This window comes from Rattus rattus, chromosome 3 (assembly GCF_011064425.1).
Source record: "Rattus rattus isolate New Zealand chromosome 3, Rrattus_CSIRO_v1, whole genome shotgun sequence".
Classification (NCBI taxonomy): Eukaryota; Metazoa; Chordata; class Mammalia; order Rodentia; family Muridae; genus Rattus; species Rattus rattus.
Window position 1 is genome coordinate 40,294,442 of NC_046156.1, and position 72,089 is coordinate 40,366,530.

The 72,089-nt window shown below is 39.6% G+C and overlaps 1 protein-coding gene and 1 pseudogene across 1 annotated transcript in view; one reads left to right on the forward strand and one right to left on the reverse strand.

Annotated features, from left to right (window-relative positions):
* Positions 1–5,603: 5,603 nt before the first annotated feature.
* LOC116895340 lies at positions 5,604–6,132 on the forward strand (annotated as a pseudogene).
* Positions 6,133–57,597: 51,465 nt separating this feature from the next.
* The window catches only part of Dpyd (dihydropyrimidine dehydrogenase), an 813,096-nt gene continuing 798,604 nt past the window's right edge, over positions 57,598–72,089 (reverse strand). The window contains exons 22-23 of the mRNA XM_032896921.1: positions 63,968–64,108; positions 57,598–58,982 (exon numbers count right to left, since the gene is read on the reverse strand). Of these exons, the coding sequence (XP_032752812.1) occupies positions 58,812–58,982; positions 63,968–64,108 (312 nt within the window). The 3' untranslated portion in view covers positions 57,598–58,811. The remainder of the gene's footprint in view (positions 58,983–63,967; positions 64,109–72,089) is intronic.

Consider the following 72,089-nt stretch of genomic DNA (forward strand, 5'->3'; position numbering starts at 1 on the left):
TTTCTCAGCATCTAATGAGATGATCATGTGGTTTTCTTTCCTTGAGTTTGTTTATATACTGGATTATATTGACAGATTTCTGTATATTGAAGCATTACAGCATCACTAGAATGAAACATACTTGATCATGATGGATGATTGTTTTGATGTGTTTTTGGATTTGGTTTGCAAGAATCTTATTGAGTATTTTGTCATTGATATTCATAAGGGAAATTGGTCTGAAGTTCTCTTTCTTTGTTGGGTCTTTGTGTTATTTAGGTATGAGCATAATTGTGGCTTCATGGGACAAATTGGGTAGTGTTCCTTCTGTTTCTACTTTGTGGAAAATTTGAAGAATATTGGTATGAGATCTGTGAAATTCTGATAGAATTCTGCACTAGTCCTAAGATTTTTTTGGGGGGGGGTTGGGAGACTTTTAATGACTGCTCCTATTTCTTTGGGAGTTATGGGACTGTTTAGATGGTTTATCTGATCCTGATTTAACTTTGGTACCTGGTATCTGTCTAGATATTTCCTTCAGATTTTTCAGTTTTGTTGAGTATAGGCTTTTGTAGTAGGGTCTGATGATTTTTTTGGATATCTTCAGTTTCTATGTTATATCTCCCTTATAGTTTCTGATTTCTTAATTTGGATATTGTTTCTCTGCCCTCTGGTTAGTCTGGCTAAGGGTTTATCAATCTTGTTGATTTTTCCAAAGAACCAGTTCCTGGTTTGTTGATTTTTGTATAGTTCTCTTTGCTTCTACTTGGTTGATTTCAGCCCCAAGTTTGATTATTTCCTGCCCCCTACTTCTTTTTGTTCTAGAGCTATCAGGTGTGCTGTCAAGCTGCTGATGTATGCTCTCTGCAGTTTCTTTCTGCAGGCACTCAGAGCTATGAGTTTTCTTCTTAACACTCCTTTCATTGTGTCCCGTAAGTTTGGATATGTTGTGCCTTTATTTTCATTAAATTCTGAAAGGTCTTTAATTTCTTTCCTTATTTCTTCCTTGACTAAGTTATCATTGAGTAGAACATTGTTCACCTTCCATGTATATGGACTTTCTCTTGTTTTTGTTATTATTAAAGACCAGCCTTAGTCTGTGGTGATCTGATAGGATGCATGGGTTTATTTCAATTTTCTTGTATCTGTTGAGTTCTGTTTTGTGACCAATTATATGGTCAATTTTGGAGAAGGTACCATTAGGTGCTGAGAAGAAGGTATATTCTTTTGTTTTAGGTTGGAATTTTCTATAACTATCTGTTAAATCCATTTGGTTCATAACTTCTATTAGTTTCTCTATGTCTCTGTTTAGTTTTGGTTTCCATGATCTGTCCATTGATGAGAGTGGGGTGTTGAAATCTCCCACTATTACTGTGTGAGGTACAAGGTGTGCTTTGAACTTTAGTAAGGTTTCTTTTATGACTATAGATGCCCTTCCATTTGGAGCATAGATATTCATGATTGAGAGTTCATCTTGGTGGATTTTTCCTTTGATGAATATTAAGTGTCTTTCCTTATGTTTTTTTATAATGTTTGGTTGAAAATCAAGTTTACTGGATATTGTAAAGGCTACTCCAGCTGCTTTCTTGGGACCATTTGCTTGGAAAATTGTTTTCTAGTCTTTTACTCTGAGGTAGTGTCTGTCTTTGTCACTGAGGTGTGTTTCCTGTATGAAGCAAATGTTGCTTCCTTTTTACATATCCAGTCTGTTTGTCTATGTCTCTTTATTGGGGAATTGAGTCCATTGATGTGGAGAGATATTAAGGAATAGTGATTGTTGTTTCCTGTTATTTTTGTTGTTAGAGGTTGATTTATGTTTGTGTGGCTCTCTTCTTTCATGTTTGTTGCACGAAGATTACTTTCTTGCTTTTTCTATGGTGTAGTTTCCTTCCTTGTGATGGAGTTTTCCATTTACTATCCCTTGTATGGCTGGATTTGTGAAAAGATATTGTGTACTTTGGTTTTGTCATGGAATATCTTGGTTTCTCCATCTATGTTAATTGAGAGTTTTGCTGGATATAGTAGCTTGGGTTGGCATTTGCGTTTTCTTAGGGTCTGTATGACATCTGCCCAGGAACTTCTGGCTTTCACAGTCTCTGTTGAGAAGTCTGGTGTAATTCTTATAGGTTGGTCTTTATATGTTATTTGACCTTTTCCCCTTCTTGCTTTTAATATTCTTTCTTTGTTTTGTGTATTTGATGTTTTAACTATTATGTGACAGGGCCAGTCTTTCCTGGTCCAATCTATTTGGAGTTCTGTAGGCTTTTTGCATGTTTATGGTCATCTCTTTGTTTAGGTTAGGGGAGCTTTCTTCTATAATTTTGTTGAAGATATTTACTGGCCTCTTAAGTTGGGAATCTTGGCTCTCTTCTATACCTATTGTCCTTAGGCTTGATATTTTCATTGTGTCCTGCATTTCCTGGATGTTTTGAGTTAGGAGCTTTTTGCATTTTTCAGTTTCTTTGACTATGGTGTCAACGTTTTCTATGGTATCTTCTGCACCTGAGATTCTCTCTTCAATCTCTTGTGTTCTGTTGGTGATGCTTGCATCTATGATTCCTGATCTCTTCCCTAGGTTTTCTATCTGTGGGGTTGTTTCCTTTGTTATTCCTTTGTTTCTGTTTCCATTTTTAGAGCTTGGATGGTTTTGTTCTATCCCTTTACCTGTTTGGTTATGTTTACCTGAAATTCTTTAAGGGTTTGTGTGTGTGTGTATGTGTGTGTGTGTGTGTGTGTGTGTGTGTGTGTGTTTCCTCTTTAAGGGCTTCTACCTGTTTACCTGTGTTTTCATGTATTTCTTTAAGGAAGTTGTTTATGTCCTTCTTAAGGTCCTCTAGCATCATCATGATATGTGATTTTAAAATCATAATCTTGCTTTTCTGGTGTTTTGGGGTATCCAGGACTTGCTGTGGTACAAGGATTTGGTTCTGAGGATGCCAAGTGGCCTTGGTTTCTGATGCTTAGTTTCTTGTACTTGCATAAGTGATTTTTAAAAAAGAAATTTTGACATTAATGTCATCTACTACCCATGTCTTTGGGAAAGCTCTCACCTCAGAGTTTTTAGAAGGATTAACTTACCAACACTACACTGACTAGTCCCAGACCAGTGCTGTGTTCCAGCCTCCTTCAACATTAAAACATCCCTACATACAGGGAGCTCCTTAAACAGGGAGATAAACTACCACAACAAAAATAATTTCAATAACTCCCTGAAACTGAGCAGGCCTCTTCCTGCCAGAGTAAGCAGAGCAGAGCTGCAAAGAAGACTCTCAGAGAAGCTGAGCTGCAAAGACAACTCTGAGACCAGACCAGCTGCCTGAAAGAAGCAGAAACCAGCTGTGCTGCTTGGAAGAGGGTTAGAGCAGCTTCGGCCACCTGGCAAGGAAGATCTCCAACCTCCTGAGCAGCTGTGCAGTGTGCTCCAGATTTCCCAGCTTTGTGAGCTATCATTCATGCTGGAGTTGGCCTTGGTGATGCAGCTTTCTTTGAGTCATTTCTGTTTCTGTAAGTAATCCCTCACTCATATTCCTGTAAGTTACTCCAATAAAACCTCACTGGTTCATGACACCCCCCAACAACAACAACAACAACAACAACAACAACAACAACAACAAACCACCACCAAAAACAAAAACCCAAATGACTAATTTCCAATTTCCAATTCTTAATTTTAGGAACTTAGCAGTTTCAAGTCTGGTTCTAACAGGTGGTATCTGGGAAGACTGAAAAATAGTCATTTCCCTGGATACCTAAGAAAACTAAGGGCTTTGGGAAAATAGCTAGCTCCTCGACTAGAGAGGTAGACCAGTTGGTCAGAGAGAAAAGATGACCAGAGCAGAGATACCAGGGAATAAAAACAAAGCTAGAGGCCTGAAAGCCTGAACTGTCCTTAGCACTTAGTTGAACCTGAGCATTGAAGAAACTCAGGGGAGGGTCATGGGTCAGATTTTCAAATTTTGTGCAGGCAACCAGTTTCTGCAAGTTCATGGATCCTCTCATGCCTGAAAGATCCTGTTTCATGGCATACCTCACTGACTTCAGGCTCTTACAATCATTCCACCTCCTTTTCTGTAATGTTCCCTGAGCATATAACATAGACAGGTGTAATGTAGATATATCACTTGTACCTCAGCCTTCCATGACACTTCTATATACATTAAGAAGTTGTCTTTGTATTGACTGCAGTGCACAAGGCAGGTCTTTGTAAGAGGATTGAAACACTCTTCAGTATTTCTCCATGGTCCCTCTTCTTCCCACCCTTGCTCTCCAGAATCCTCTTCTATGTTCTCATAACAAGTGTTAAAGAAAACCTACCCATGCTTTTGTCAGGCTTGAGTAGGGAGGATGTGGGTGCCTTATACAACAAGATCAAGCCAGTTGAAGCTGCAGCATGAGAGCGGCACCCACTTGTTCTTATTTCTCACTGAAGAATTATCTACAGGTGATATTAAGGGAAGGAAGAGTTATCTGCAGTTGATACTAAGGGAAGGAGAGTCAGGTTCCTTCCAGGGTTTAGCTTCTGGTAAGTTGATCATGCCCCAGTGGGTGGTCCTACCTATGGATATTTTATTGGCAGTAATTGGACTCAGTGACTCATTAAAACAACAATAAAAGAAGGTATGAAGATGGGAGTGAGATTTTGGGGTGGGGGGAATTGGAGAGGAGTTGACACAAGATAGTGGAGGATAAATAAAATATACTGTACATAGGTGTGGAATTCTCAAAGAATAAATAAAAATATATTTAAAAATAGACCCATCCCAAGGATAAAATTCTTATGTAGATTCTGCCAGGATATTATCAGTGCTTAGCTGACTCAAGGAAGGAAAAATGTTCAACCTGTCAGTCTGTTTCCACAAGGGACAAGGAAATGGTTAGGTACATTTCATTTGGTCATCAATTTCCACTCTTGGGGAATGGGTACTTGTTGACTCCTCAGTACAGGCTCACAGGAGTCCAAATCCTAGAATTATAGACTAATTTACTTCAACCCATCCAGCTACCACAATACTAACTTCTTATTTAGCTGGTTCATTAAGTCCATCTATCAAGAGTAAATTTATAAAGGCTCCCTCTTCTCTAGTAGGCATCACCTGCAAATAGTTCATCAACTAAGAGTGAGAACTGGTAGGGACCTCTCACATCCATGATGCAGTATTGATTGGTTTGGCTTGGACATGTGCAAGTCTTGTTCAGGCAGCCACCAATTCTTGTATATTTGTAAGACACTGATGAAAAACAAAACAAAAACCAACCAACCAAAAACCAACCAAACAAAAATCCCCTAACAACAATAACAACAACAACAACAACAACAACAACAACAACAGCAACAACAACACTGTCTGAAGAGTGAGAGCAAGTATTAGAACCAGTCTGGCAGAGGATAAAGATGTTGGAAATATTGGACTATGAATTCAAAGCAATTCTGATTTACACTCAAGATTTAATGAGTGGAATAGTATACAAAAAAACTTGAGCTGTGTAAGCAAAAAATTGGAAATCTTAAGAACTTCCATTTTGGGCCATTTCTGGTTGCTGCGGGACCAAGAGCATCTGTAGGAGAAGAGTCAGAGGGGAGTGTTAGGATTTGAGCTTGCATCTTTTGAATACAGGATCTCAAAATGCATCATGATTCTTGTCTCTTGGACAAGAATCTCATCGTAGGTAATCTTGGAAACAATGGGAACAAGACTGAGTTAGAACAGGTTTTTGGCTATTATGGACCACTATGACGTGTGTGGATTGCTTGAAACCCTCCTGGCTTTGCCTTTGTGGAATTTGAAGATTCCCGAGATGCCACAGATGCTGTCTGTGAGCTAGACGGAAGAACACTGTGGCTGCCTCGTAAGAGTAGAACTGTCAAACGGTGTAAATAGAAGTCGGAATGGTGGCCTGCTTCCCTCTTGGGATCATTGTCCTCGGGATGATTACCACAAAAGGAGGCCTCCTCTTTGGCTCAGATCCCCAAGGAGGAGAAAGGTCTCTGTCTCGTGAGAGAAATCAAAAGCCCTCTCTATCCTTCTCTAGGTCTCGTACCGATCTAGGTCAAATGAAAGGAAATAGAAGACCAGTTTGCAAAAGTGGTGTACAGGAAATATCTTCATTTGACAGGAGTATGTACAGGAAATTAAAGTTTTGTTTGAGACTTCATAAGCTTGGTGCATTTTTAAGATGTTTTAGCTGTTCCAATTTGTTTTGTCTCTTGGAACAGAGACACACAAAACAATGTAATTCTCTATGGTTTCAAATGGATCATATGACGCATACAATATCAAGAATTGTTACTTTAAAATGTTCGTTGAAGGGAGATTAATTTTTTTTGAATTTTAGTTTTTCATAGACTGAAATAAACCTAGATCCTGCCCAGTTTCACGTGTGATGTACTAATGACATAAAGTGACTGGTGGGAACTGATTGAAGCTGAGACACAATGTGGCCCTGTGGGTGAAATGGTGAGCAGTCTGTAAAGGCTGCTGTGAACGCAGCCAACAGATAAAGGGAAGGAACCATACTCTGAAGGGTTTCAAAGCGATTGCTTCCTGGTTGCTGTATGGGGATGCAGAGCTGTTGTGACGTCTTTATTTGGAAATGTCACACTAAGATACCAGTGTCCTATCACTTTAAGGGTACATTGTAGAGTGGAACTTTTCAGTTACTGTGCAAGATTTTTTTTATGTTGTCATTTGTAATGTGTTTGTGAGAATCCTTGGGATTAAAGTTTTGGTTACAAATTGTTGTTTTAAAGAAAGGACTTCCATTTTGTATAAAAACAAAAATGTTTTTATTAGGTTCAATAGTAGGTTTAACAACAAGACAAAAACTTCCAAGTTTTGGAGTAAGTGAACAGAAACCTTCACAACTGAAAAGCAAGACCACCGACTTAACATAAAATATTCTAGAAAAGAAAAGAAAGGAAAAGAGATATGGAACAACTAGAAAAGATTTCATACACATATTATGGAAATTCCAGAGGAAGAAGAAGGGAAAAGGAATGGAGAAATAAGTGACAAAATCGTGACCTTGTATTTTTCTCAGATTATTTACAAATACTCACTGATCATGACATCTCATAGAGTGCAAAAAAAAGTCATAAAACTCCAAAACCCAAACAAAGTATTCCAATAAAAGTGAGCTTGTAACTTTTATACTTCAAAGTATCAAAGGTAAGGAGAAGTCCTGTAGGGGACAGGGTATGTTGTGGGTGGGAGAGGCTGTCTTAACGTTACAATAGTGAACCTAAGAACTATACCTGACCTCTACAGAAACTACAGCAGGAAAAAGAGAACAGAATGGAATGAAATATTAAAAGCTTTGAGCAAATAATGAACTGCCCAAACAAAATAAAACAAATCAACAAGAGTGCTGTTCTCTATCCCATTGTCTTTCAAAAGCGAAGGAAATAGAAAACTTTTCTGGCCATTCAGTTGAAAACATACAAGTGCATAAGTGACTCAAAACCTTGGCAAAATCAGTGACTTGAATCGATACTTGCCAACAGAAGAATTCTTATGACCAAAAACCACGAGAAAAAAAAATCTCTCAACTTCATGAATCCTTGGGAGAAAAAAAATCAATAAAATGGTTCCTAATGATATTCTGCTGTACTCATAGTTGGTGCCTAGTCCAGTCATCACTAGAGAGGTTTCCTCTGGCAGCTGATGGGAACACATGCAGAGTCCCACAGATGAATATTAGTTGGAGAGGAGAGAGAAAGTTGGAGATTTCTAACTGGTTCCTTCACTTGGAGTTTTTGGGAACCCCACAAGAGGGGGAGGAAGAATTGAAGGGGTCAGAGTTGTTGAGGACAGCATGAGAACATGGCCTGCAGAATCATCTAATCAGGGTTCAGCAGGGCTCACAGAGACTGAAGCAGCAATAACAGAGCCTGCATGGGTCTGTCCTAGGTCCTTGGCCTCTTATACTTGCTATAACATAAGAACTTGGTATTTTTGTGGGGCTCCCAACAGTGGGAGTGGGAGTCTCTAACTCTTTTACATGCTCTTGGGACTCTTTTCCTCCTACTGGATTGCCTTGTCCAGTGTTGACATGAGGGTTTGTGCCTAGTCTTGTACCTTGTTATGCCATGTTCATTAATATTCCTGGAAGGCCTGCTGTTTCTGAAAGGGCATGGAGAAGTGGATCTAGAGCACAGGGAATGTGGTGTGGGGAGAAGTTAGAGGAGTGGAGAGAGGGAAACCTGCAGTCAGAATGTATTGTGAAAGCAGAACAAAATCAAACAAAAACCTGAAATACTGCATCCTGCCACTTAGTCTGGCTACCACTACAAAGACAGGCTGTGAAGATGAAGACTCTTCGACATTGTTGGGAATGCAACTGAGGACGGGCATTTTGGGAAACACTATGGAGATTTCAAAAAGCATTCACACTGAAACTCTAGGCAGAGTCTATCATCCCCTTGCTAAAATGGCTATCATTAAAGAAAGAAAATAAGGCAACAAGTGCTGGTGAGGATAAGAAAGTTATGTGCATTTTTTATTAGTGGGGATATGAATTTCCCCAGGCACTATGTAAATCACGATGGAGGTTCTGCAAGGAACTAAAACCATAATTAACTTAACTAAAACCATCTATACCACTCCTGATATATGCCCCCCCAATCAAAGCAACATGCTATTAAGTTGCCTGCATAGCTATGTTCCCTGGTGTATTCACTACAGAAGCTAAGGTGTCCCTCAATCCATGAATGAGTCAAGAAAATGTTGTATGTCTAGATAGTGGGGTACTGGTTTGTCATAAAGAAGAGTAAAATTATGTCACTTGTAGGTAAAAGGTTGAGTCTCACAATCCTTGTGTTGGCTTAATAAGCTAGACTCAGCAAAAGTCATATTCAGGCTTCCTGTCTTATGAGGATTGTAGGGATAAAACACAGCAAAGAACAAGGGGGAGTTGTAGGGATAGAGCAAAGGAGGTCAGTGAATAGGGGACGAAGAGGAAGGTGAAGTAGTTAAATATGATCAAAAGACATTGATTATATACAGATATGAAAATATCACAAGAAAACACTGTTTTGTATAACAAACATATAGTGCTAAGTATTAAAAATAAACATAACTATAATATAAAATAATAAAATATAATAAAAATAGCTACCATGTTTTTGAGTATGTATTCAAAGAATATAGAATATATATTTCAAAGATATACTTGCATGCTCACATCTATTTAAGGCTTGTTTACAGTGCTAAATCAATGTATAAGAGCAGATACAGATAAATGACTAATGAAAATGTAGCTGAGAATTGGTCTTTCAAGGTTTATAAAGAATTGTGTCGAGATTTTGATGGGGATTGCTTTGAATCTGTAGATTGCTTTTCGTAAAATGGCCATTTTCACTATGTTAATCCTACCTACCCCTGAGCATGGGAGATCTTCCCATTTTGTGCTACTTTCTTTAATTTCTTTCTTCAGAGACTTGAAGTTCTTGTGATACAGATCTTTTACTTGCTTGATTAGAGTTACACCAAAATATTTTATATTATTTGTGGCTATTGTGAAGGGTGTGGTTTCCCTAATTTTTTCTTGTCTGTTTATTTTTTGTATAAAGGAGGGCTACTTATTTCTTTAAGTTAATTTTGTATCCATCTACATTGCAAAGGTATTTATCAGCTGTGGGAGTTCTCTGGTAGAATTATTTTGGGTCGCTTATGCATACTATCATATCATCTGCAGATATCAATACTTTGACTTCTTTCTTTCCAATTTGTATACCTGTGATTTCCTTTAGTTGCCTTATTGCTCTGACTAGAACTTCAAATACTATATTGAATAAATAGGGAGAGTGGGCAGCCTTATCTTGTCCCCAATTTTAGTGGCATTGCTTTAAGTTTCTATGCATTCAGTTTGACGTTGGCTATTGGCTTTTGTATATTTCTTTGATTATGTTTAGGTATGTGTCCTGAATCTCTGATTTCTATAATAGATTTAACATGTGTTAGATTTTATCAACGGTGTTTTCAGCATTCAATGAGGGAGGAAGGGACCTGAGCGAGAGAGGGGAGAGGGAGAAGGAGAATGGTTGCTATAAATATGAGACTAGCCTGGTCTACATGGCAAGAGATAGGCCACCTAGAGTACATTAAAACAACAACAACAACAACAACAACAACAACAACAACAACAAAACGTTTCAAAACAAAAACATGACAAAACCTCAAAACAATAATTAATTGATGGCAGCTGGAGGGAAGGGTACTCACATTTCGTTGCGAGTGTGTCCAGTAAGGTAGGCATACTCCAATGGACAAGCTCACCTTCATTAGTATATGGGTAACATTAACTGGATGCAATAGAAGAGAGGAAGGAAGGAAGGAAGGAAGGAAGGAAGGAAGGAAGGAAGGAAGGAAGGAACATAAAACAAAGAAAAGAGAAAGGAGGAGAGGAAGGAGGAAGAGGAGATGAAGTTGGGTGAGGATGGATAGTCTGGAGAGAATTTGAAGGATAGAAGAAGGAAGATACAATCGTAATATATATGATTTATATGTATATATGTAAAACAACCTCACACCATAAAATATTTAAAATATATTTTAATATAACTTGGGGCAAAACGAAATTGTTGCTCTTCCAGAAGAGCCAGATTTGATTTCTAGCACACATGTTTTCTCATACCCATCGGTAACTCTGATTCTAGAGCATCTGATGGCCTTTTATGGTCCCAAAGGGCACTAGGTATGCTCACGGAGCACATACATACACGCAGGCAAAACACTCATACACTTAAAATGAATTTTAAAAAATTAATAAAAATAAAAGTGACAATTCATTCACAACAAAACATGCAAATAAATGAACAAACACAGAATAAAATTATTGAGTTTTCATTATGTTTCATTATGCGTTTTATAGGTATCTTCACTTCTTTGTGGAAAATTGAAGCTACGTTAAGAGCACTACTCCTCCATGCCCTGGCTGCTTTATAGCAGACAGCCCTTCTTTCAGACATCATTTTAGCCATAAACTCCTGTTGACTCTTTATTCCCTTTGTAAAACCACTTATTAATAATTTGCACCCATATATTAAAGGGAAGTAGTCTGTCCTTCCTTCTGCCTGACTACATGTTTTTTGTTTAGTTGTTTGTTTTGCTTGTAAAGTCACTCAATATTTTTTAGTGAGAGGAAACCTCTTGTAACAGCCTGTTCCTCCTGCTGGATATGGTTTCCATTGCTGTCTTAGCTTTACTGTAGAAAACTGATTTTCTCTTCTGTTTTTCTTGCCCATGGCAGTATCTCATGGAGGTGAGTTCTAAATATAGTTTTTAAATTTCTTTGGCAATAATTACTGTGATGTGAGTGTGAAATGTCCCCTGTAGGCTCATGTATTTGGGAAGTTAGTTCTCACTTAGGAATGTTTGTAGAACCTTTAAAAAGTACAGCCTTGCTGGAGGAAGTGGATCAATGGGGACAGTCCTTGCGACTTTAAAGCCTTGTCCCACTTCCTGTTCACTGTCTGCTTCCTTAGTGTGAAAACAATGTGAAAAGCCAGCTTCCTGCTCCCGTCAGGCTACGTGCTCTGCCTGCTCCCATATCTTCCCCACCATGATGGATTGCATCACCCCTAAAGTGTAAGACAAATTCTACCCTGGTCAGAGTATTAGCCACAGCAATGAGAAAGTAACTAAAGTAATAACCTACTGAAAAGATAATTAGTGAGCTCAACTCAAGTTGCCAGCAAAGACCATAGCTGGTACATGTCAATTCTTGCATTAATAAGCTACTGTAGTTATGGTAGTCATTTCAAGTTTTAAGATGGTCTCAGAGGCTTTTGATCATTTACCATAAACCTACTCATATGAAGCTCACATATAGAGTTAAGGGGATGGCTCAATGTGTAAGATCTCTCAGTGTGAGAGTATGATGTCTTACTCGGGGTTTTATTGCTGCAAAGAAACACCATGACTAAAAAGCAAGTTGAAGAGGAAAGGGTTTCTTTGGCCTACACTTCCAGATCACAGTCCATTATTGGAGGAAGTCAGGACAGGAACTCAAGCAGAGCTAGAACTTGGAGGCAGGAACTCATGCAGAGGCCATGGAGGATGCTGCTTACTGGTTTGCTTCCTCCTGGTTTTATTAGCCTCCTTTTTAACCCAGGACGACCAGTCCAGGGACAGAACCATCTACTGTGGGCTGGGCTCTCCCTCCTTGATCCTAATTAAGAAAATGCCGTACACCTGTATTTCATGGACACATTCCTCAACTGAGGTTCCTTTCTCTCTGATGACTCTAGCTCGTGTCAAGCTGATTCACAAAACCAGCCAATGCATATGAGGGCCTGAAATTGGTTCTCTAGTTTCTGTGACACAAACTGGGCATGGTGGTACTTGTCTGTAACTCCAGCATTGGGGGTTGGGATGGAGCAGAGATGCAAACATAACTGAACTTCATTGGACAGTCATCCTCCTCCATTTATGAGCTTCAAGGTTTACTGGCATACTTGGTCTCATAAAGAATAGAAGTGGAGAGCAATTGAAATACATCCTGCATAGGCATGCACACACATGAACACACATCTGTATACCTGTGTGATCACAGCCACATGAAAAAACACATGCAACACACACACACACACACACACACACACACACACACACACACACAGTACCGTATATACACACAAAGGAAAGATACATATCTTGGTTTTTAATCCCCATTGCTGTGATAAAATGCTTTGGCAAAAGCAGTTTAAAGGAAAAAGGATTTATTTCGGTTCACAGTTCAAAGTACAGAGAAACGGGTCAAGGCAGCAGGATCTTGAAGCAACTGGTCACATGAAACTATGACCTTTGATGAGAAGCCCATCATCTCCTATGTGACTCTAGACTCTGTCAGATAGATAATTAGCTTTAGCAATACCATATGATAAATATGCTGTTGAATGAAAGAGAGCTAAAACACCATTGACCAAGAGTGCCAATTGCACTGGCTATAATTACTTGAGTTTATGCTCTATCTTTTTCAATGAATGACATTCAACCTAAAAAATTTACTTAGTGTTTCTACCTTATTGTGTGTGACTTTTAATCTGTAAAATGGTGATGAAAATACTACTATTAGTTAAGCACAGAGCTTGGTACATAAATAAATAGCATTATTACTTTGGTGATATGCAATTGTCAGGATAATACATTCAGTTCTGTCCTGCTATGAATTGTGCACAGTTCCATTTAATTACTTGGTCTCTGTGCTTCATGGATGCTTGTCAATGGGGTTCCTTTACTCAGAGAAATCTCAATACTTAGACTTTTTAGAATATAAAATAATAATTCATCTATGTAATGATTATCTATCTATCATCTATTTATAGCTACCTATAATCTTTCTATCATCTATCATCTACATATTCATCTATATCTTCCATCACTTATCTGTCTATAATGATACTAAAAAGAAGTTGATTATTTTTAAAAGTGGGTGAATTGCTTTTAAAATATCAGGATGGATAAAGAGCCCCGCTCAATTAAGTAGTTACCAAGTGGTATTTGCCTTATGCACATAAATGGTAAATGAATTCTTTATGGTATGAGCCATCACAGTGAATAGCAAATGAATTCATAACTGTGAGCCCAATAAAAATATTCCTAAAAGAGAAGTTATTTATTGTCAAGTTGACTTCTTGAGTAACCAGGGCTTACTGGAATGGAGCAGTAAATAAGACAGGCACTGCATTGTTTTATTGGAGTTATTTGAGTAGGTTCAAAACCTTAGATTGCATCTTGGTTATAAGTTCATAAGTTCTGATGACTCAAGTTTTCGTTTATACTTTTGCAGGTTTCTTTTCTAGTCTGATCTTTGATTCAAAGAGGAAGACATGATCATGTTCAAATGCAACTGGTTACTAAGAAATATTTAGTTCATGGTGGAGGTGGATTAAACAAGAAAGACTTTTCCTGTCCAAAGCCTGAGGGGCTTGGCTGTCACACCCTGTCATCTCAAGTCAGTTACTACCCACCATATTTTTTGAATACTCACATATGCCCATTTTTGCTAAATATGAGAATAAAATAAAACTTAGAATTAACAACGTGAAAGATATATTACTGAAGTAATATTTGGATTTTATGGACCATAATGGGTTATGAAATCATGACAGCAACAAAACCACAGATGGTGTCTTATTATAAATCTGCAGTCTCCAGGTGATCAATCTACAGATCAGTGTGAGATCCTTGTGGGCTCCCTGGTCCAGAGACCATACTATGTTCACCTCTTATCTCAACTCAGAATTAATGTCTTAGAATGATACAGTGCCTTGGTTTCATAATAAAATTAAAATACTTCCAAGTCTCAATTTTCAAGGGATTTCAGGTTTACATGTAATACTAGTTTATAGGCTATATTTGAGAGGGAAATTCAACAAGTTTTAGCAGTACAAGAACGGGTAAACCTTTAGAAATGATTTACTCCAAGAAGTTTAATAATTCCACTGGGTAACATGAACTCGCAGGCTGATGATGTGCAATGCTACTGGTTAGTGTCCTGAACATTTCTAGTGTAGTATATACCATGCAGCTGTTTAACTATGAGATGAATCAGACTGAGGTAAGACTTAGTGGTCATGGGACATAAGAGTAGCAGAATAATAGCAAACTCAGAGATGGTGTTTTCTAGGAGCTAGGAACTGCTATGAGCACCCAGTATGCATTCTTACCTGGTCTTCACAAAAAGGTCACTCTGGAACTATTTGGGATTATCTTTGACAGGTAAATGAGGAAACAAAGGTACAGCAGGTAGATGGGTAACTCAGAAACAAAAATGTGGGATGATGTCCCAGGTGAAACAGGTACAAGATAGAATGAGGCCTGTCATTGGACAAGAAGGAAGGATGGGCAGGAGAAAAGGAAGGAAGAGGAGGAGACAGGAACGGAAGAAGAGAGGAAGGAGAGACGCTGTGGTGGAGACAACATGGAAGCTGACGTTATGACTCCGTGGTTACCTTTACAGGTTGTTATAAATGTTGTTAGGGGATGGATGTGTACAGGGCTTTGTATGTTTAGGTGGGCAATTATATCCTATCAACTGGATCAGAGGTTATTGTGTTGTGTGTTCTTTCATGTGCAGATTTAAGTGTAAGGGAGTGTGGGCAGCTAGTCTGGGCCATCACGGAATTGGAATGTGTACTTCTGGCAAGGTATCTACCAGATATCTTGGGGCACTGCGGTACTGGACCTAGTGGGGGATAAAAAGACAGCATTTTATTTTTTATAATTTTACAACAACACAAGGCATGATCAAACCTTTTGTGATTTCTTCCAAGAAAGAGTGGCTGCTGACAAGCAGATGCTATTTAAAAAGACTTAAAAGGATATAGGTGGGTAGAGTCTCGAGAAGCATATCAAGCTGAGGATACAGCTCAGTTGGGAGAGTGCTGGTCTAGCATGGACGAAGTCCTAGGTTTGATGGCCAGCACCTCATAAACTGAGAGTGGTGGCTCATATCTGTAATCCCAGCACTAGGGAGGGGGAAGCAGGGATATATTTAGTTACAAAGTGAGTTCAAGGCCAACCTGGAATACATGGATTACTGACACAAAACCAAAAGTGAACAAAACACAAAAACCACACAACTAAACAACTAGACAAGAAAGAAGGGTGATTTTATCAGGCAGAGGGTTTGTAGACCAGAGTGCTCACAATATTTTAGACAAGGACTTTCCAGAGGAGAAAGTTATCTAAATAAAAGACATAAAATAGAATTATTAGAGACAGAAAGTGTGATTAAGCCAATCACAGTATTTTAAAGTAAGTGGTATGAGGAAGTCATAGTCCATAGAAATTTAGAGTTTTTATTGCTGAAATATTGTATATCACTGCCCATCATTGTAGGAAGTCAGAGCAAGAACTCAAAGAACTAGAGTCAGGAACTAAAGGAGAGGCAATAGAGGAATTTTACTTGCTAACTTGCTCCTCATGGCTTACTCAGCTTGTCTTTTTATACGACCCAGGACTACCTGCCCATGGAGGAGAAACCTGCACCATTCATCAGTCAAGAAAATGCGCTACAGATTTGTCTACAAGCCAAACTTTTGGAACCAAAGGTTTTTTTCTTCACGGATATGTCTGAGTTTGTATCAAATTGACAAAAGCCCGTCAGCATGATATCCAGAAATAGACTGAAACCTAATGAGAAAAGGCAGTATGAGAAGCCTGCTCTTTGGAGAACTTTAGTTTTGAAGGCTAAATGAGTAAGGAAGAGATTAGTGTTGGTTTTTTGAGTGAATACAGAAGGAGCTTTGCAAAATAATCATTAGTAGATTTAAAACTGATTGTCAGAAGGCAAGAATCAGCAGGGGCAGAGAGCTACTGTAGTCCTCTGGCAAAAACATTGCAGCTTGCCAGTTAGTTAAATTGGTGGGATGTCACCACTGTGGGAAAGGCTGCACTGCCTGGGGATGTCATGGTGCCAACCCGATTCTTCAGTGAACTAATGCATTTACTGTATTTGTGATTATAATACACAGAAGGGAAAAAAGGAGCCAGCAATCAGGATAGAGAAAGAATTAAGCCTAGGGGTTTTCATGGGACCCCATAGTCTAATGACTCAATAAGAAGACTCATAAACTGCATATATGAACAGAAATTTCATTCCCAATTCATTAGTTGATGGACATCTTAGCTATTTCCAGTTTCCTGTTATTATGAATAGAGCAAATATTTCTGCAGTAAGATACAGAGGCTTTTGGGCATAAACCCAGGAGTGGTATAGCCTGATTTTGTGGTAGATCTTTTTCCAGCTTTCTTTGGAACTTCTACACTGATTTCCATGGCTCTAAAAGTTCGCACTCTCAGCAGTCTTCAGGAAATGTTCTCATTGCTCTGTGTCCTTGTCATTATGGGCTGCTTTGTTTTATTGATCTTGGCCATTAGAAGTAGTGTGAGATGAAATCTCAAAGTAATTTTAATTTACATTTCCCTGATGGCTAAGGGCCTTAAATATTTCCTTAAGTGCTTCTCGGTCATTGTGTTTCATTCTTTTGAGAATTCTCCTTAGTCCTATACCCCAATTTAAAATTGGGTTACTTGTTTTCTTGATGCTTGTTCTTTTTTTTTTATTATTATTAGATTTTTTTATTTACATTTCAAATGTTATTTCCTTTCCTGGTTTCCTGGGCATAAGCCCCCTATCCGATCCCCCTTCTCCTCTTCTATAAGGGTGTTCCCCTTCCCATCCATTCCCCCTTCCCACACCCCGTTAACATTCCCCTACACTGGGGGGGTCTAGCTTTGGCAGGACCAAGGCCTTCTCCTTCCATTGGTGCCCAACAAGGCCATCCTCTGCTACATAGGCAGTTAGAACCATAGGTCAGTACATGTATAGTTTTTGGGTAGTGGTTCAATCCCTGGGAGCTCTTATTGACTGGCATGGTTGTTCTTATGGGGTTGCAAGCCCCTTCAGCTCCTGAATCCCTTCTCTAATTCCTCCAATGGGAACCCCATTCTCAGTTCAATGGTTTGCTGTTAGCATTTGTCAGGCTCTGGCTGTGCCTCTCAGGAGACAGCTCTATCAGGCTCCTGTCAGCATGTACTTCTTAGCTTCATCAATATTGTCTAGGTTTGGTGGCTGTATATATATGGGCCATATGTCGGGCAGGCTCTGAATGGCCATCCCTTCAGTCTCTGCTCCAAACGTCTCCATATCCACTTCTATGAATATTTTTATTCTCCCTTTTAAGAGAGACTTTCTCTGCTTAGTCCTATACCCCAGTTTAAAATTGGGTTACTTGTTTTCTTGATGCTTGTTCTTTTTCTATTTTTTTTTTTAGTTTTAAAATATACTTTATATACTAACCCTCTATTAGATGTATAATTAGTAATGATCTTTTCCTTTTCTCTAGGTATCTACTTTTGCCTGAACTATGATGTTTTTGCCTTGCAGAAACTTTTCAGTTTGGTGAGCTTCAATTTATTGATTTTTGATCTTGTGCCTGTACTATCATGTCCTGCTCAAAAAGTTGCTTCCTGTGCCAGTGAGTTCAAGAATATCCCCACTGTTTCTTATATTAGATTCACTGCATCTCTGCTTATGTTTAGGGTTTTGATCCATTTGGAGTTGTTTTATTCAAGGTGATAGATATGGATCAATTTTCATTCTTTGGCATTCAGCCATGACCTCAGTTATTGAAGATCAAATTGGGTTCCTTTTTAAATTAATTAATTAATTTTTTAATTGGATAGTTTATGTATTTATATTTCAAATGTTAGTCCCTTTACCCCCTCTTCCATCCCTCTTCCCCCCTGCCCCCGTTTCCATGAACATGCTCCAACTCCCACCCACCTACTCTTATCTCAACACCTTGGCATTCTTCTACACTGGTGAAACAAGCCTTCACAGGGTCAAGGGCTTCTTTTATTGATGCCAGACAATGCCATCCTCTGCACCTGGAGCCATGGGTTCCTCCATGTATGCTCTTTGGTTGTTAGTTTAGTTCCCAGGAGCTCTGATCCCCAGGCTCAATCTGATGGTTAGCTGCAAGCATCCTCATCTATATCAGTAAGGCTCTGGCAGAGTCTCTAAGGAGACACTCATATCAGGCTCCTGTCAGTAAGCACTTTTTGGCATCAGCAATAGTGACTGGATTTGGTGGTTGCATATGGGATGGATCCCCAGGTGGGGCAGTGTCTGAATGACCTTTTCTTCAGTCCCTGCTCCATTCTTTGGTCCCTGTATTTCCTCCTGTGAGTATTTTGCTCCCCCTTGTAAGAAGGACTGAAGCATCCACACTTTGGTCTTCCTTCTTCTTAAGCTTCAGATGGTCTGTGAATTGTAATCTTGGGTAATCCAAGCTTTTAGGCTAATATTCACTTATCAGTGAGTGCATACCATGTGTGTTCTTATGACTGTGTGGCAAGCACTTCATTGTCTGGGCTATCTCTCCACCCTCCAAAGTCATTTTGAAGGGCATTATGCCATGTAGTATTTATGTGATCTATATAAATCTATATAATTTTACCACCACTAAGTAAACACACTTTTGATATCCAAATGGTTGCTTCATTTGTAGGAAGGAGACAAAAAAATGGAAGATTTTAAAACTTGTTCTGCCATACAAAGCTATTCTACTCAGTAACTGCCTCCCTAGTGCTGGGATTACAGGTATGTGCCACCACACCCAACTCAGAGAGAGAAATGTTTTTGTCAGCAACTAAGGCTCATTTAATTTGAGAAGTCAGATATATACAAGGGCTAAGCAATTTGGCTTACTGTGTTTATTGTGACTTTATGGTTAATTGCACTTTGAGTTGCTTTATCTTTTGGAGGATGCTTCATGTTAAAGAACACTCTTCTTACATTTGTATGTGTACTTGTGAACATGTATATATGTGAGTGCCATATGGCTATATGTATGCACACAGGAGTGCATGTGTTCATTGTTCTTTGGATAATATTTAGTTCATCTGATCCCTCCTTGCTTTTCAATTCTCTTGGCCTTGAAGTCTGTAATAAACAATCTCTTTCCTGGACCCTTCTGGTTTTCCGCCATTTAGATGTATGTAACCTCATGTACGTGTTTCTGTACTGCTGTGCCCTTTTGTACTGTGCCATCTCTTATTACTTTTGTAAGGCGTCACCTCAAGCATCACCAGAACAGCTGTAGATGGGCTAAAATTAGGTTCTTTATTTACTAAACTGAAAAAAAAAACACTATTTAAATAGAGCTTTGGCAGTGGAGAAAGTTGAATTTGAATGGACTGGTAGTTGAAACTTTGGTTTGAAAGGCTTTTAGTTTGGGGCTTTGATTAAGTTGGGTAGGGGTTTCAATGCAATTCAGGATTGTTGGAAACAGTGAAGAATTTTTGAAGGAAGAGATCTGAAGATACAAACTATTAGCATTTTCCAGTGAAGAGTTCTGGTTGATTCCAGAAGTTTCTATCTTGAGCAATGAAGTCACTTGCCTGAACTCAAGTATGCTGGAAAGATGACATCTTAATAAAGATAATGCTGGGGTTGACATTTAGTTATGTGTGGGAAGAATAGATCTGAGTGTGGAAAGGGATGATTTGGGTTTTCATTATCTGAAATTTTATGTAGACAACAGGGTAGTTGACAGCTGTGAGAATACACGTTTCCTTATTATAGTCTGTACTTAATCAATATTACAGCATTTAGGGATGGTCACCACCAAAAATAATTCCTTTGAATTCATACATAACTGGATAGTACCTGAATATCTAACAGAAAACGTCACCTTTGCCATCTTGTCTGGGCACAATTCTTTGTTACATCAGGGATGTAACTCTTAATGCATCCATGATTCTTGAGTACCACAGTACATGGTAACTGAGGTCCTCATTGTTAACACAATAACTGACAAAGGCAACTTAAGGGAGGAAAGACGCACTCTGCCTCACAGTGAGAAGGTTTAATCCATCATGGTAGAGAGGCAATGAGGACTTTATGGTATGGGACACTAGGTGAGGTATCTCATGCCTCAGGGAGCAGAGAAATCCGTGCATGTAAGCTTGAAGGCTGCCCTCACAGTAGCCAACTGCTAGCTCTGTCACATAACCCAAAGGTCGAGTAGCCTCAAACATCACCCCTCAGGTTGGGAGTGGTTGGTCAAACTGCTGTAGAAGACATTTCTTATTGAAACAATCTAAATGCAGTTTTTATAGCAATATCTACAAAAACAGACAACATGACTTCACAAAGTACATTTTAAGAATCTAGGTTGATGATTTTTGAGGTTAGCTTTTAAACTTATAAAATTTTATTTTGTGTACACAGCTGGTTTTCCTCCATGCATGTCTGTATTCCCCCATGAATCCAGTGCTCATGGAAGCCAGAAAACAGTATTCAATTCTCTGGGGAGGGATTTATAGGCAATTGCAGGCTGGCGTGTTGGTACTGGGAATCAAACTCAGGTTCTCTAGAACAATAGCCAGTACCCTTTTAGCCAACTCTCTAGAATCAATTTTGTGGTTATTCTTATATGAACTGTGTAGTGACCTGCTTCATTGACAAAGGCTCGTATAGGACTTTGTAAGACATAAACACCTTATGCCTTTAGATGATTCTAAATTGGATAAGTGGCTGACGACTGGAGGCCTGAGGCATGTTGAAAAGCACAGGCTTGAGGCAGACTGATCTTGGCTCATTTATAGCTATGCAACGTTGAAAAACAGTTTAGCTTTCTGAAGCTCATTTTTCCTCAGTAATATAGCAAGATCATTATGCCTGACAATATTTTTCTCTGTACAGTCGCTGTAATAAAGTACCACAATCTGACTGGTTAATAGCCATGGTGCTTTATTTTTTCACTGTTCTAGACACTTGAAGACCAAAATTAAGTTGCTGGCAGAACCACATCCCTTGTGAAGTCTATAGCTTTGTCTATTTGTTGGGGGAGGGGGGAAGGGATGTTAATTTTTGGCACTCATGGACGTGCAAACAAGTCCAAGCTCTGCCTCTGTTTTCACCAAACACTCATTCCACATGCCCAGTTCTTACAAGGGCTCCAGCCATATTAGACAGAGGTTCGCCCTGCTCTTATGTTTCCATCACTAGACACATCTGCAATGATCTCAGATCCAAATAGCATAATCACGTCATAAAGCACAAAGTACTAGTATATTTATGTAGAGTATAGACCCACACACATACACAGTGAGATGGAAGGAGGGAGCAATGGAGAAAGGGAGAGGGAGAGAGATAGAGAGATTCCTTCTGTACCATGAGAAACCTTTATGCAGAGAACCAACTCATCTGAGGAAAGGGTTGGCAGTTGACTGGCAGTGAGTCCCTGTAGCAGCAGCTCCAATACAGGACATGGCTTGAGTGATGGACGTCTATAGAAGGATAGTTCATTTTAATTGTAACTTTTTGCTTTTGGCTATGCTTACCTCCTACCAGATTTCCAATTCCCTTAACATTTAAGATTGCCAAACCAGGCCATCTGTAAACATGAAAAGTTGCAAAACTGGGGTCTTTCACCGAAGTGCTAGTTTTAATATTCTGAACAGGGAGGGAAAAAAAAAGACACTAATCCTCTGGTCCTGAAAGCAACATAGTTTGTAATAGGTATATACTCTCTTTCACCCTTTGTGGTTCTGGGGTTTGGGGATACAGGTGGGTCTTTGATAACATCTTTTTTTCCTCCATTTTATTTTCCTGTTGAGAGTTTGCCTTGGCAACCATTGTGTAGAAGCCTAGCAGAGCCTTGCCTGAGCCAGAAAGGTTAAAACTGAGCTGACAGGAAACCCCAGCTCTCTGCTGTTGGTGAGTTATTCTGTTTATTCTACATATGTTTCCTTTTAATTAAAATGTCATTTTTAATTAAAAATGAAATGTCAAGAAGAAAAAAAAAGGCAAAGTCTGGGCTATTGCAGTGAATAAAAGCAGAAAAAAAAAGTCAGTGGAGAAAAGTCACTTTGAAAGGATAAGAACAGAATCTCTGCTATGTTTGTAAAAAAGAAGAAGACAAGAAACAATTGGAGAATTTTGAATGACCTTTGCTGTCACAGAGTGAACATGCATACACATGTTCTCTGTCTGTCAGTCTGTCTCTCTGTCTTTCTGTGTCTATCTCTGTTTCTCTGTCTCTCTCTGTGTTTGTGTCTGTGTCTCTCTGTCTTTCTCTCTCTCTCTCTCTCTCTCTCTCTCTCTCTCTCTCACACACACACACACACACACATCTGCTTCGTGGCTTGTTTCTATAACTAAAAAGTATACACATTTGATGTGTGGGCACATGCTTTCAGTTAATGTGTGATGCTGATGGCTGCCACATTTTTCATGAGTGACAGAGCCACTAATGAGATGTAGCATTGACTGCAGAGGGCACCCATAAATTGTGTAAAACAGCCCTGCTGGCCATTTATTTAATTTATTTGATAGAAGTGTAATGCCTTATAGTTTAAATGGGGCTTTTATTTTGTTGTAAAGACCCATGTCTACAGCTTTTCAAGAATTATGCATGGCTTACGCTCTCTGTTTCAGCACTGCTCTGAGACAGAATGTTGTACTTGGTGCTGTTGTCTCAAAAGGAATGATTTCATAGCCGAGGGGGAAAGGTGCCTGCAGGGTATAGAACACCTGTTGAGGATACCCAGAGAACCAGGTTCAGCTTGTAGAAATAAGTGGGGAAATACTGACACAAGACGGTCAATTCTGTGTTGACAAGGGTGAAGAACAACTGGAGGTGGAGGTGACTCTCTCTCTCTCTCTCTCTCTCTCCCCCATCTCCCCTCCCCCTCCCCCCTCCCCCCCCCTCCCCCCTCCCCCTCTCCCCTCCCCCCTCTCCCCCTCCCCCCTCTCCCCTCCCCCCTCTCCCCTCTCCCCCTCCCCCCCTCTCCTTCCACCCACTGTTTCTATTAGGCTAGGCTGAGAAACATCCTTTCAACTCCAGTGGCTTCCTTCGCTCTTCTGCTTAGTGCTGTGGATTCTCTACCTCACAGATATGCTGTAGCCACCTTCTTCCTTTTATCAGTACTAATCCTACCCTCACCGTACCTGTGCAGAACACCCTGTATGCCTTCTTCCACACCCTTGTAGCATTTAAACTGAAGTCCAGTTGCCAGCTTAATTTGCTTATATTTTCAATACTGTAAATGTTAGATGTACAAAGACAGCTTCTCCTTGCTTTGGTTAAGTCACTTAGGCTCCACAGTTTCTCATGTTTAGTTAGTGTCAGAACCATGCTTGTGATGCGTATTGATTTTTGAAAGCATTCAGCTAATATGGTCTCTTAAAAGTCATCTTCAAGGAAGCATAGGTTCGTGTGGATTGTAGGAGGCTTCATGAACAGCTCTGTGAACTTCTTGGTTTTGCCTTCACTACACTTCCAGTTCTGCAGCTGCCTTTGAAGGCGACAACAGACCCAAGGCTTTGATTCTCATAATGGCCTGGAATAAGTTCCAACTTTCTGAAACTACAACTCAGTAAAACCACCCAGAAGTGTTATTATGCACCGAGCAGCGTGCTTAGCACCTACATTCCCTGCATGTTAGGGGTGTTCTTAGTTTCAGAAAGTTTTGTTGAGCAAGTAGGAAAGAGGAGATCATTTCTTTATTGACTGTCCTTTTTGATTCCCTTCTATGTTATCCAGAGAAAACTGAAAGTCAACTTAACTGTCCAATTCCCCAGTCAGACGCAACTCCAAACTTGTGTCTTGACAAACCGAGACCCAAGGCCAGTGGAAACCCACTTCCTTGCTTGACTCATAAGCCGATTAACTGGGGAGAAACAGCCACTTTATTGAAAAGCAAATGAAAGATTCGAACTGATTTATGGATGTGTACATTACTTACCCTACATAGTTCTCATTTTTATAAATCTAAGCAATAAGTAAAGAAAGCTCTTATCCATTTCCCCGGATCGGTTTTGACAGTTATCTTTGAGAAAGTGATGAAAAGCCTGCCCCTCCCCCCCTTTTCCTATATCACCATGACAGTCAAATTCTGCCTTGTGTCCTTGCTTTATTAAACCAATTTCTGCTTGTTTGTGCCTCTGTATCCATGGAGAACAGCTGATCAGCATCCCTCATATAAAACCCTTTATATTCTGGGAGACAGTAATTTCCTGTGAGATATTTAGTTGAAAGTTTCATAAACTTCTGAGAGGAAAAAAAAAAGGCTGTGCTTAGTCTGTACTTCATAAAAAATACTACTCTGAACCTTTAAACATGATACCTGCATTTAACATTTTTTGTGTGAAAAATTAGCTTTAATCTTTCAATTCAAGTTTCATTACAGGGCATTTAAAATGCATGCTTCTTGTCAAGCATGTGTAATTAGTCTGCAAGTATATACACATGGCAATCCTTTCCATTTTTTCTTAATTTATTGGTAAATCTTAAAAATATCTTAAAAGTATATCACCACCATTATTGTTGTTATTAATGTGTATGTATGATGTGATGTATGTGCAGACACATGCACCATGGTATGCACATGGAGGTCGGGGCACCTTTGTGCAGCCATGGAGGTCGGGGCACCTTTGTGCAGTCATTTCTCTTCTTACATCTTTATGTGGGTTATGAGGACAGAACTTGGCTTCTCAGGGTTTCAAGACAAGCTACTTTGTTAGCCAAGCTGTCTGGCCACAAACTAGGTAAATCTTTTTAACTGTATTCTACAGTTTGAATTTATAACATCCCCAGTACGTACTATTATGTATTTCAAACTAATTTGGATAACTGTCTTCTGAAATCTTGAAACCTGATTACCAATAAGAAAACTTTTATGTGTACAACAGAAAAAAACCCTGTCTTTAGGAACTGGGAGATTTGATAGCATGGGGAATTTACCCTTTCCTTCCCTCCCTCTCCTCTTTCCTCCTCTCTCCCTCCCCCCTCCTCTCCTGTTCTCCTTTTCTCCTTTCATTTCTCCCACATTTCTTTCATTTTCAAACTTTGCTTTAGTTTCAGGAGTCCATCACGGTCCATAGACGTTCGCTTTTGAATAATATTACAGGCAAAACATACACTGAAAGTTTTAAGATCTGTCTGATAATCTAGACACGCCAACACCTCCTTTGATTGACAGGATAGGGGTCTAACTATGTCATTATTTTTTCAGTTTTTTTTTGTCACCAATGATTGGACGGTTTCTGTGTTCATCCGCAGAGCCCTGCCCTGGTTTCCATGGTTTTGATGAAAGACTGCCCTCTGGTGCAGAGAGGCGAAGCAAGTGTTTGACACACAAAAATCCCCTCTAACCCACTTACTTGATTAGAGGATGTATTTTTTGTTGTAGTTCATCATGCAAGTTAGTACTAAACCTGAAGTCCACAAGTTTTAAAACATTGAAAATTCACCCCATGCCTTTCCTTTGGCTCTTAGTTCCTAGAATGGAAGACACAGGGTTCTCAGCGTCCTTATGAAGACCCACTTCTCAGTGGGATGTGCTGTATTTCTTTTTCAGCAAATAGTGTTTCTAATTATAAAGTAATCTAGTCTACTTGTAAACGGAGTCCTATATCTAAGAGAAAAATAAGCCAAATCACTCTCTCCTGGGTCTTTTAAGTCTATCTCTCTCTTGGCTTTCTCACTATAGGGAAAGAAGAAATGTGAGGATCCTACAAAAAGAGAGAGGCTGTCCTCACTCCTCGTTCTGTTTCTTTTCCTTAGCATTCAGCATCACTGATGTGGTACTACTTGTAGATGTGTATTAGATGCATAGATGAGGTAGGTAAATTATTCTACCAAAGACTTCAACAATAACTTTTATGCAAATGTTCTCCATGTTTTAAATTTTTAGGGTTTTAAATCCTAACAAATAACTACCATATGTAGAAGAATTAGCTACGTGTACCTTTTTGTGATTGTGTTAAGCATGACTAAGAATCCTAAACCATTATTCTCTCTTCCTGTAAGTCACAGTTCACGCAACAGTAAAGTGTGACGCAGCTTGCGCTTTAGAATTCTATGAAATTATTAGTCATGGGAGGATGTCTGAGTTTGATCATTTTGGATGTTAACAGTTGGAAAGCAAATAAAACCTGAGAAAAATAACCCCCCTTCCTCAAAACTTTCACATGTAAAGCCCACAGTAGTTAAAATAGCAATTAAGAAAGAAAGAAAGAAAGAAAGAAAGAAAGAAAGAAAGAAAGAAAGAAAGAACCCATATATCCATCAAGGAACAAGAATAGAATGGAATAGTATTCAGCCCTCAAGAGGAAATGATATACTGACACTAGACTATGAATAAACCTTGAATGCTAAGTGAAAGTAGCCACACACAGAAGATTGACGTGCCTGGAAAAAGAAAAAAGGCAGGCTTCTCCTTCAGAGAGATGATAAGGATGTTCCAGAATTGGTTGTAGCATGGCTTATGCATCCCCGAATAGTCTAGAAACTGTTGAATTGTTCTCTCTAGGTGATTTTATGTTATAATGATCATATTTCAATAAAACAATTATTTTAAAAACAGGCAAAAAACAAACCTCGAATTTAAGCAAACAACCAAAGCAAAGGAAGCCGCACTTTGCTACATCAAATGTCTTCTTTTGTTCATCGGCTGGTGGGGGCCTTGGTGCAGCACCAATACCCTTCTTATGGACTGTGCGCTACTGGCTTCCCAGCGACTGTTTTGCTCCTAAGAATTTTATGACCACTTCCAATGTGCTTTCTTGTTTTATGAGTTTAATTATTGTGAGTAATCCTTCCCCAGACATTCTCCACCCTTACAGGACAAAATGTCTGGTGGGAATGTAAATATGTAAAATGTCACTACAATATTTCTATGAGCAGAAACAAAGAGAGAAAGGCCATGCTGCCCTGCCTCCCCCTGTCCAAAGACGCCTGCGCTGGCTTTCAGGTCAGATAGAGGAGCTGAACCGCCCACTGTCTGTGACTTCTCAAACAAATCCACAAGGACTTCATTTCCTCAGCTATCAGTAAGAACAGCAGTATCCACCTCCCCCGTAAGCTTTTGTTTCAGGGTTTAAATGAGGTAATGCTTTTAAAACATTTTGCCTAGTTACTTAGCCATGGTTGATATGTAGACTAGAGAGTTATTACTAATAGCAATAATTCAGAAGGAGATGACTCTGTTTATTAAAAATTAGTTAACTTCACTTAACTAGAGTACATGAAGGCAGTGACTAGCTTCCTTGAGCCTTTTTTTTAGTGTTAATTAGGGAGTTCTTACATTGGTCATTAAAATATGAATATTTACAGAGAATTGCCCATTAAGATGTATTTTATTCCTTCAAAAGAAATAGCAGATACAAATATGAAAAGGACCATTGTACCTTTCGGGGGCTAGGTAAAATTATTCTCTTGAGGTATTATTTTCAAAATAATGGATTTTACTTGTCGCAGGAAATTTTTTCTCCTTTTCCATCACAATTGTAATCAGCACTCTACCTGCTTGAGGCCCCAGCTGAAACAGCTGGATCACCCATTTTGATGAGGGATTACTCTTCAGTATTTATAGTAACACCCATTTCACCAAGGGGAGCGTGGAGCCCCCTCCCCCCAAGGAACAAACAAACAGCTAACTTTTCCTATCACAGGTGACTGTTTTCTTTTGTATTAAATTTCCTTTCCTATGGATTTCGCTAGCTTCAGATTCTGAAGTTCATTTCACCACTCAGGGGACACTTAAAAGCTATCCAGTCAATGCGGCCAATAGAATTTAATTTCAAAATTTCAAAGCACGGCTTTAAAAAAAAAACCGCCATAGAGGCTTTGCAGACAATATTGGGGGTGGGAGTGATAAACATAAGCTGGTAAATATGCCAGAGACATTGACCTCTGAGCAGGGACCATGTTTAAAAAGAGATATGCATAAAGATGTAGGTCTTTTCTCAGGGATATTAATGAAATGGTTAATTCTGTTGTCATGGCAACAGAGAACAGCTGTGATGAAAAGCTAGAGGTCTACACACAATGCCCAGTACAAGGTCTCTAATTCTAAAGCTGATTTTCTTAGCTACAATAGAAGGGATGTGTTTTCAATAACATCCTAAGCCTTCACATCAAATCCTTCTAGTTAATCCAATAAATAGACCCATGGCATAAAGGGAATAAGTATATGTTTGTACATTATAAATCTTGTCAAAGAAGTTTACCTATGTCCGAACTTAAGAGAGGATCTGGAAGGTAAACAAACACTCCTCCAAGATAAAAAGGCTATTTGGAATGCAACCTTAAAAAAATCTATTCAAATGGGCTTTCAGAATAATTATCGAATACATTGTTATCTACCTCCTCAGCGGGAATGTACTTAAGACAGCAACATCTCTAGTACCACTTCCACAGCGGCAAAGGTGATTCCATTTTTAAAGCTCAGCACAGGAGGATAATGTAAGTGGCTGTGTTTGCCCCACAGGTCTATTACCATGGTCTGTGGGAAAGAGACTCCAGAAGAATTTGCTGAATGCATGCCAACAGCAACCTGCTCTGGGGGTTGAGATGAGTTTCAGATTTCGAAAAAGACCCACAGAAGCCTCAACTTTTTTCAGAAATTTCTTCTCTCCACCTCTTATTTCTCAGGAAGAAATCTAGATTCCTACTTTCTGTGAACTTTCGGCTCTGTTCTGTGTTCAAACTCGGGGACTCATGATTTCTTCCCTAGATTGCTATCACCAAGTGGAGCCCAGGCTACACACCATTAGATAGGAAAAGGGGATTTTTGTCTTATTCCTTTTCCTTTCCTACTTTGCATGGGTGCATGTGAGACCCTGTGTGTATGTGTGAATAGGTGTGTATCAGTGTGTGAGCATGTGTGCGTCTCTTTGTGTGAGACCGTGTGTGTGTGTGTGTGTGTGTGTGTGTGTGTGTGTGTGAGAGAGAGATTCTTCTCTCTCTCTCTCTCTGTGTTTGTATAACATGTGTCTGTGAGCGCGCGTGTGTGTATATGTGTGTGTATGTATGTGTTTGTGTGTGTGTGTTTTGTGTGAGTGTAGAGATATGCAAGGGATGGGAGGGCAGGAGTCAAGTTTGAATATCATTCCTCATTTTCATCCCTATTTTTTTGAGATAATGGTGTTCACTGAAGCTGAAGCCCATAGATTCAGCTAGACTGTCTATCGAGCAAGCCCCAGAGAATTTTCTGTCTCCACTTCCCTGCTGCCGGGTTTGCATGCACATGCCCATGCACCTAGTGGCTTCTGGGAATGGGAGATTGGGAAGCATCTCCACATGCTTGCAAGGCAAGTACATCACTGGGTTATCCTTGACACCCTTAAGTGATCTTTCTAAAACATAAATCAAATTGTGTGTCCTCTTTTCCAATATTCTCAATTTGCCCCATTTACTAACTGAATAAAATCTAAAAGTCATATAATGGCTTAGAAGAGAATGCATGATTCAAAGCTCTGTAACTTCTCTCACCTCCTCCAATAGCCACATGTCACCCTGGAATCAAAGGCCTTCTGAAATTCTGTCACATGTTCAGTATGTGACACATTCTCAAAATGTGTGTCCTTTGGCAGCCCTTCCCCTGCTGTGAAAAGCTTTCTCTCTTCTTATGATGCCGTTCAATCTGAAGTTTCATGTCAAACTGCCAACATCAAAGCCAAAAGGCTTATTTAATACATAATAATAAAAATGATCAAAATTAATATGCATTATGGGTAAATAAGCAAGCTAAATGAATTGCAATGGGGCATGATATGAAGCTGTTAGAAATGATCCAGAGGCATATGTATGTTGTTGCAAAAAACAAAAAACAAAAAACAAAAAAAACCAAAAAAACAAAAAAATGCCCCCAAAAACCCCATAACTGTGGCCACATTTACCATGCTATGATTATGTCAAAAGTTAGCATATTCAGCAGGATCTTAATTTATGTAAAATTTTCATATTATAAAATGTATAGGGATTTAGAATTGTTTTAAAATGTATGCACATCTATGTAATTGCTAAGAAATTCAACAAATAGAACACCCATGCAATTTAAGAGAAGGATCCTCTGCTCCCTTCTCATATGCTCAACTTAAGCAAGCCCAGATCTCCTGCCCATCATGGCAGGTCAGAGTTCTTCATGAAGATTTCATATAAATGAAACTTATATAGTACATTTCCTTTTGTGTTTGACATTTTAAATTTCAGGATGATAGGTTTTTTTTTTTTTTTTTGGTTCACTGTGCTGATATTAGTGCCAGGAGATCCTTTATTTAATGTCTAGTATTCTGATGAAGAGCAGCCTTGACTTGGCTGGTGTTTGGGAGTGGTGGAAAAAAATGACTTGAAGTCAATGGTGGGGTGCAAGATACAGCTCTTTGTTCTGATTGAGATGGCCCACTAGATAGCTCTCTGCCTGAGACAGCACCCTGGATTTTTAACCAAAGTAAGAAAAGCTGCTAGAAAAAATTCTGACAGAGACTTTATCAAATTAACAAAATCAGAAATGAAAAGAGAGACATAACAACAGAAACCTAGGAAATTAAAAAACTCATCAGGTCCTACTACAAAAGCCTATAACTGGAAAATCTGGAGGAAATAGACAATTTTCTACATAGATACAAGGTAAAAAGTTAAATTAGGATCAGGTAAACCATATAAACACTCCCATAAACCCTAAAGAAATAGAAGCAGTCTTTAAAAGACTCCCAACTAAAAAAAAAAGTCCAGGACAAGACAATTTTAGTGCAGAATTCTATCAGACTTTCAAAGAAGACCTAATACCAATACTCTTCAAACTATTCCACAAAATAGAAACAGAAGGAACATTACCCAATTTGTTCTATGAAACCACAATTACGCTTATACCTAAACCACACAAAGACCCAATGAAGAAAGAGAACTTCAGACCAATTTCTTTTATGAATATCCGTGCAAAAATACTCAATAAAATTCTCACAAACCTAATTTAAGAACACATCAAAATGATCATCAATCATGATCAAGTAGGGTTTATACTAGTGATGCAGGAAAAGTTTAATATGCAGAAATACATCAACATACTCAACCACATAAACAAACTGAAAGAAAAAAAACACACATGAACATTTCATTAGATGCTGAAAAAGTATTTGAAAAAATTAACATCCCTTCATGATAAAACTCTTGGAACAACCAGGAATTCAAGGCCAATACTTAAACACAGTAAAAGCAATATATAGCAAACCAGTAGCCAACATCAAATTAAATGAAGAAAAACTTGAAGCAATCCCACTAAAATCAGGGACTAGACACGGCTGCCCTATATTCAATATAGCACTTGAAGTTCTGGTCAGAGCAATTAGATAACAAATGGAGGTCAAAGGAATACAAATTGGAAAGGAAGAAGTCAAAATATAACTCTTTGTAGATGATATCATAGTATACTTAAGTGACCTCAAAATTCCACCAGAGAACTCGTACAACTGCTAAATAACTTCAGCAAAATGGCTGGATATAAAATTAACTCAAATAAATCAAAAGCCTTCCTCTGCTCAAAGGATGAATGGGCTGAGAAAGAAATTAGGAAAATAACATCCTTTGCAATAGTCACAAATAATATAAAATATCTTGGTGTGACTAACCAAACAAGTGAAAGAGCTACATTACAAGAATTTCAAGTCTCTGAAGAAAAAAGTCAAAGAAGATCTTAGAAGATGGAAAGATCTCCCATGCTCATGGATTGGCAGGATTAATCTAGTAAAAATGGCCATCTTGCTAAAAGCAATCTACAGTTTCAATGCAACCCCCTTCAAAATTCTAAGTCAATTCTTCATAGAGTTTGAAAGAGCAATTTGCACATTCCTTTGGAATAGCAAAAAATCTAGGACAGTGAAAACTATTCTTAACAATAAAAGAACATCTAGAAGCATCCCTGATCTCAAGCTGTACTTCAGAGCAATAGTGATAAAACCAGAATGCTATTACTACAGAGATAGACAGGTAGATCATTGGAATAGAATTGAAGACACAGAAATGAACCACACACTTATGGTCACTTGATCTTTGACAAAGGAGCTAAAACCAGTGGGAAAAAGATAGCATTTCAGCAAATGGTGCCGGTTCAACTGGAGGTCAGCGTGTAGAAGAATGCATATCGATCCATGCTTATCACCCTGTACAAAGCTTAAGTCCAAGTGGATCAAGGACCTCCACATCAAACCAGATACACTCAAACTAATAGAAGAGAAAGTGGGGAAGAGCCTTGACCTGCATGACTCCATTTTACAAAATTTTTAGTTAATCTATTTTGAGTGTAGATGTTGGAGAAGAACAACTATCTGTCTAGCATAAAGCATGGTATAAACTGGCAGCTAATTTAGTTATAAGATATCTCCAACCACAAACTAATCAAAGTCAGTCAGAAACATGTGGACATCTGTGAGCAACAAAACCACATCAGAGGAAATGGGCTTAAGAACTTAAAGACACATAAGACCAAGAATGTCCTTACTTGTAAGGAAGGATGCTTTATATGTGGACATCTGCTCATCAGCGCTCATCTAGTGAACCAAAAGCTCTTAGTTCCTGACTCCATTTCAACATGATTTCTGTTGAATCATCACTCCTCTGTCACTGTTGACTCTGAAGATCCTATCTTCTTGCTTTGTCTTGCCTTGCCATGCCTGCTATATTTTGACCTGAACCTAATTTCCAACCTCCAACAGCTTGGCACTAGCTTAATATCTTATTTAAGATATAATCTTAATATATATAATATATGTATTATGTTATGTTTGTGTTGTGTTATGTGTTATGTTAATTATAACATATAAGAACCTTCAGTTCCTTTCTCTGTGGGGCTTGTCTGCTCTGCCTGTAGGGCCTCTTTGAACTCTAAAGCTTCTTTAACCCCTCTATAGCTGTTCTGTAATCTATACTCTATGTGTGAAGTGTAGCATGTGATTGGAGACTTAATACTAGTAATTAAGACTGCAATAAAGGAAGCTGGGGTTTGCAGTCAGCACACTGTCAAGCAATATTGAGAGGATGTGGTGACTTTCTGCCAAAGAACCCGACACAGCTTTGTGAATTACCATTATTCAATGCATTTTGACATTGTGGAAAAACACAAATATGGCCCTCCATGTTTGGACACAGGGTGGGTATTCACTATTCACTACTACATAATATAGATTGAATACTTTAAACAAAAACATTTGTTTCTCATAATATGGAGGCTGGGTAGTTTGTGATCAGATCACTAAAAATTGGATATGTGGTCAGGCATCATTTCTTTTTTTTTTTTTTTTTTTTTTTTTTTTTCAGGATTTTTTTTTTTTAACTTGAGTATTTCTTATGTACATTTGGCAAACATCTTCCTTATTTCCTCCCCACCCTCCCCATTGGCCTGAGGTCTAGTTTGGGGGTTCAGTCTTAGGGACCCAGGGCTTCTCCTTCCACTGGTGCTCTTACTAGGATATTCATTGCTACCTATGAGGTCAGAGTCCAGGGTCAGCCCATAATAGTCTTTTAGGTAGTGGCTTAGTCCCCTGGAAGCTCTGGTTGCCCATTGTTGTACATATGGAGTCTCAAGCCCCTTCAAGCTCTTCCAGTTCATTCTCTGATTCCTTCAACGGCGTTTCTCAGTTCAGTGGTTTGCTGCTGGCATTCGCCTCTGTATTTGCTGTATTCTGGCTGTGTCTCTCAGGTTCGATCTACATCCGGCTCCTGTCGGTCTGCACTTCTTTGCTTCATCCATCTTGTCTAATTGGGTGGCTCTATATGTATGGGCCACATGTGGGGCAGGCTCTGAATGGGTGTTCCTTCAGTCTCTGTTTTAATCTTTGCCTCTCTCTTCCCTGCCACGGGTATTCTTGTTCCCCTTTTAAAGAAGGAGTGAAGCCTTCACATTTTGATCATCCGTCTTGAGTTTCATTTGTTCTAGGCCACTAGGGTAATTCAAGCATTTGGGCTAATAGCCACTTATCAGTGAGTGCATACCATGTATGTCTTTCTGTGATTGGGTTAGCTCACTCAGAATGATATTTTCCAGTTCCAACCATTTCAGGCATTTTCTTATTGTCAGGGTGCATCTTGTTATGTAAGGGATGAGGCCTCTTTGGAGTTTCTATTGTAGGGCACTAATCCTTTCTGTACACCTCCCAAAGCTTCCCATCCTAATTTTAATGCATTTGCTGTGGTGCTGCAGCATCTGCACTTTGGGAAGTCACATCACACAATCCTAACAAGCTGTGAACGTGTGTTTAACTTTACAGGGCATGGCTAAGTTCTTTTCAAGGCCATTTGACAGATGTCTCCTCCTCTGACTCAGTGTGACCAGATCTTTTGTTCATTTTGAAGTTTGCCATTTTCTTGAGCTAGAGGATTTAAAATATTTTTCCTTTCTGAAAATGAGTTGTCTGCTTTACCAGTATATCAGGGTCTCAGGATATCCTCTCTCAGATACCTTTTCATTTCTTAATGGTCTTTTAAAAGAAGGTTTTATATGATTATAGTTTTTTCAAGTTAATTGTAACTATACATGTACCTATGAAACACAGACATTCAGACAGACAGACAGACACACACACTCCACTGAAAGATTAACAAACTATATCTATATCTATATGTCTATATCTCTATCTATCTATCTATCTATCTATCTATCTATCTATCTATCTAAAGCAATTACTTCTAGGTGATAGAATTAATGTTTATTTTTATTTTTAAAAACGTACGTATTTGTGTGTGGATGCATATGTTTATGTGCAGACCCATGCCCATGCACTGACCCATATGTTAGCATGTGCAGTCCAGAAATCAATGTTAGGTGTTTTCCTCTATTATTCTATTCTCTAACTCACTCACTGATGTAAGAACCCCAAGTTTACCTTTTTCACTAGACTCACTGACCCTCTCCTGGGACCCCCTTGTCTTCACTGCCTCCCCTACCCTCCATCGCTGGGTTGAAGATGAGCAACCTGTGCCCAGTGCTTTGTGGGTCCTGATGATCTGAACTCAACTTCTCCTGCTTGCACATAAGCATTTTACCTACTGAACCACCTCTTAGTAGCTCAGATACATTTTTTTCCCCAAGAGAGAGCAAGTTACTTTAAAAAACTTACCTTTTCCTCTAACTTTCCATAATAAGTATAAATTAATAACTTAAATGCGCCACAAATAAATATATTGTATATAATTGAAAAATAGTATATGCTATGTGAATAATATGTAAGTATAATTCATATACAGTGATATAACCTATACCATTCACAATGTCCCCTCAGGTATCTGCAGACTCATCCCTCCCTTGAGGAGATAGGTCGCAGCATTCTTCTTCCTGAGCCCTTTGATAAGTGTCTTGTATATGGGTGTGCATTGACCCTAGTTCAGCATCTAGAATAGGCAGTGGCCAGAAAACTCATTCACTTCTCTAATAGTGGTTTACTCTATACCACGTGCCAAGGCTGTGCATAGCACCAAGAATGCAAGTTGTATATAATGTAGACTTTGAAAAGAAATATGTCATATATGGATAAATCTGCACATTACCTATGCCTTGTACCACGATCAACACCTAGATCTTTGAATAAATATTAATCAGTGAATTAAATGGAGACATAGTAGTTGAGTTTTGTATTCTCTAAGACAGTATTTTAAAAGATATTTTATTCATATACTGGAATAAAAAGTCTTTTGGGCTTATTTCATTGATTCTGGTATAGGCAATTAAAATAAACCAAGATCTGCTAGAAGACTAAGAAGTATTTCCGGCACAGAGTTTTTCCTGAAATAGCTAAACCAATGTAGGCTATGACTACGAGCTGTGTTTTCTGAAAAGCCCGTGGATATTTATAGCAAAGATAAAAGGTGTGGTCTCTCAAACAGTGTGTTGTCACTTTCTTCTTTTTGTGAGAGGTTATCAGTGATGACAGAACCCCCCTTATATGGTTGGCAGTACTGCTATTTCTTCTCCTTTTTAGAGATGATTGGCTCCCGTCTCAAGTTACTTGAAGTATCTTAATTGCTAGCAAGACCATGATCATTCCTTACACAGATGTTACATATTCATTGCTTGGTCATTCGAATTAAGACAGCAATGTCATTATCCACTGTACTGGCTGATTATGTATGTCAACTTGGCAAAAGCTGGAGTTATCGCAGAGAAAGGAGCCTCCCTTGAGGAAATGCCTCCATGAGATCTGCCTGTAAGATATTTTCTCAATTAGTGATCAAGGGAGAAGGGCCCATTTTGGATAGTGCCATTCCTGGGCTGGTGGTCCTGGGTCCTATAAGAAAGCAATCGAGAAAGCCAGGGTAAGCAAGCCAGTAAGCAGCACCTTTCCATGGCCTCTGCATCAGCTCCTGCCTCCAAGTTCCTGCCCTACGTAAATTCCTGTCCTGCCTTCCTTTGGTGATGAACAGCAATGCAGAAGTGTAAGCTGAATAAACCCTTTCCTCCCCAACTTGTTTCTTGGTCATGATGTTTTTTGCAAGAATAGAAACCCTGACTAAGACATTCAGGAACTCAGATTGGATGATTTCATCCTGCAGCTCTAATCTGCATGGTGCAATTCACTAAGTTCCTGTGAAACATTAGCTTCATGTGTCATTGTCGCCAACTACGTTTGGTGGCTCTGTTTGTGGTTACTTTGTTCAATGTACGTTTTTTTCTAACAAGGGGAAATAGAGTGGTTTCAAGAAACCTAAAGAAAACACTTGGCATGTGTAAGTAGTGAAGCAGTGTGTGTGTGTGTGTGTGTGTGTGTGTGTGTGTGTGTGTGATATGTATGTGCTTTGTGTGTGATACCTGGGACTTATTTCTTGACTAGTTGAACAGTGCAATGATGCTTTCTTTTTATACTATGGAATGCTTGTTTTAGGCTTCTCAAAACGTGAGAATTTTTGCAAACATTAGTTTTATATTAAATTTTTCTTCTAATTTCCACTTGGAGGGTAAGTCTTTAGCCTTATGTAGATATGTATACATTAACATATGTCACACTTTGAGGCAGAAAGAAACTTTTCTGAACTCAATAAAGGAAGCCCACACTTAATAAATTTAGTTTTTCTTGCTGCAAACATGTTTCTGGAGCACACAAGAAGGTTGTTTTCTTGTTGGTGAGTCCAGATCCCTTGTTTACTTGTGTTAGGCTAAGGTGGGACCACTTCATAACTTAGACAGTGCATTACCTGAGCTTCACTCACTGAATGTCCATAGGTGGATGCACATCAATGGTTAACCTTTTGACAAGATGGTGGTTGCTGATTTCTTTAAAGCAGTAAAACTTACTTTTCAGGCTTTCCTCTTTCTTCCAGGGGTTGTTAAAAATGGTGGTAGCAAGTCTGTGGAGACAGCAGTAGGGTTTCTGTGATGTACACTACTCGGAGAAAATTTGAAGTGGACTGAAATATTCTCCACACAGTTGGAAAGTCCTGGAAGAAATAGTTATCTAGGTAAAGGTGACTTCTATCTTTATTTCTTGTGCCTTGTGCTTTAGTTATGTTGTACTATTCAGGGCCTGCTGTGGTAGGATAGCTGTACTCTCACAGAGACATGTTGTCTTAGCTGTTATCTAAGCATCGGGGTCTGGTGTAATTATAGGTCTAGGTGCTGATTTCTGGGAGGCCAGGAGAGGATAATCTGTGGGATTCACAGGAGGCACAGATAGAGTGAGGAAGTGGAGGTCAGATGGGGCAGGGGGTGGGGAGGCTGCAGCTGAGAGGAGCTTGAGGCATTGGGTCTGCTGAGGGGACAGAGAGAGCACAGAAGGACTGAGGGGAGGCTACCTCTTCTGGCAAGCAAGGCCTGTGGTTAAGCAGAGGCTATCTGCCCAAGCTTGGGACTGGGACACAGTGACACAGTGACAGTTGGAGATGAGGCAGAAGAGGTGGTCTGTGGGAGCCACAGAAGACATGGAGAGTGGGAAGGGGGGCTGCCGCTGGTGCTCTCTTGGAGTACTTCTTAGGGCTGAGAGATTGAGTCTGTGGGGGAGGCAGACAAAGCCTATTTCTAGAACCTTAATGCTTGATGAAGAACGTTCTTGGAGGGAAGAATTTCTACTACAGAATTTTATTCTCGCAGTGATTAAAAACCAACAGATACCAGAAGATTAGCTCTCTCCTCTTATTAGTGACATCAGGAACCATCCAGATCTCTAAATTTGTAAATCATGTCACTCATTTATTCTAAATCAAAATAGAAAACCGTAAATACAGTCATTAGGACAAATATATACTGTGAAATAGATCAGTGAATATTAGGAGTTGTTGTTGTTGTTGTTGTTGTTGTTGTTGTTGTTGTTATTATTATTATATATTACTATGCTACTATCATTACTATTACTATGATTACTACTATTGCCACATTTTATTGTGACTCTCATTTTTGTTGATGACATGCCAGTCCCGAGGCACTAAACTTAGAAACTGAGGTTGAAGAATGCAGCCATGCCATCAGCTCACCGTTCATTATTCCCATCTTACTAGCCCAGAGGAAAGCATAGACAGGTCAACCAGTGAAGTGCCCAGGGCCCTTGACTGTTTTGATTCTCATTATGTATTTTGCTTGTGAAACTGGGGTAGGCTATGGAGTTTGCCCAGAGCTTTAGAGTTTCATGTGTGTGCTAGCAAGATGGAGCTGCTGAGCCTAGCACCTAGGGGGAGACTTGGCGTGGGAGGTGGCACTGTTCTGAGGCCCCTACCTTTACTTCCCCAAGGCAGTAAGCTGAGAAAGTGGGTGGGTAACTTTCTAGTCTTTGTGTGGGAAATGTGTTTCCTCTTCTTAGCTTTTTCTCCCCTTTCCATTGAAGCCAAACATCTATTTTAGTAGAGTTTATACTTTTCTGAGGTTAGGCTACGTGAGGTTGACAACAATTAGTTGAGGAAAATATTTAGCTAGTATCTCCTGTTTACTCACACAGCTCCAAACCACAGGGTCCTTCAAGAAGTAAAGCAATGTTCCCGCCCTGGAGATGGAAACAGACTTGACACAGAAGGAAGCAGTTCCACAGTTAAATCAGGCCGGGTAATTGTGGCTGCCTGATTGACAGTGGAGAGGATTGAGGACTGGCACTGTCTTCCAGGATCAGCACACTAGGACCCAGGTGGCTAGGAGAGACCCTTGTTGAAAACCGAGAGTGGGGTGCCTGATAAAAAGAGCTGCTGTGGCTCTAAAGATAGTTCTGTTCCGTGGGAAACATTACGTTAACAGGACCCACACCCTGGTGTGGATAACAACCCGCTTGCCATTCCAACTCCAGGGGATCTGACTACCCTCCTCTAGCTTCTGGGGATGTCTGCACTCATATGAACATGTTTTTCTCCAACAAACCTAAATAAATAAAAGAGTTCTGCTATAATGCTCCTTTTCTTTTTTTTTCTTTTTTTTTTTTTTTTTTTTTTTTTTTGGAGCTGGGGACCGAACCCAGGGCCTTGCGCTTGCTAGGCAAGTGCTCTACCACTGAGCTAAATCCCAACCCCTATAATGCTCCTTGAATGGTTGATTTTAGAGTGCTGATACCTGGGTAGGCTTGTTCTGTGGGTTCACCAGCCACTGAAGTTGATTCCACAATGTACCTGTGACTTCACTGGTCTACACGGGCTGGGGAGGCCCAGGGAAATTCAAATATGGCAAAGCTCTGATATCTCCACATGCCTCCCCATCTGAGGGAGCTTTGCACAGGCACAGCCCTTCCTTTTGCCTTAGTTCTCTTTGAGGAGGCTTTGTAATTCCTTGGATGGGATTTTTAAGAATCTATTATATTAGGAATTCCCAAATCTCTAATTTCCTTCTAATGAGGCCTGCTAATTTGATGATAGCAATATGAAATCTAAATACCGCCCTCCTTTGGTCTGTAGGGTGCTTCATAATGAGATGCATCCAGAGGGGAGCAGAGAGTTGCCAGACACATTAAAGAAGCCAGTGTCCCTGACTAAGGAAGGCCTTATTAATGATTTTAGTCCCAGAGGAAGAGACACATAGAAAATCTTCAGAAAGCAAGAAATGGTGACAGTGAAATCAAAGAACCCAGATGGCCTATAAACAGGCTAATTATGTGGAAGGCCCAGAAGCAAGTCTTAGGTTCCATCCCAGCTGCCCCGGAGTCTGCCAGGTAGCCAGATGCTGGCAAGACCCTTGCCTTCCACAGGTCGTCAGCAAGATGGAAGGAAGTGTGCATTGAAAAATGTGTGAGCCCCTCAGCACATTTCCTTCTGCAACAACAATATCAACATCAACAATTCAGATATCTATGGGTGAAATTTTAGAAGATTTTAAACTGTCACAGTGCAGAATCGTTATGTAGTTTTGTAGCTAGAAAAACACAATTACAGAACACTGAATATATGTACTTGTCCATAAAGATATTTTCAGAGTAAAAGAAGAAAATATCATCATATTGTGGTTTTCTTGGTCTCTGTGCTCTTCTCTGTGCTGGTTCATTTGTGTGTGTGTGTGTGTGTGTGTGTGTGTGTGTGTGTGTGTGTGCATATGCACATAAATGAGAATGAATATAGAGGTCGGAGGGACATTACTAGTTGAGACTGAGGTCTTCATGCCCCACCCACCCCCAGCTGTTGCAACAAAATATCCTGGCAAAAACAACTTAAAGGAGAAAGGTTTATTTGAACTCAAAATGCCATGTTAGAGTCTAGCACAGGATGGAAGCCTTAGGTGGCAGGAACGTAAAGCAGCTGGCCACACTACTATGAAGAATGAGGAAAGAATGAATGCATGCATGTGTGATTTTGGTGCTCAGTTTGCTTTCTTCACTCATATCCAGTGCTGCCTGCCGTGGACTGGGCTTGGGCTTCCCACAGCAATTAATACAATCAAGACAATCCCCAACAGATATGCCCATAGTCATCCTGATATAGACAATTACCCACTGAGTCTTTCTTCACAAGGGGATTCTAAACGGTGTCAAACTGACAAGCCTTATCATAACAGAAGGGACTATGAACAGACCTTTCCCAAAGGAGATATAAAAATAGATAAGATATATTAAAGTTCATAAAATATTAGGTAAGCACAAATCAAAGCTGCAATAAGGTACCATTTTTATATCACACAGATGGCTACAATCCAGAGAACAGATAATGGCAAATGTTGGCAAAGGTTTGGGAAATCCTTTATGCACTATTGGTGATGGTATAAAATGCTATCGTTTGGGAGACAGCCTAGTGTTTTTGTTTTTGTTTTGTTTTGTTTGTTTGTTTTCTTTTTATAAGATTACACATAGAGTTACCATGTGTCTCAGTGAGTGGACTCAGAGGTATCACACATACTCAAGAAATGAAAACATGTATCTACTACAGAACTTATATTTTGAACATTCATAGCAGCTTCATTTGTGCTAGTCAAAACACAAACTTGCAAATGAGTAAATAATTGACATTGTATCTACATAATAGAGTATTATTTGCCCCCAAAGGCAAGCGGCATTGATATCTTCTACTGCATGAAGAAAACCTCGAAACCATTGCACTAAATGAAGGCAATCACTTGCAAAAGGGTGCATATTGAGTGTTTCTATTTATAAAAAAAAGTCCAGAAATAGGTTAATCTATAGAGACACAAGGTAGATTGGCATTTGCATGAAGTTGGAGTGAAGCCTGGTGGGAAATGACTGCTTATAGGACATGGATGATGAGCTGAGTATGGTGCTGGCCCCCTAGCTGTGAATGAATTCAAACTACTGACTCGTGCACTGGAAGTACTGTTGTGTGATTTATCGCTCTGTAAAGCTATTATAAAATAATTTATTGTGCACCAAGATCATTATTACCAAGGCTTGCACCTCGCTGTGGACATATAAAAATGGAATCCAGAATACAAATAGATGCATAGGAGTTAAAGATATGACTAAGAAGGAATGATGAATTCTTTCTGTTGGGGATATCCTCAGAGAAGAACCCAGCCAATGGTAGCAGTTTCTGAAGAAAGACAAGGAACTCTCTCTAAGCATGAGATGAAGTTCAATGCAAAATGAGAAAACAGTTTATGGTTGTGGTTGTTTTGTGCATTAAATTTTGCCATAATATTGATGTTAAAGAACTCTGTTGCAAGAAGAAAGAGAGATGGGGGGGGTTGGGAAGGAAGAAGGGGTTGATAACAACTGATTAAGCAATTGTTCCAGTAACTGTAAGTAGTTCCAATGGTATAAATTTATATTGAAAAAACCGATTTCAGGGTAATATAGTGTAATGATGAAGACTTTTGACTTTAGAATTAGAGTGACCTTTGTTTAACACAAGCTTTCCATAGAAGGTTACTTGAGAACAGTTTTTAAAGTCTCAAACTCCGTTCTGTCTTAAAATTGAGACAAATAGTTGTAAAACTTTTGAAAATATCAAAAATACAATTTATATAAAAATATAGAACCTGGTGCATTTCGTCATAACACACAAATGTTCTCAGTTATTATCATTCTTATTTGTGATATGTTCAAATTCAGAGATTTTAATAAAATTCAATAAATAAAATTAAAAAAAACTGATGGAGAGACTAGCTGGAAGTAAGCATAGTGTACATTAATGGTATTAGGGTGTGTGTGTGTGTGTGTGTGTGTGTGTGAGAGAGAGAGAGAGAGAGAGAGAGAGAGAGAGAGAGAGGGATGGAGAGAGGAGGAGGGAGAGAGAGAGGGGGGGAGAAAGAGAGAGAGAGAGAGAGAGATGGGCTTTGTGCATACATGAGTACAACATGTGGAGGCCAGGGGAAGAATATGTTCCTATCTCTGGGACTGTGTGTAATGCTTTTTCCTGTATTTGCTTCTATGAAATCTCTTTTTTTCATTTTATATTTAGAGACAAGGGATGTGAAGACAAGAGGCAAAGTGCCCTTCCCAAGGTCCATAGCTGCAAACTGGCCGAGCTAGGATTCAGAGCTTGGAAATGTGTCAGTCGGGCCGAAACTATTAACCAGCTCTCTTATTTTAAAAATATTACTTCTGGCTGGCATCTCCCATGATTTCTGGCACAAGGATCAGCCTGCAGGAGGTCCTCAGAAAATGGAGATTGAAGAGTTGTATCTCAGCCTTCTTCTCTGTCTAGCTCACAAACCCCATGTAAGAAAGTCTGACAGGAGTTTGGTGTAGGCAAAGCCACTGCCTCTATCAAAGATATTGGGAATGGATGTTTGTCCCTTGGTTAAATAGTTCCTTTCTCCCAGCCTGCAAGTCCTATCACACAGCAACACCATTCAGCATAGCTAGTAATCATGTACATTGAACTTCATGTTATAACAATATTCTCAACATAATACTAAACATATGCAAGAATTGTGCTAAAAATGTCATACACATTATTTCTTTTATTCTGCATAAAAATTCAGTCCAGTTGGCACTAGAAAGAGTGGTGCCTTGCTCGTCAGGGAGACTGCATAGCTTCTGGTGTGAGCTTTATCTCTTACAGAAGTGTAGACTACGAAATTTGCTTCTTATTTCTCAGTATATCAGTTTCCTCATCTTCAAATTAGTGATAGGAGCAGTGCCTCCTTTACAGGATAGTTGGGCTTGCTAAAAGGGTATTTGGACATGTAGTACTTGGAATGTGATTGGCATGTTGTGAGAGCTGTTTATGTGTTGGTTGTTCTTCTTAACAATTGTGGAGACTGAAGTTTAAATTACTAAGCAACCTTCATAAGGAAATACAACAAGAGGAGGAGCTAGGTTTCAAATACAGAGTTTGACTGAGGAGTTTGTATTCTGAAGCAGTAAACAATTTCTTTCTACAAATTCAATTCTCATGGTAATGCTAAGACGCATCCTCTGTATCTTGTAGATGGGTATCAGGTTATCTATATAGTATCATACTCAATATTTTACTAGATTACATAATGAATTCCTGGTATTATATCATTTATTCACATAGTAATTGATGACTGCTAGGTTCTTAGTAACTATATATATTTTCATCCTTAACTCTCTTGATCAACATTTATGGATTCATTCCCTACTCTCTACCTCAGTCAATGATGCATAATCAGCTCAGACACTCAGAATATCTTGCTCAAGATGATATAACAGTACCTGAATTAGGATTTTTATGTCATATTCCTCCTTACCCTGTCGTATAAGATCATCTCAGTGAGCCAGTTCTGTGTGAGCAAATCAACGTAGTTTGCCAGCTGGTAAGATTGATACAAAAGCTTAATGTACTCCAGGCACTTCAACAACTGTAGGATAATGTGAGTGACCTTCTCATCTGAGAGATTTTAATAAATTTTCTCTTGGAGAACATGGTATTGGCTCTGATATTGGAAGTGTGGGGAAGAAGAATGTTGATTTGTGACCATCTAGTGGCTGACTTGTGTCCAAGCTTAAAAGATCTATATTGTGGAAATAGAGAGTTAGAATTGTGACTGCTAGGAGTTCAGAAAGGATAGGAGAGAAGGTTAGATTGTAGGTCCAGGAGGAATGGACTATAACTGAAACACAGTAGGATAAACATACATCACACAAAAAGTATACTCTATAACCAACGAGAAGGCTTTAAACACAAAGAAATTGTGTTTAAAGGCTCGAGACCCCATATGAACAACAATGCCAAGCAACCAGAGCTTCCAGGGACTAAGCCACTACCTAAAGATTATACATGGACTGACCCTGGACTCTGACCTCATAGGTAGCATTGAATATCCTAGTACGATCACCAGTGTAAGGGGAAGCCCTGGGTCCTGCTAAGACTGAACCCCCAGTGAACGTGATTGTGGGGGGGAGGGCGAAAATGGGGGGAGGAGGGGGAGGGGAACACCCATAAAGAAGGGGAGGGGGAAGGGTTGGGGGATGTTGGCCCAGGAAACCAGGAAGGGAATAACACTTGAAATGTAAATAAGAAATACTCAAGCTAATAAAAAAAAAGAGAGAAAAAAAAGAGATGAAAAGGGCAATTCTCCTCACATGATCACATTGTATACACATCTTTAGTTATAACACTGGACATCATAAATAGATGTAATTGACCTATAATAGTTTCATGAACATCTTCTTTAAGGAAAGATGACATAGTCCGTTAAGGCCAGTATAACAAAACACCATATGCTGAGAAACTCCAAGCAATCAATGTAGCTCTCACAGTTTTAGAGATTGGAAGGCTAAGATCAAGGTGTTTGCAGATCCCGGAAGGGCCTGTATCTTAATTCATATATGTTGCTTACTTGCTGTGCCTGACATAGTGAAAGGGGCAAATTAGTTCCCCTGGGGCCTTTAAAATAAGGACTCTAATCCCATTAGAATAAGTTAGGGTCACTCATGGCCTTTGGCCATAGCACCTTCTCAGTATCATTGCCGTAGAGGGAGGGTAGAATTTCTACATATTAATTTTGAGAGGACAGAAACATTCCAAAGCTAGATGTAAGTCCTTTCTCAATCCTGAAATCGACTGTCATCTGTTCATTACAACATATGATTCTGAAGTTAATAAACTTCCTTTGATAAATAAATGAACCTCTTACAGTGCATAAACATTAAGAGAACTTCATTTCTCATTTATTTCAGCACGAAACGTGCATGCTAAGTTTTAATAGCAGCCCAATCACATAATCTGGTTAGGGACCAGTCAAATTTGGAATTAAATTTCTATCTGCTCCAGGGTTTGTTTTTTTTGTTTGTTTGTTTTGTTTCTTTTATTTTGGTTTTGGTTTTGGACTTGTATACTCTCCAGTAGAGTTGCATCTAAATCAAGATTTAGATTCTGAAACCATCTGATGACCAGTGGTAGAACGAAGAAAGCTGAACATGTCAAATTCCTTTTACTATTAATTTTACTGACAGCTATTTATCCAATAAATTCATATTTAAATGTCAAAAGATTCATGTATGAATACTTATGACACAATTACCTATAATAGAAAATCACAGTAACCCACGTTTCCTTCAGCAGTAAGAAAAACACAAAATTATGCCATATTCATGAAATAGGGTATTGCATATTATTGAAACTGCCTTGGTGAATGTCATATTCATGGACACAAACGGATCTTCCAAGGATACAACTGGCTGAAAAAAATCAGTTAAACAATACACAATACCATTTGGTATCTATAAGATATATACATTCAAAAAGAGCTACCAAATGATTACATCTTAGAGAATACAATTTGACTTTACCTTTCTGTATACATTTTCCCTTATGTCTGTGGTACTCTGCTATTTATTGTAAACACATGGATGCTACTGTATATTTCTAAAATCATGTTTCTTAACTAGTTTCTTAAAACACAGAAATGAAAAGGAGCTTAAAATTAATCTCTTTTAATTCCAAGATAAAGACCTGAGATAGGACAGTTAGAACAGAAGCAGACATGGAAGCACTCATTTCATAGCAAAGCCAATGGGAATTGGCAAAATTATAGGAAGAATGAAATGGGATAGATAGTAATTAATAGTTTTTTTGTTCACCTATCATGAATTATGCCAAATTTGCTTGTAGCAGGCATCCTGAAAGTGTATTTTTTTTAAATTATTGCTTTGATGAATAACAGTCAAGCCACAAAAAAAATCAGAGATGTTATTTTTGACTGATTGCTTTAGGCCATGGTCACTTGGCTCCATCACTTAGAGCCTAAGGTGAGGCAGAACATCATGGTAGCAGGGCATGCCAAAGAAGACTCCAGAGACCAGGAAGACATGAGACACAGAGAGGACAGGGACGAGACACACCTTCAGAAGTCATTCCTCACATAATGCACTGCCTCCAAATGTGGGCCACCTCCTAAGTTTCCATCTGCCCCAATAAAGACCTCAAATTATCACTTTTAATGTAAAAAATCCCCCAACAAAGCCAAAAGCCCCATGAGCAAATGACTTTGAAAACACCCCAGCAGCCAGAAACTGAAGCCCTTAGCACGTTTGCAGGACACTGTGGAATCAAACCATCACAGGAGGCCACTTGCACCTGGCAGGATGTTTGGATTTTCTATTGCTGCTGTAGCACGTTTTCCCAGACTGAATGACATAAAGCAATGTGACAACAATCTCACATATCTAGAGGGCATATTCTAACACGGTTCTCACTGGATGAAACTCAAGATATGGCATGAAGATGTTCCTCCCTAGAGGTCCCAGGAGAAAAATCAGTTTCTTGGATGGTCTCAGTTCAAAGCTGTGCAGTCTTTATGGAATAACTCATTCCATTTCCCAACCCAGACCTCAAATCTGAGTCTACCCCGTGTCATACCTCCTGATGCTCTCCTTTTACTTAAGAGGACTCCAGAGATTACACTCAACACATCTAGATGATCTAAGAAAATTCCCCTGCTTATTGAGCTCCACTGAGCAGCAACTTTACCTCAGTCTGAGTATTAAATGACCTTTTGCAATGCACCAACATATTAGCTTCTGGTAATTAAGACAGTTTAGAAGAAGGCAATCATCCTAGTTTGTTTTCTGTTACTTTGACAAACATGACGGAAAGCAGCTCAGAGAAGAAATGATTCAGTTCATCCTGTTCTTCTAGGTCATAATCCCTCACTGGGGGAAGTCAAGGCAGGGATCTGAAGGTAGGATCATGGAGGAGAACACATGGAGGGATGCTGCTCTCTGTCTCATTCTTTGGCTATTTCTTATCTAGCTTTTAGATAGTCCAACATCACTTGCCTAAGAACAGTTCTACCCACTGTAGACCAGCCCCTGGCACATCAATCATTAAGACAATTTTTCATAGACACAGTCTTGGGTCGATTTGATGGAGGTAGTTCAAGTTAAGTTTCCTCTTCCTAGGTGACACTAGGTTGTATCAAGTTGATGATAAAAATTAACAAGGACAGTACTGTTCTGGCTATTATCAAATAGAGCAGTAGAAACTCTTGATTTAGTAAAAAAATCCAGTGAACTCTACCTCAGAGCTCTTAACTAAGCAATAAAATTATTTTTTTCCATTTACCTAAACCTGTTTGAGTTGGGGTTTCTGTCACTTGAAATCAATTCTGATCTCCAAATAGTAAAGGAAATGAAAAGATATGGAGAAAAAAAAAAGAAGATATTTTTTTGCCAATGTGTTTGTGAATCCTAGAAACTGTTCTTGTCTAGAAACTGATTTGTCCTATTACTGTGACAAATAACTGACCCAACACAACTTGAAGAGTTTATTTCAGTTTACAGGTTATAGTTAATCCTTGAGAACAGTTTGAACAGGAGCTCAGGGTAGGAACCTAAAGGCAGGAATTAAAGTTGAGATCAAAGAGAAGTGCTTCTTATTGGCTTGCTTAGATATTTTCTTATATAGCCCAGGTGTGCCTGCTAGGGAATGGTACTGCCCACAGTGGGCTGGACCCTCCTACATCAACTGTCAACAAAAAATTGCCCAAAAATCATGCCTATTGTGTAATACAATGTAAGAATTCCTCAATTAAGGTTTTCTCTTTCAAGGTTTGTCAAGTTGAGAACTACATCTAACTATGATAGAAGTGACGTTACATGTGCAGGGATGAGGAAAACTGAAAGCTAAAGAACACAGTTGACTTGAGACATATTTACTTTGGAGGTTGATTTCAATATCCATGGTCAATAAATACTGCATGTATTAAATTTAAAGGTTGATGAAGAGGAGATGCCAAATATTTTGTAATATTATTGATATGACTTACTATTGGTGTCCTTGGTTAAACAGGTTCTTTGACTACTATATTACTATCTATACCAGAGATGAGCCTAAATTACTACATTCTTGTCTTTAATAAACTTCGAAGGTTTTGTTTGAAAAGTTACCAAAGTTTTATGATGCAAGAGAAGGCATTGCCATTGGGCATGATTGTTGGACAGACTGTGATTGTAGTGCAGTCATTTGTGTTTCTAATCTCAAACAGAAATAAATTATCATTTGTATTTTTAATCAACCTCATCTATTGGTCAACATGGTTTGGTTCTTAAGTGTCCTTCTAAGGCATTTGGTCTAATAGCTTGGTTACCAACTATTCACTATTGATGGGAGGTAGAGACTTTAAGATAAGAGGCCTAGTGGGAGGAAGAAAAGTTCCTTTAAGAGATAATCAGTATTGTTTTCTCTCTCTCTCTCTCTCTCTCTCTCTCTCTCTCTCTCTTTCTCTCTCTCTCTCCCTTTCCCAACAGTCACAATGTTAACAGACATATCATATCCTTTTACCATGATGTCTTTATGCCATCAGGGGCCCAGCATTGATGGGTACAAAGAGCCAGGAGCTAAAATCTTTGAGACCAAGAGCAAGAGTAAGTCCTTCATTCCTTTATGCCACTCATGCATTTTGTCACAGCAATGACAAGTTAATTAACATCTCAGCCATAGTACCCTGACATAAAGCATATAACGCTTGCAAGATGCAGTTGTCCAAACATTGCGAAACAAAAGGTGCAGCATAAATATATTCATGACCAGCTTTCTGAACTCGTGTTCCAAATCCTTTAATCTTCTCTTTCTTACTTCTCCAAAAATGTCTGTTAAAATTGTGCACAAAAGAAAAAAAAAGTAAACTAAAAGTTTTTTCTTTCACTTGTATTTTTATTTTAAGAAACAATTGTTAGAGATACTCTTTTTAGCAGCCTTAGATTTTAATACCCATGCATGTGTGTCTATTCGGTGATGTACCTTAGACCGCATGCCTGAGTTCCAAGAAGATACATCTCAAAAAAGCCAAGACAGACAAATAAGCAAGCATCACTAATAGACATGTTAACCACATGCTCAATAGGGCCTCTTAAAGGAAAATTATTGGTAATATAAGAAACCTTGACCTATTAATTGTTGACTAATGCAAATCTTTGGAAACTATATGCAATCTATAACTGTGAGTTTATCAGTGATAGTGGAATAAAGAGGCCAGGCTGGCAGGAAGGCAGAACGACACAGAAGTGTTTTAGCAGGAGCAGAACATACCGTAGGGAAAAGTAGTATATAAAACCAGCAGGTAAATAATTGTGCAGATCCTTAAATCTGAATGACTCAGTGCCATTGACTCTCAGCCAGTGATAAAATGACCTGGTCTCCTTAATAACACAGTAGTTGATATTGCGTGTTAAAGTAGTAAATATGCTCACAAGGGGAGGTACCATGAAGATTAATAATTGCTGGCTGCAGATCACACTCAGGTTTCCAATGAGACCATTCAACTTAAAGATATCATTTCTAATTTTTAACATTTAGGAGAATGTGCATTATCCCACAAGAGTGGCCATATTAGTAAACAAAAGGGAATGCTATAGACTACAAGGACGTCCCAGAGTCATTAAGGATCAAGTCCAAGTTTCACTTGGCAGGCTGTTTGTGGAATTGTGTGCATCTGTGAGAAATAGGAAAATGTTTCAGTTCTGGGTAGATATTAGTGAGTCTATAATAGCTTCCCAGTTAATTGGATTCACTTCAGGGGATAAAAGTGAACAAGACCCTGCCATGTAGCCAGCTCATTCCTAAGGGCAGTGCCTCTCAGATAATATTGTCACATGATATTTCTCAGGCTATTCGCTGGCTCCCTAAAGCCAAAGAAAAGTGAATAGTGTATACGAAGTATGGAAACTCAAAAATACATACACACACACACACACACACACACACACACACACACACACACACACACACACCAGGGAAGGGCATTGCCTAAAACTCAATTTTACTGAGCATCAAATGCAGTTCCATTTACACATACCCATTTTGTTTTTCTTTCTCTTCCCCTCACATTGAACTAAATAACCCACAAATTGAGAACACAATGAGATAATTTAGATTTATTTATGTTTTCCATAGACATATTAATTGGGTACTTACATTTGTCCTAGTCACATTTTACTTCATAAATAATATAAATTCTATACATTATTACTCTAATTGTTGCATTTGAACTCATCATCTTACACTTTAAACAACAACAAAAACGAAACAAAATAAACATAAAAGAAAACAACCAAACCCACTCTTTGTTTTCCAAATACATGGCACTCCTTTTTGGTCAGGTGCTGTGACAAATGTCAATTTAGAAATCGTCATAGGAGTGCTGAGCATCTTTGTGTGAATCTGACAAAAACATCTCATGTTTATTAAAATCATATTTGAAATTGTAAATCCATGAATCATACCAATGCCAATTATACTATCTAACATTGTAAGTGGAAAGCACTAGTGTTTTCTATGTCATAGATCAGACAACTGAGGCTAGGGGATCTAGTTAACATTGCCAACTTACTCAGTAGACTACACCACCAGGCTCTCAGAGTCTGTGTGTCAGACAAGATGTGTGCCTGTCCATGTGCCACCAAGAAGTTCTAGCAGCACGTGTGAAAATCCCAAGAGTGTACTGTCATGTGTGGAGCAGACAACTGCAGTGCTGAATGCAGACATTAGCTTTACTCTCTTGGGGAAAATATGTAAACTCATTTTTGTGAAATGGAACTAATAATCCCTATGTGACTAAGTTACTGTATAGTTATGTGGTTAAACGAGATGCCTTCTTGACATTTCCGTTTTCATTTGTTTCTGTCAAGGAAGTTTTAAAACAATGTTAGAAATTCTTTTCCTTCATTAAAAATATATGTATAAGTATATATGTATAGGTATATATATGTGTGTGTGATATAATATATAGCATTTTAATATAAAGTGTTATAATATAATATAAAATATTATATATATGCTCTTAACATGTACAAATAATGTTCTTTCTTAGTGTTATACAAAGTCAACATATGTTTTGAAGTGATTTTATTGTCACCACAAAGATTTCACCAGGGTGCTTAATATAGAATGAATCCTTCCTTGTCTCGTATGACAACACTAAATAACATTTTAATTGCCAAGCATTTAAAGTTATTATTGAAGCTCTCCACTTACGGTAAAGTATAACCTGACTAGAAACACTAGCATGAGGTTTTAAAAGACAAAATTTTTGCTTGGACCTTTACTAAACAGGGGGGAAAAGTAAGGCTTACAAGTAATTCTGGTTAAACACATTTTGATCCTACTATCTCACTATTCTCAACTGTATGTTCATATACAAAAGTTACATTGTGTGCATACATATGTGCCTGTGTGCATGTGTGTGTGTGTGTGCATGTGTGTGCATGTGTGTGTGTTGTGTGTGTATGCATGTGTGTGTTGTGTGTGTGCACGTGTGTGCTGTGTGTGTATGCATGTGTGTGCGTTGTGTGTGTGTGTGCATGTGTGTGTGTTGTGTGTGTGCATGTGTGTGTGTGTGTGTGTGTTGTGTGTGTGTGTGTGTGTGTGTTGTGTGTGTGTTGTGTGTTGTGTGTGTTGTGTGTGTGTGTGTTGTGTGTGTGTGTGTGTTGTGTCTGAATATAGACAAATTCATGCGTGTGACAACTCTTGGTGTTATTTCTCATGAGCTGACCAGCTTCATTTTGAGACAAGGTTTCTCATGTTCATCAAATATGGTAAGCTGGTTGGACTTTGAGCTCATAGGTCTGCCTCTCCCTGCCTCCACAGGGCTGTGACTACAGGTGTGTATCATCGTGCCTCCCATTTTTCCAGGAGGGTTGTTAGGGGAAGCCCTCAGGTCTGTGTGCTTACACTTCATGTCCCCTGTGGATTTAATTGTCTCTTCAGCACAATCACTTTGTTTTAAAGTGTTATACAAAGGTGATTTAAAAAAAAACGAGTAAAAAAGAACATATATTCAGTAAGTTATTTAATGTTTTTTTTTTTTTGATCCTTAAATGATCTTGGAAAGATGATAAAATTCTAGTACCAATTTTATGGGTTAGAAGTGAGGTTCAGTGTTTACAATACTAAGCCATTACAAAACGTTATGGGTTTTTTGTTTGTTTGTTTGTTGTTTTTTCTCTCACTGACTGTTGCTCAGATCTATGTCAAGTCAGACACAGTTGAAAGGGCTGTGAGGACCTTACTAGACTTTCCTTTTCAGTTGTTAACATGGAGGAGTGCGAGAGTTTTTGTGATGGTGCAGGGCCATGATGGAATGGTAAGGTTCTACGATAGTAAGGATATGTAGGGCAATGCTGGGATGGGACAGCAGACAAGAGTCAGGTAACTCTGGTGTGAATTACTTTTCTTATAGCTAGCACCTTGCGTAAAAATATCAAGAGTAAACTGTTGTGTGTGGAGAAGACAACTGCAGTGAAAAATAGAGACATAGCCTAGCTGATTAAGAAGCAGTTAGAAAGGAAGGGTTTGTCCTTGCTAGTTTTATGCCAGTTTCACAGAAGCTATAGAGGAGGGATCCTGGACTTTGAAAATGTCTCCATAAGATCTGACTATCAGACATTTTCTTAATTAGTGATTGATGGGAGAGGGCCATTCCTGGAAGGTCGTCCTGGATTCTTTAAGAAAACAAGGCTAAGAAAGCAAGTCAGTAAGCAGCACTCCTCCATGGCCTCTGCATCAGCTCCTGCCTCCAGGTTCCTGTCCTGTTTGAGTTCCTGCCTTGACTTCCCTCAGTGAGGGACTGTCACTGGAAAGTACAAGCTGAAATAAACCTTTTCTTCCTCAAGTTGCCTTGGGTCAGGGGTTTCATCACAGCAATAGAAACCTTAACCAAGACAAGTCTATTTCTGCTTATAGTTTAAGGAGGGTTACAGTGCATCATGGCGGTGAAGGCTTAGTGGCCGCCATGTGAGGCAGCTGGTCTCACTGCATCTGCAGCAGGAATGCAGGAGGAATGAATGCTGATGTTTGGCTTGCTTTTTCTTGTTCAATCCATCCAGGATCTCAGCTTGTGGATCAATGCTGTGCACATTTAGAATGGGTCTGCTCACCTCACAGGCATGTCTCTTAGGTGACACTATCCTATCCCAGTGACAACGTTAGCCATCACATTGCATAAGGGTGGCATGAGTCATGGGAGTTTTAAGAATGGGAACTTAGAGAAAGTCTTAGGGAAGGAGTTGCCGGTCCAATTGTTATATACTGTGATTTACTGGGAGTGGGCAAGCAACATCAAGTGTGGCAGAAAGAGCTGTTTTGCTTTTGGAGTTTGGAGTTGGCGATTCCTGAACATAGTAGGTGACCAGGTACTTAAGTAGGAGTCTAGCTGGGAAATATGGGTGTAGGCATTAACTGACATGCCACCACGAGGGAGGGACAGAGGAGAGACCTTAAGGGGCATTTGCTTACACATCAGAGTTCTTGAAGATGTCTATGAACAACCATTCTCTTTTCTAACTTCCATTACCTCATCTTTTCTTTCTTAATTTTTTATAGTACTTACTTATTTTTATTGGATAGTTTATGTATTTACATTTTAAATGCTATACCCTTTCCCAGTTCCCCCCTCTTCCATACCCCCTCTCCCAGCTTCTATGAGGATGCTCTCCCTTCCACCCACTACACTCTTCCCTCTTCTTCTTATGGTTGGCTCTCTCATCCCTGTGTCCTTGAGGCTGACCTCTCCGTTCAATGAAGCACAAATGTCCTTTTATCATCCAGGCTCTTGTTACTGTCAGAGCACTGCCCAGATGCAGTTTAGGTACTTCCTTGATTCTGTAATTACGGAGATGTAATCTCAGTAGGATTGGACCTATGCTTGCTTTGTTCATTGCTCGAATTGTAGATAGGTAGAAGTGTTTGGTATATGGAAGACACGTCACTGTTTTGAAAGAATTAATAAATAGAATGCAAACTCTCATTTTATCTGGGACCCTAAGGCCCTATTTATCGGGAATCCTATTAGGGAACCCTAATCTGTATCACTTTCTGCTGTGTCTCAACTCTGTGTTTGCTTCATCGTAGCTAATTCCAAGTTCTTGTCATTTCCTGTACATGCTAGCCTTCACTCCTTGTGATGTACTCTTGCTCATTACCTATTTTCCTTTTATAAACTCAAAAAACTGACTTGATTGTCACCTTGTCAAGAGCATGTGCTTCTGATGGCTTCTCCGTTGATGGCTTTCTCAGTCCTTACCACTGAATGTAGCATAAAGCCATCACATGTGTGCTTCTACCTCACAATGCAAATGTTTTGAAGCTGAGGAACACGATTGTCTGACTGTATCCCTCACAAACACACCAGATGAAATTATAACCCCCACGGCAATAGCTTTAGGGTATCCCATTTTGCAAAAGTGATTAGGTTGTGAGGATGAAGTTCTCATATGCAGGATTAGTGCTCTAATAAGAAGATCCACAGGAATTATTCATCCTTTCTACCATGTGAAGCCACAGTGAAACATGACATTTACAAACCAGAAGGCTGGTTGGTTCTGGCCAGCTATTAAATATGTTGACACATTAATTTTAGACTTTTCTTGTTCTCCAGAATAGTGAGAATACAGTTTCTGTTCCTTGTGAGCTAGTCAGTTGATCATAGTTTGTCAGATCAGCCCAAATTGGTAAGTCATGGGATAACCATCATTTGAGGTCTCACCCTTATCTCTTATCAAGTTCTTCATACTCTATAGCTATTTGCCATTTGTGGAGTGAATGAAGAGCTAGGTGAGCAAATGGAGGGATAACAGAAGCAAGCTGGCCACTTAGAAACACTCCGTTAGGTGGGTAACTTGGAGTAAGTTACTTGGGTTGGGTGAGGATCATTTATTTTGGTGAAAAAAGTTGATAGCCACCACCCCTGATCTGAGCATTCAGTTGAGATGGGTCAATCACATTTGTTGGCATTCTTCAAAGACAAGGAAGTGATGGGATTGAACGAAATAACGTCAAGAAATTGGCTCACAGATCATGATGACTTACAGGACTCAATTAACACTGTGAGACCGAGACTAGAGACTGTGAAAAGTTTACAGTTCAAGTTCAGACTAAGCCTGATGAGGAGTCAGAATGAAATATGAATACTTTGCAATGGAGAACTCCCTCCTGGAGGCGGGCCCTTGTTCTACTGAGGCCTCTGGCACACGTATGGAGCCCTCTCATGCTCTGGAAGACAATTTGCTTTTCTCAGTGTCCACCAATTTAATTATAAACATAAATATAAAAGATTGACCAAATACGTGGGACCTGTTGTCCAGCCAAGTTGACACATAAAACTACTTGCTACCATGCATGTAGAACATCATAGAGTTTCCGAGATGCTGGTTGGGAAATATTAGCCAGATTCTCTGAGCTGGTTCTTTGCCCCCACTTAGAAGAGCTATGAAGATGCATTTTAGACCAATGGATTGTTACTTTGTTTTGTTTTGTTTGTTTGTTTTTTGTTTTGTTTTGTAGGACAGAAAATGAGATTTTTTTTCCTCCTTATTCTCCTCTGAGTCTCTTTGCAAGTCAAGGATACAAAACTAAATTATGTTTTCCACAGACAGCATGGACAAGAAAGGCTTCTCAGTGTACATTAGTGATGGAACATACCAGAATGAAATACACATAAGGAATGATACCATTGTTCAGTCATGGATTGCTAAAGAATAACTCTATGCCTTGGTCACTCACAGTTCCCCAAAATAGAATAGGAATGAGCTAAAACACCCCATGTGTGCTCTTTTTTCTCTGGAGAGATCTCAGAGTCCATCTTTTGATCTGTGTTAGCAGAATAGCTTTCTAGAAGGCAATGCCTGAGAACTCTAGTATATATGCACAGGATGTCTTTCTGCAGGATTACCAATATTTCTCGAGGGTTGATCAACTCTCACAGTAAAAAGGGCTCTTGGGAAACTGTGAAGATAGCTCTGTTAGTGAAACGACAAGAAAAAAAGTGAGGACTTTAGTCTCAACCACAGAAGCCTTATAAGAACCTGGGCATGGCGACGACTGCTTACAACCCCAGCACTAGGGATGTGGGGTAGGAGGATCCCAGGGTCTCACGGGGAAATCATGCTAGTTTAATTGGTGAGAACCAGGTTCCAGACTCCAGTGAGACACTCTGTATCAATAAATAAGCTAGGCAGCTCCTGAGGGACATCTAAAGTTGACATTAGATATCTTCACCCAGGCACACACACATAGTCACACTTCCTCTCCAATGTTCAGCTTCTCCAATCACATAGCATGTCCACCCTGTAGCTCTACAGAATTCATTTTCTTTCTTTCTTTATTTCTGTTTTCACATAGTTGGATCTCTTAAGGACTTCCACCTCCCAAAGTGAAGAGGCTTGTACTGTGACAACAGAAAAAAAGGAGACCATTCTCTATGTCCTGGGTACTGTACAACTATGTGTGTAAGGAGTAATATTAGGAGACACATGATTCCCATGAGACAGGTAGCATTTTCCGACGAAGGCCATTTTCCACAGGCCTGTATCGTGTTGTATTCAGTAGAGAACGGGGGTAAAAAGGAAGGGAAGGGGAGCATTTGAGAACAACGCTAGCATTTTCTTCATTAGATTTCAACTGACACATGTCTAGCATTTAGATGGAATTTTCTGTAGAACCAATCCCAAACTGCCTCATATCAAAATGTAAATAGCTGACAGAAGAGTGCATTTGGGAAAATAAAACAGGAGACCACATTGAAAATAAATCATAAAATTTTATTTGTGATTATTTAATCATACACATTTTTAAAGTGCACTGGCAGATATCGTGCATTTATCATAGAAATATGCCACAGACTGTTATTTCTCACTTATTTCCTATAGATTCATTTTAAAGTGTGTCATAAAGAAGGAATAAATGAGTTCATGTGATGCTATTTACTGATTATAAAAATAAAGATACAGAAAATATTTATCAATATTTAAAAGTACACGTCGATTTCAACAATTTTGAAATCATACGAGCATTCAAGAGTCGTCAGACCCATTTGTCTCATTATGTATAAATTTCAGATATGATGTTTTTGCTGTTGTAACATGAAGCCTATGGCTCAGTGCTGTGTAATCTTGTTTGAACGTTAATTGCTCTCATAATGAAGGTGACTATGAGAAGCAGACCAAGTGGTCTGTGCCCAGTGACAGTGTGGCCTTCACTAGATATCCATCTTGATATCTTATTTCATCAGGAGCACAGCTTTGCTATTCAAATAAAAATGACATGTGCTCCACTCCTGGGCAGTCTGACACCTATTTCAGGCATGAGTGGTGAACAGCATTTTAGTCAGGAAATAATCTCCCTTTCAGTGTCCAGCACGAAAGAGTGAGTTACTTCAGCAAAGGGGGACTTAAGAAAACTCTAGAACACCCTCTGCCAGGTTGTGTTCCCCTTGTCATAGTAAATAATGACGTGACTTTCTTCAATTGTTCTTAATGGGGCTAATTGCATGTCCTTAGAAACAGTGTTAAAATTACAGGTAATTTTTAATTACAAAGTGTTTCCTTGGAAACAGTTTCCTGTATACGAAAAGTGCCCTCCGTTCCAAAATAGTTCATTTTGCTTACAATTAGAAATCAAAGAGTGAGCACGGCATAGGGCAATTTAGAAATTGTCACACTAATTGCCATGAAAAAGTTAATTTTTCACAGCAGACAACTGACCGAGCATATCCAATTAACTGGTCCACAGTTACTCACCAGCTACTTCAGAGAAGAATTATTCCATTTATGACCATTAATTGGTCACTGGCATTAGACATTGTTTTCCAATTTAGACACTTATTTAGAAATTATATATGCATAGCTATCAAATTTGGAAAGAACTGATCATAATGATTACAATTGTTATTGTTTTTAAAGATCAGCCTGTGTTGGTAACATCAAAGTTCACAGCAGCTGTCTTACAAATCACCTTAACACACCGGCTTCACGGCTAATGGTAGGCCTCTCTTTGGTTCATAAGGTGTTGCCCTGGAAACCATCCTGATACAGTCCATAATAGGGCAGACGCTGAGGCAGAGAGTGCAGCCTGTACATGTGTCGCTAACAGTAGGCAGGTGAGTTTCTGGATCGAACTGGATAGCCTGCAAATAGAAATCAAGAGAGTTGAGCCACTGTCCACCATTGTCAGGAATGCCTCCATTTTAGCATCTGCATCTCGGTCCCTGTCATGGAGATTACCACAGCACACACCACAGTGATGCAATGACAGCAACAGCTGAGCTGACAGGAGAAACAGAAGCAGATGAGACTCCCTTAGATTAGAAATGCAGTGTTTACCGTTCACTAGAGGTTTTTTCCTTCCACGTGTGAGGAAACATTCTGAGACACAGCACTTCTGCTCTCTCCACCAGTGGAGCACTCAGGTTTTGCCAATGTGACCAGTTTGGGGCAGCTCGTACCGGCCAATATTGTATGCTTTTATACAGATCCATTACCCTCACACTTTTTGTTCTTTTCTTCATGCTCGTGTGTGTGTGTGTGTGTGTGTGTGTGTGTATGTACCATATGTATTATGTGTGTAGGTGCACATGTACACATGTATGTGGAGGCATTCATGCATGTGAATATAGGAGCCGGAGGAAAACCTCAGCTGTCATTCTCAGGAATGTCATTTGCCTCTTTTGACACAGGCTCTCCCATTGGCCTGGAGATAACCAATTAGACTAGGTTGTGTGGTCAATGACTCCTGACGATCCTCTGTTTCAGCCTCCTTGGCACTGTGATTTCAAGTCTGTGCCATTCTGCTGGGCAGTTTTACATGTATTCCACATATGCATGAGTACATGGGAGGTTGAACTCAGGCCCTTGTGATTGCCAGACAAGTGCTTTACCTATTGATCCAGCCCCAACACACTTTCTGCACCCTTTTATGCTGGAGAAGGATAATCCCAGGGGAGATAGTGATTATAAAATGCAGAACAGTAGAAAACAATCGGTTCCACAGTCAACTCTGAGTTTTGAGCTCTTGCAATTTGATTTTAAGCATTATCTTACCTCAACAGGACAAAATGTAGAAGGGACAGGTAGGCGAGCTCTTGTCCCATTCTGGCCCTACATCTCCCAGCTGTAAGACATTGGGCCAACCCTCTAGCGCTAACTCTGCTCAAGATTTTGACAAGTTTTACAAATTTCTCCTTCTTCCCTTCCTCCCTCCCTTCCTTCTTTTCTCCCTCTTTCTGTCCTACCCTCCCTCCCTCCCTCCCTCCCTATCTCCTTAGGCCCCTCCCTTCTTTCTTTCCCGCCCATTTCCTCACCCTCCTTCCCTCCATCCTCACTCCCTTGACACTCCTTTTCCTCTCCTCCTACTCCCTTGCCTTCCTTCCCTCCTTCTTGCATTTTTCTCTTCATGACACTGTATGAAAAAAATAAAAGGATAAATATACCAAATGTGAAGTGAGGACTGAGAAGCTGAAAGTTCACATGGCGACTTGGCCATGGGAGGCACGGAAGCAGTGGGGATGCTGTGGCAGTCCTCAGGGGCGGGTTGAACTTTCCACAAGCACAGTGCAGCTATGGGAGAGGGTAATGGATGAGGGGAAGGGTCCTCCCTAGAGCCTTGCTGCTGTCTCATTTGCAGAAGTTCAGTCATGCTCTAGTCTTTTGGAATGCCGAAGCATGGCTTGAGGGAGAGTAACAAGGGAAGCAAAGTCCTTCGGGCCTGCTCTCCTCACTTCCAGAGGTCAGCCTACAAATCTTCTGTGTAAAGACAATTTCAGGATTATTACTGCCTTTTGTGTTTGATTCTTGTATTAGAATCTAATTTAGTATGGACAGTCCTTGTTAGCAACAAGTGATTGATTCCAGGAGCTTTAGGAATACTCAATCCGTGTGTGCCCAAGTTTCCGACATGAGTGTGTGCAAGATTTGCACAGACCCTATGTTCAGCTTTCCTATACATTGTAAGTAAGCTTCAGATATAGCACTAACACAATTCCAACACTGCACATATAGTCATTAAGCTGCTTTTTAGGACATAGTGACAAGAAAAGTTTACATTTTAAAAATGGATGGAAACTCTCCCAACTATTTTGATCTGAGACTGGCTGAATTCATGGATAAGAAAACCTCTAAACATAGAGAAGCAATGCATATAGACCTTGATTTTTTAGAATTGCCATTCAAAGTTACATTTAACCAGTTTTCTATTCTGATGTTCATAAAAGTCAAATGGTCTTTTTCAAAGTAAATAAACTGTATTCATTACTTTTTCTCATTGCTTGACAAAATAGCTGAACATTGGCCACTTAAGAGAGGAATTATATTTTTATAGTTTGGCTCATAGTTGGAGAATGTAGCCCACTGTAGCGCAGAAGTATGGAGGTAGTGCTATGCATACCTGGTCATGTTGTCTCTGCAGTTTCGAAGCAGAGAGATATGAGTTCTGGGCCAATTTTTATTCCCTTTGTATTCAGCCTACAACCCCACCCACTGTAGGAGCCGCCCATACTGAGAGTGGTTCTTCCGGTCTTAATTAAACCTATCTGGAGACATCTTCACTGACACGATCAGAAGCATGTCTCCTCGGTGACCGTAAATCTCCTTAAGGAGACAATGAAAGGTAAGCATAGCCATTGTTTAGTGTAACGAGGAGTTAATATTTTAGGAAACAAACTTCAATAAGTTCTGACAAATTGTAAGAAGGTTTGTTTAAGTTCTTGCTATGCCTTAGAACTATTTCAGATTCATAATTGGTTGAGTAAAACCCATTTCGTCCCCTTTATGGTCCCCTGTTTCTCTACATTGAAATCTGGTGAGGTTATTGAGAAAAATCAAACAGTTCTTAGGTATGTTATAGTTTGATATTGCAAACAAAAAATACATTTAATCGATGACTTTCCCTTTCAACTTTTAAAGTCTTTGAGACAGACATGACAAAGGATAAGTGAGTCTTTCTGATGCATGGTTAGGATTTTTTTCTCTCATTATCCTTACTCTTGTTATTGATATTGGACCAAGGCTAGAATGCCAAGGTAATAGCTACCGGCTCTAAGATTTAAGATCTTAGCACCTCACATTTAAGTGATAAGATGTCTATGCTTAACTCTGGGTAGTTAATCACAATAAAGACAAAATGAAAGTAAAAGCTGACATCATCAACATTTTCAAAGTGACAAGAGGTAGGCATCTGTTAGCTAGAAAAGATGATAATCAAATGAAAAGTTGTGTCTATCTATAATCTCAAATTAAGAAGGAGCATGGTTCTGTCTGTCTGTCTGTCTGTCTATCTATCTATCTATCTATTGACAGGGTCTCACAATGCAGTCCTGGATGGGTAAATGACCTGGAACTCAATATGTAGACCACATTGGTCTTGAACTCAGAAATCTGTCTGTCCCTGCCTCCAAGGCAGGGGTTAAAGGTATGTACCACCATGACCAGCAGAAGGGAGAGACTTTTAAAAATAGAAAAATAGCATTGTAAGACTGTTCAGTGAGTAAAGCATTTGCTTCAAACCTAAAGATCTGAGTTTAATCCCTGAAACTGGCATAGTGGAAGAAAAAGGCATTGTCTTTTAACCAACATAATTTTACTGTAAGAGACACACATACACAAACACACAAACTAAATACTTGGAAACAATATAGAGAAAACATGTTTGAAAACTATGTAAAAATTCTCTTTGTATAACATGGATACCCCACTAGTTTGAATGGAGTGAATGATCTATCTATACTTTAAAGGGGGGCATTTTATTATTTATCTAAAAAATTCTATTGTTCATATTAGAAGATTTTATTGTATACTTACTTATGGCTTGAACATTTTAATAAAAATAAGGGTATTCTACAGTGCTAATGATTGTTTGTAGCTTTGAACAACAGGTCTTGATGAAATATATATTTTCAAGGTTTCCAATCCTTTTGATTGGCATCCTTTCTTCCATTCATTCGGAAAGCCCACCAAGTTGAGGTCACAGTTGTGTCAATGCAATGCTGTTACAAACAGTGCACAAGCTGGTGGATGAAGTCATAAGCTAAAGTCACAGAGAAATGGGTGGGATGTATTCTGCCAACCCAGGAGGAAAGGGGTCTTTAATCTGCCTTTGGTGTCTTGTGGCAGGCTATCGGGCGAGGCAGAGAACACGCCCATGCTCACCTCTGCTGGCAGATCAACCAAAATCATGTTCCTGTCTTTTCTAGCCATGATGAAATTCATAAGACCAACATCTCCAAGTCTGTGGAGGGAGACTGTTTCTTTTCTTTTCCTTTTATAAATTACCGCTGTAAAACCCCAATCGATACTGAATGGAGGAGAATCCTCTGTAGACTGAAGGAATCAGGCCCTTTAAGGAGCTTGGTGATAAATGACAGTTCTGCTCCCGGCAGTCAGTGCCAGATCATAACCTTCCTTAATGTACATTATTTTGCATGAATTTCGGTTTTCACTTAAGTTTCCCTCTCCAGCTTCATGGGTGATGAAATGATATTAAAATAATATTGTGCACTGAAAGGTGCTGTATTAGTTATTTTTCTCATTCCTGAACCAGATACCTGAGCAAAAAAGCAACTCAAGGAAGAGAAAAAGGGCTTATTGGGGGTCACTGTCCTGAAGATGGAGTCCAACATGGTGGGGAAGTCACGGCAGCAGCCGACAGCCATCATGGCGGAACCTGCTCAATGTGGGAGGGACAGGAAGTAGAGAAAAATGCTGGCAGTGCTCATCTTTTCTTTATTCAGTAGGAATCTCCAGTACAGGCCATAGTGCCTCTGGAAATAAAGGGCTTATCTTGTCCAAAGAGATGGCACATCCGTGAGGTGTGCTTGCTGCATTTACAGAGGACCCAAGTTTGACTCCTAATTTACAAGTTGAGAAGGTCACAACCACTCCAGTCCTAGCAGATCTGAATAGTGCATGCACACGTGTAGTACATGCTCCTACTGACACTAAAAATATACAAGTAAAAATAAAAATAAAAACACACACCAGGGCATTATAAGGACCTGTGATGTGGAGACCTTTTTGGCGTATGTGGTTTGAATTCTACATCTAACAACAGAAGACAGTTTCCACCCCTAAGGGAGAACCGTGCCTTGCAGCAGCATCTTAATTCCCACAGCGTTCCTACCTGGTAGCCAGAGTCATTACAGGTCATGTAACATTTGCCGCAATTGATACACATTTCCTCATCGATCAGGGCCACAACTTGCTCCATGACGCTCAGCTCACCAAACGTCCCCAGGTACTGCAGTGATTTTCCAATTACATCCTAGAAAATGGGCAGTGAATTAGTCACAATGCTCAACTTAAAACAAATCCTTAATAACTACTGTCTGCCCATGTTTCCCCAATTTGACCTTTCACCCTATTGTGTTTACTTACAGGGCGTCGGGTATCACAGTTCTCAGAGAAGCACTTTCTGTGACACTGAGCTTACTTGGTTTTGAGGGACAGGCAGTATGCATACCCAGCTTAGAAATCCAAGGCCACTGGCTGTGGAAATGTCTCCGTGGTTAAAGTGCTTGACTGCAACCATGAGGATCAGAGTTTGGATTCCCAACACTCACATAAAACCCACCATAATAAATAAAGTGGAAAGCCATTGAGGAATGTAATTGATATCTGTCTTATGATTCCATATGAATGAGTACAGGCACCTGCACATACACATCTGTACATAGAACATCCAAACACACACATATGCACATAGAAGAGACAAATTCTCACATATTACACACACATACACACAGAGGGAGAGGGAGAGGGAGAGGGAGAGCCTTAAGTAGTTGAATTGTTTTTCTGCTGGGCAGCCTATAATAGCATTTTGTATACAGATATTAAAATAATTCTCTTAGGTTTCTGTAACTTATATTCTAGAACTTGAATTTGGAAAGCTCTAAAAGCAATGTAAAAGTAATGTAAATGGGACAAAAGGAACCACATTTACATCAATGATTTCATTTCGCTTGGGATGAGGGAGAGGAAAACTATCGTACATCCAGTCTTTATTGTGGAATTTTTTTTGATTCTGTGACTTTCATTTGAAAGCTGCTCTGATAGCTCACTCACCTGTTATGTCTTGAAGAATATATTTCTTTATTGAGGTATTCTAATTTATGCTAATTAATTAGGTTGATCTAGGTTCAGTTGGATGCTCTTTCACTCTGAAGGAACTAGCGACGGCTCCATTCACCATTGAAAATCTTTCATGCGGTTACACATGGCTTTGTTTCTCATATTAATTGAGATTATGCTTAATATGGGAAGCACAGAGGATGTTGCTTCAACACTAGGCAGCACTTTGTCTCAGCAAACAAAACAGGAGTGTAACAATGTTTGTCAAATTAGTGTGCTGTCAAGATTTTCTGCTTTTGTTTTTAACCTTTAGAGTGAGAACGGTTTGTTTGAATTCAAGGTCTATGTTCAAAGAGGCCAGCTCTTGCTCAGAATCCTGGTTCTACATCGTCTTGGCTGTTCTATTTTCTGCCCTCTTTCCGGGTGGCATGATGGCCAGCCTTGATTATCAACGTGATCCACATAGGAAGAAAGAGGGAACCTGAATTGCAGAATTAACGGATTGGTCTGTGGCCATGTCTGTGGCAGACATTTTCTTAGTTGCTAATTGGTAGAGGTGGACCCAGCCCACAGTAGGAGGTACCATCCATGGGTAGGTGGGCCTGGGTTCAATAAAATTAACTGAATAAGGTATGGGGCACAAGTCAGTAAACGGTGTTTCTTCCTAGTTTCTGCTTTAGCTCCTGCCTCCAGGTTCTTGCCTTGAGCTCCTGCAGGCTTCCCTTGATTGTGAACTGCAATTAACTCTTTTCCCTCCCAAGTTGGTTTTGGTCATGTTTTATTAGAGCAACAGAAAAAGCACACTGAAATGCCAAGGACACTTGAGCACTTAGCGACTACTGTGAGCTTTCAAATGGAGACAATGTCCAGATTATCCTACACGTCCTTCATATGCTCTCAAGCTTCACTGTTGCCTCGCGCACTTTCTTTACCGTGCGCTGAGGCTGAAGGTGTAATTTCAGCTGCACTGGAGTGTGTGTGCAGATGAGCCCTTGCCATCCACATCGGTTTCTGTTCTGATCTGTCTCCCCAGCTCAAGCTGCATTTCCGGTTGTGCGATGAGCATTACTACCAGTAGCAAGAACTGTAAATTCCTCACCCACTGAACTTATAAGGGACCCAGAACGATAGCACCCTTCGGCTTTCCTTGACATTATGAGTAGCATTGGGATTTTGTTTTATAACGAGGAAGACCTAGCATTTACTCACATTTCTCCCTTCTCTAATGGCGTCTGTTGTTATATTTTCTGAGGGATCTTTTTGAATCCTCTTCTGCATCTACAACCATTTTCAACGTGACTTAACTCCCCATCATTTCCCCAGCCCTATATATCTTTCAAAGAGAGCCCAGATGTCTCTACTTCACGAGAACTTCCTCAATCCTTCTGTATCCTTTCCTAACCAAATGGCAAAATGCACTCTTTCTCAGTTCTCTTCTTCCCATGCTTTCTCCCTGCCCACCTCCATTCTCCACCTCCACACTCACTGCCTTCTTTCTCTCTTCCTTTGCATGCTCTGGAATAGTTTATCCATTCTGTAGAAACCAATGATAAGAGACAATGTTTGAATTTTACTACACTTCAGGCTGCTGCCTTCATTTAAAATCATTTTCTTATTTAAGCCACATCCATTTTGGAGATGATGTGGTGACTGTGATTTAGGATATGAAATCAAGTAGACAATGAAGTAGACTCTCAGGTAACCGCTGCCAGACTCCAAATGCAGTGATCATACGCACTCTGCTGCCCTGACTTGCTTGTTCCTCTCCAGCAAATCCCACCTCACATTGCAAATATGATTTTAAGTCTTGATTCTTAGGTTTTATCTTAAGGCAGAGCTTTATGCTTCTTTGAATCAAGGACAGTATATCCTGTTTCTGCAGATCATTAAAGCATAACGGTCGCTCAAATACTTGTTAAATAAATATATCTTTTGTATATCTAGGCTTAGGCTCAGCAGTGATTGCAAAGTAATAAAAGATCTAGTGGATATTTTAATTAATTTGGGCATTGAAAATGCAAAAGATAATCAAGGAAACTTGAACAGTTTAATATTTTCTAATATTTCAAGATAGTAAATGCATGAGCTTTCTATCTGGCTGTGAAAGACCATGTGTAATAGGAACTAACTTTTTAAATGCAAATAAATCAGTCAAAATATCTCTTGAGCAGAGTCTGATCATTATGAGAGAAATCATTAGTTAAATCTTCAACTGATGAAAACCCCCAGATTTTTTTTCTAAGAAGAAACATACATCCCCAAGAGATTTTATTATAAAAAGCAAATCTATCCTCTCTTTATATTAAATATGTCTTTTTGCTGTCTGTTTCGAGATTTGCAGCTTTCACTTAAAACATTATTTAGAACAAACCACTTAGGACAAGTTTATTGGAGCCTTTACATGTTCCTAGCACAGGGGTTAAAAATGTACTCCTTATGGTTAAGTATACCATGTACGTTTTTAATCTAGAAGAGAATAAAAGAATAGTGTCTGGAATCATTTTGGGAGTATCAAAGAAAAAAATTAAGAAGAACGATCATCCTTTGTGGCTAAAAAATGCAGACATTTGTTGAAAAAAAAAACCACCATCTCCAACGATACACTTAGCTGATGGAGATTTCCAGGCATGTCCTCAAATTTGTACTTTGCATAAAGATGTGGCTAACCAGCCAGGCGCTTGTGTTTCAGGTACACTTGCAGATGCTGGGAATGCTGCATTTATTATTCCATACAGCACGTGCACATACAAAATACATCCTGCTTACTAGAAATGCTTATCTATCAGAGAGAGACATTTTAGATTATACTTCACACATCTGGCTTGACTTGGGCGTGTGTGTGTGTGTGTGTGTGTGTGTGTGTGTGTGTGTGTGTGTACTCAAAGTTGACATCGGTACCTATCTCAATCACTTCCAATCATGTGCACTGAGGCAGGGTTTCTTGTTAATTTCAGCTCATCTGGCTAGGTGGCTCACTGCAGGGACTACCTGTCCCCTGCTTCCTTTGTCCTACATTACATATGCATCTCTGAGTCCACTGGCTTCTGGTGGTTTCTGGGGAACCAAACTCTGGTCCTCACGCCTGTGCAGCAGAGATCTGCTCCGGGTGCTGTCTCCCTAGGTGGCATATGTGGTTCTAATGTAAACACTCACGGTTAGACCCAGTGCCCTGAAGTATTCTAGAATCATAGCCACATTTAGGGTAATCAGAATGTCTTTGCAAGGTGGGTCAGACATTATTTCTATTTGATATACATTTTAAGGCCAAAGAATATAGAGCTAGAGGGACTCAATCCTGTGTCTGATGTCTTACACTTTCCTCATCATGAGCAACAAAAATTTATTAGTTTTTACTTCATTTTAGTGCCGATTGAAGTACCTTTGGGTTGTGATTGTTATCTGTTAACTGTTCTTCTGACTTTGGGTCTTCATAGTTGATTAGCATTATTTCCTACAATTCCTGTAAATATGTGGCCTTCAAAACCCAGGACCAAAGACAGCATGCTGTGGGAAATCACTGTGACTTCTAACCTGAAGGATCTGTGATTTAAATCATTTGGGTTTAGCTGCTTAATTAGTTTCCTCTGTCCTCATCAGCACCATCACCAGTGCTTCATGTTCTTATCTTGTCACTCCTTGCTTTACAAACCTATCAGGAGAGGAAATGAGATCATTCGGTTTCTTCTCCCTGAATTTATGCTGATTAGTAATAACTTTCTCCTCATAAAAGCCCCTGGGTCAAAAATGTAGTCATCTTTGCAAGGTTCCTTTGGGGCTGGGTCTCAGCCTCCCTGGTCTGGGTGTGTTTTTTTCCCCCTCTACTACAGTAAGACCATCTACATCCTCATTTTAATTCCTTTCTTCTTCCCTCCCTTGTGCCCCTCCCTCCTTTCCCATGGCTCTCCTTTGGCCATGTTGAGATGTGGTTTCAGTCTCTAAACTAGGCTATCTTGGAATGCATTGTGTAACTCAGGCTGGCCTTGATGCGATGATGCTGCAGCAATCAATCCCCCTACCTCAGTCTTCCAAGTGCTGGGGTTATGAGTGTGAACTGCCATGCTCAGCTTGCCTTCTTCTATATTAAAAGGACTCGGATCAATGTCGATGTTTCATCAACTGGTACGTGATTCTCAAAGACAAGGGCTCTCAGTGTATCACAAGCAATGTATAACAGTCAGGTTACTGTTGGTATCATGCATTGCCCTCTGGGCTAGGAGGCAAGCAGGAAGCACTGAGAATTTGAGCTTAGTAGACTGGTGCGAGAAAAGCTGAATAAGGTGAGATGGGGATGACAAAAGATAGTGATTCAGAAAGACAAACACTAGACTGGCCAGAAGAACTGAGAGAAACAATGTGCCAAGGGGTAGGCTAGAAGCAGGTGAAGGCGGTGAAAGGGGATGGGGACAGAGAAAGCTGTCAGTGAGAGACACACGGCCATGATGTTATTATCTGAGACTCTGATCACACTATCCTTCCCTGTGGGGTGGACTTGGGCTTGAAGTGGCAAGTTGCAGACATTTGAGCGGTCCCTTAAGTTAATGAAGCTGTATTCTTTTATCGTACCTATCTTAGGCTCTCAAATCCGTTTTTCCTCCTCCTTTTCAATTCTAAGAACACTCTATGTGAGGATGCAAGAGAGGATAATAGGAATGAAGCAGTTTTTCTTTCTAATTGTGATTTAACAATACACCATCTGTGTGAAGAAGTGGGTGTATTTTTTTCTTTTTGACTTTTAATAGACAAAAATACATTCCTACTTTACCTAATATTTTTCTTCAAATCCAAAGCACTCCAGTGAGCTGATCCCATGTTTAAAGCTTACTGTCACCCTTTTGTGTTTATCATTGATGCAGGCTTCTCTTCTATGACCACTGATCACTAAGTTTTCTAAATGCTTAATCTTAACTTTCTTATTCCTAGGAAAATACATAGTGATTATGTTACCAAATTCTGATTGACAGCTTCTCATCATCCTTGATCCATCTTTAGGCAAGTGCCTCAGTTGTGACAAAGTATCTTCCAAAAGCACCATAAGGAAGGAAGGGCTATTTTGGCTACAATTCCAAGAGTAGAATCTGCCATAATAGGGAGGTCTTGGAGGTAGAAGCCCAAGGCTTCTGGGGTCACACTCTTTCCATAGTCAATGTGGTGGCTTGAATATGCATGGGCCAAGGGGTGACACTATTAGGAGGTGTGGCCTTGTTGCAGGAGGTGAGTCTGTGTCAAAGGAAGTGGGTCACTGTGGGGTGGACTTTGAGATCCTGTCTGAGGACAGTCTGCTCCTGGCTTCCTTTAGATGAATAGGTAGAACTTTCAGCTCCTCGGGCACCATGCCTGCTGCTTGGATACTGCCGTTCTTTCTGCCATGATGATATTGAACTGAAACTCTGAACCTGTAAGCCAGCTCCAACAAATGTCCTTGTAAGAGTTGCCTTGATCATGGAGTCTCTTCACAGCAATGGAAACCCTAAGACAGACAGGAAGCTGAGAGGGGTGAATGTTATGCTCAGTCTACTTTTTCCTTATTTAGCCTATGGAATGGTGCCTCCCACGTTTAGGATGGGCCTTCTTCTCTCAGTTCAAATAACCCAATATAATCCCTCATAGATATACGCAGAAGTTTCCCTGGTGATTCCAAAGCTCATCAATTTGACAATCAAGAATACCAGTCACACTGAACTATGGGGTAGCATCCACAACTTCTCCAAACTTCCTGAAATAGATTTACTAAAGGTGGGATACACATGTACCTACACAGAGGCTTTCCTTCTTGGCACACAAAACCTCTAAGGTCACATGAATGGCTACTTCCTTCAGATCCCTTCAGGTGCCCTTTCCCTCAAACACAAGCTTTTAAAAAGGAGTCAAAGCTAAGCCTATGTAGTAGCTGTCTTCTTTTGATAGATGATATTCCCAATGGCTAAGGTTCTTCAATTCCTTTTCAGGTGTTTTTTTTTCCAGTGGAGTGGGATTTCCATCTATAGTCTGTAAAGACTTACATGGCTGCTATATCTTGCCTATCCCTAATAGTCATCTGGTTATAAGGTCCATGATGTCGTCCTGAGGGGACAGTCCCATTCCTCTCTTACTTCAGTGTCTGTCACATCACCCTTAGCCTTGCGGATCTCCATGCATGCACACATCTGGCATACACTGCTCTTTCCCTCTATCCACTGACAGGACCTCTTCATTCTAAGCAACATGTTTGCTTTTTCTATTGCTGTGTTCTGTTGAAGTCAGGGACCACACACATCAATAAATCCCCACATGACTTAAGAGATTATTTTTATAACCAAATTCTGCTCAGCTTTTAAAGTTCAACATGATAGATTTTCAACTGCTATTTATTGGTCCATAGACAACTGAGAATATGAAGGCTGCCCCAGCCTGCTTCTCTGGATTCTTCTGGAAATTGCTGGGCAAGTCTCCCTTATTTTTCTTTCTGTGCAGGCCCCTTTGTGCTCTGTAAGTATCTAATGTGGTCTTACAGTTTTATCCAACTGCTTTTCTCTTTCCTTTCACAATTCAATTGAAATAATAAAGCACTCGATCAGGCTGACTGGTCTCCTGCCAACACTGCCTTGCCAGTCTTATGAGATGCCGTCTATCTCCTCCTCCAAGCAGCAGGAAGACGTGATGAAAACATCACTAGTGCCCCTAAACCATTCATTTTCCTACCCAGAAATTCAAAGACGTAAGAGATACATTCTCAGCTTCATAAGGAGAATGAGAATTCATTCTCACATATATCAACAGAACTGGGGCGAGTTCCGGGACTTCATAAGGCTTGGCAGGCTCTCAAGCCTCTGTTATCTGCTGCCAGGGAATAAAGCACGTTTCTCATTTTGCTGTGCCACATGTGAGCACTGTCTTGTCAGTTATTTTGGGCCAGGGGGCAAAGTTGCTCTGGAAGGAGGAACTGCATGCTTTCCCGTACGTGGCACTGTGTGCGCATGCGTGCGTGCGAGTCGTCTGTGTGCACATGCTCGTGCACGTGCACATGACTTTTTTAGAAGGTCTCAAACTCCGTTATAGAAGCACCTTAGCTACCGTGGAAGGCCACATCTCTTTCTATTTCTTTATCTCATCCTCCTCTTCCGTCTTCTTGAACTGGATTTGAAGACCTGTCTCTAACTCGGACTTCTCTTTCTTTTCCCTTTGCAAACTAAGCAGTT